This window comes from Taudactylus pleione, unplaced genomic scaffold, assembly GCF_031769625.1.
Source record: "Taudactylus pleione unplaced genomic scaffold, aTauple2 ptg000436l, whole genome shotgun sequence".
In the NCBI taxonomy this organism is placed as follows: Eukaryota; Metazoa; Chordata; class Amphibia; order Anura; family Myobatrachidae; genus Taudactylus; species Taudactylus pleione.
The window spans coordinates 376,184-448,272 of record NW_028284838.1 but is presented as its reverse complement, the minus strand read 5'-3'; the positions used below and the strand labels follow the sequence as shown (position 1 = coordinate 448,272).

General features: G+C 42.3%; 3 protein-coding genes across 3 annotated transcripts; 1 reads left to right on the top strand and 2 right to left on the bottom strand.

Moving 5' to 3' along the window:
- Positions 1–3,779: 3,779 nt before the first annotated feature.
- Positions 3,780–15,681, bottom strand: LOC148505803 (uncharacterized). The gene is made up of 2 exons (XM_088447660.1): positions 15,670–15,681; positions 3,780–4,407 (listed from the first exon to the last, which is right to left on the bottom strand). Exons 1-2 carry the CDS (start codon positions 15,679–15,681, stop codon positions 3,787–3,789), a joined length of 633 nt encoding a protein of 210 aa, XP_088303786.1. The 3' UTR covers positions 3,780–3,786.
- Positions 15,682–18,802: 3,121 nt separating this feature from the next.
- Positions 18,803–61,259, top strand: GFM1 (G elongation factor mitochondrial 1). The gene is made up of 18 exons (XM_088447671.1): positions 18,803–19,109; positions 21,425–21,577; positions 22,170–22,302; positions 25,827–26,031; positions 26,122–26,238; positions 26,321–26,471; positions 26,552–26,706; positions 29,601–29,685; positions 31,870–32,007; positions 32,817–32,918; positions 33,723–33,779; positions 35,019–35,156; positions 42,165–42,247; positions 51,522–51,684; positions 52,969–53,113; positions 58,185–58,345; positions 58,512–58,565; positions 60,670–61,259. The coding sequence occupies exons 1-18, from the start codon at positions 18,861–18,863 to the stop codon at positions 60,799–60,801; spliced, it is 2,421 nt and encodes an 806-aa protein (XP_088303797.1). The 5' UTR covers positions 18,803–18,860; the 3' UTR covers positions 60,802–61,259.
- Positions 41,966–48,910, bottom strand: LXN (latexin). The gene is made up of 6 exons (XM_088447673.1): positions 48,671–48,910; positions 47,492–47,554; positions 45,583–45,760; positions 45,350–45,486; positions 42,990–43,052; positions 41,966–42,416 (listed from the first exon to the last, which is right to left on the bottom strand). Exons 1-6 carry the CDS (start codon positions 48,800–48,802, stop codon positions 42,312–42,314), a joined length of 678 nt encoding a protein of 225 aa, XP_088303799.1. The 5' UTR covers positions 48,803–48,910; the 3' UTR covers positions 41,966–42,311.
- Positions 61,260–72,089: the final 10,830 nt, after the last annotated feature.

Sequence of the window (72,089 nt, the reverse complement as noted above, 5' to 3'; positions counted from 1 at the left end):
GATGGAAAAGTAGAGGCTTATCTTGATTGTGTCCTGATTTTGGTGCCAGTGCTCGTTAAGAGGATTGTTTTGCAGTATGCTGTAATATAACTGGGAAACCTTTTAATGTTGTACAAATTGTGCCTGTTCTGTTGTGGGTGGCAATTTTTTGTTTATAGCTCTTTTTAAATGTTTATAGCTCTGCTTAATATGTCGTCCATGTTTGTGTTGTGAATATAATATTTTGTGTCTGACTGCTATTTTTTTTTTGTAATGAGGGGAAGTCCTAATGCATGGTACTGATGGTGGCTTTGGACTTAGGTTATATTGTATAGGTAGGTCTCTAAAACTACCACAGACTTATTATTAAAGTGTTAAGTATTTGCAAATATTTATAGGGGAAAGTTCCTCAAATAAGAATAGTTATATGCTTATAAGACATCAATGACCAGTGGTTCCATTCTTCTGATTATTGAAACGCTCAAACCTCCGGGTAGTGGTATCCTGCCACCTCACAAATACTCCCGAACCACCTCTAATTGAACACACTGTGCGCTATACAGAAATTTGCAATTTGGAACACACCGCTTAAGGCTTGTTGTATGCAGCTGACTGTATGTGGCTGTGACTTGTATATTCAACACATTTTATAATTATCTGAAGATTACCTGTACGGTGTTAGTGTACAACTTTTAAGAACATTTGACTGATTATATTTGCATTTCTTACTTTTGGAATTACAACAATCTTTGAGACTGAACCCATTTATTTTGAGACTGCCTAAGCCATTATATAAAACAAACATTAGAATAACTTTTTAATAAGCAGTGTTGCTGTTGTCTGCCTCTATATGTAATGATTACAAATTGTACACCTAAGTAGAATATTCTTATGGGGTCTGACATGAAGTATGTATACTAGTCTCAACTGGAGTACGTTGAAGTCTCTCCAGTAGACTGCAAATGTGCATTACCTGGGCTTACCGTCACTGTTTCCTGACACTTTTTTACTTGTTTGGCAGCCGACTTAGCTAAGTTATAATTATTTTACTTTGCCAATTACTATTCCTTCTCTGTCAGTATTTCATGATAGTACAGCTGGTCCTCAGTTTAAATGAATTTGAAGCTTCACATGGAGTGACCATGACCTCCTTTTGTTGCTCCTCTTTAGCAGGGCCAGTCTTGCTGATAAATAGGCTTTAATCCTCAGTAGGATAGACTAGCAGCTGGTATGAGATAATGTTCTCTCCTTCAGACCATATTAGCTACCGCTTCCAGCTGACAGATCACATTTGTTTCTTATTAGCAGCTCTTGCAGAGCACCCAGCCAGTCATGTGAAGGCCATTATATCAAACAGGACTCCTGTCTATCCCCTAAGTAGGCAGTATGAAGCATTACAAGAACTTTCTCCATGACCAAATAATACTTTCAACAGAGTAGGTGACACCTCATCTGTCCTATGGGCCATGATCCAGAGTTGCATACAAGTCCGCTTCGTGGGCAGATCTCGGGACTGCTTACTAACTGCGCATGCATGGGATCCTGCATACACAACTTTAAGCCACTATGAGTGATTCTAAGTCATACACCTCTCCACTTGCAGGAGTAACTGGGCGGCATCAGGTCATTCTCATGTAGGATATGTGTGCTGCTTTACGTGTAGATGGAATAGCCGGATATTCAGAGGTGAGCATACACAGAATTCTAGCTGGTGTAAAAGTGTGCTGATAATGACGACGGCTACTTCCACAAGTGGGTGCATTGATGTGCCCAACTCTGAATACTGGTGAAGATCTGCATTTATTTCTAAGTGCACAATGAACCAAATTTCATGTGACTGTCATTCAGCTCCATGTCTCAGCCACCATAGACCTTACATTAGTGTGTGTCAATGGACTTGGACACCAATCCTCACCCTTGCCGGGACCAGCTCCATGCTACGCTCCATTGTTGTAGTGGACACCCGCTCTGTAATAACACTAGCTTTATATCTCTACATATCTGTCAGATTCATGAACTTTAGAAAAGGGTATTCCCTCCAGCACACTGCAACAACATCAGCAAAAAATACTTGAACCCTACATGATAATAGAAATTCAGAGGTATTGGTTGCATACATTTGCAAATATATGATTAAGCTCCTCTGTACCGGCATCCCTAACATTCAGGGGTTCACGTCTGAGGAGCAGGGAACCCCAAAATAATCCAGCCAAGGACCATCCCCAGGGCATCACACGAAAAGGGAAAAAAGGTGATAATGAAGTGTAAAGTATAGATGTGTAAAGATAATCAATAAAGTGTTAATATAATAAGAAAGAATTAAAATTACATAAATAATAAACAAACAAATAGAAAGGTAATGAAAAAGTATCTATGTGAATTAAGTGGTGATGCCCTGAAAAAGGCCCAGCCAGAGCAACTCCGGGGGCCCCACACCCAAACTCTCACCCCAAAATAATAAATGCTACCTAATAGTAGCATCCACTCTGGGTCATATAATTACGTATTAATGTACTGCATAATAACAGCACATATATAAATGTATAAGCCGAGAGCTGACTCACCTAGGAGGTACCCCAGAAAGCTCCAAATGGCACTATACGGACCAGCACATCCTCCCAATGCTGGCTCCCTTCATGCCTATCAGAACTGCAAATAAAAAATATAGTGGTCGCTCACATCAGCTTAATGATATTGCACAGGTGCTTGTAAAGGGGGAATCATGAAATTCCCATGTTCCTATTGGTCCATCTCATACTCTACTCAGACCACAGCAATCTCTGAAGACCAAAACAATGGACAGCGCTGTATTGAAATACTCCACAACGCAAAATATTGTATTATAAATTTGAGTATCTAGGAAAGTCGGAGCACATTCCTGTTAGTAAAGAAAGTAACCCTTGTAGAGTTATATGTTACGGCACTCACCCTGTGTGACTATCTCTTTAGAAAGTCTTGCATTAAAAAAATCAAATTGAAGAAACCTGATGGATTTTATTGAGGAAACACTGACGTTCACTTTGTACCAGATCCTACCAGATTGCACTTTACACAGGGAGCTGCAGTTAGTGTCTAATCCATATTTGTATATTGTGTGAACCATTGTGGAGGACTTATCACAGAACTACATGCTAAGAGGATGGACCTGCTATAGTATCCAGTTCAGAGGATTTCAGCCAACAGCCTATCATATGGGCATATGAGATCTTGATACAGTTCAACATATATTATATTTGAGCAGTATATATGTTCCTATTTTAGGCACTGAAAATTGATGTAATCTCTCCGGTTTATAATGCCTATATATATATATATAATGGCCTTTGATTTATAATCTGATTATATTAGTAATGCTTAATAATAAACTTAAACAACTTAGAATTCACGTGGGACTTCACAATAATGTTCATAATGTCGACATTCCATATGTTGATATGACAGAGAGTTGACATTGTGAATGTCAGCAGCCGATTTTTGATCGATGTTAGGCTTAAACCGCTATTAGGGTTACGATAAGGCATGCACACCTACGGCAATGTCAACAAGTGACATGGCGACCCGCAATCCATGTCGACATTCTGAACATAGAGAAATTGTAGCACACCCATCCACAACCCCTCGTCTTACTACTGTCAGTATTACACACTCCTGCCACAGGATGCATTACTCTCTGAAAGGGAAATATGAAACCTAAATGTATCACTGTCTCTATCACACACTGTGGCCGCACTGATCTTTCCCTGTTTATTGAATCACACATTGATGGTTACATATTTTTTCTTTGCGTTTATTACATTGAGTTGAGCTCTAATCCTCAGGATTGTGTAGAATGACTCCTTGGTGACTGTTTGTGGTGGCTTCATCAGACATGTCTGACTGGACATCCAATTCAAAATCCTGAGTGGCATTATAGGTGTCTAGAAGACAATGACCGTGTCTTACTGTGATATCCTGTAGTAGGTGAGCTGCAGATGTTAGTGACGTATTTGTCTCACGAAGTGTGTTCAGCATTTCTTTCTGCATCGCCAGCTGCCTTGTTGTGTAGAAGCTCATGGTGTCTGAACAGTCCTTCATGTTATCAGCTACTGCTTCTACTCTTCTACTCAGCCTCTGCATCTCAGATGTCATTGCTGCAAAGCCCCTCTCCAGCACATTGGATAGATGCATGCACGCCATGTAGTTCTGCTCTTGGTATGTATTTGTATAAAACCAGTAGCCCTGCTCTGCAGTAGCTCCTCGGTGCTCCTCTCTTACAGGTTGGCTAGAGGTATAAGCAGGCTCTTCAGCCATTCCAGCATACAGAGTATCTGCATCAATTGTAGAGGTAACTTCAGCCAATAAGTGAGACAGCTCCTGGCATGTAGTAGTGGTGTCCTCACTCTGCTGAGGAACTATGGACAAAATAAACTTTTTGTTTAGATATAACCACTATAGGATATTTATTTGTTTTATGTAATAATGGGGCCTGATTCAGACATGTATGTTACTGCAACCGTAGCTGTGATCCTGTACGCAGCTTCTGTTCGAAAATATGCAATTGCCGCAGATCATTCGATAAGTGGCCATCTAAATAGCCCTATGGTCATACAGAATGGCCACCTGACCTGAGACTATAGGACCATTCTACCTGCATACGGGATCGCAGTCGTAGGCTGAGATACTCCCCGATAATGACACGCCTGCGGTTTCTCCCACTTCACGTAACGCCCCCAAACGGCATGGAATATCAATCACTTTGCAGAGAAATCCTCTCTGCTGACACCATCGCTGAGTAGCTTGTGTGTGTGTGTGTGTGTGTGTGTGTATGTAGTGCAATCATCACACATGCACAGTTGGCCGATTATCGCTCAACAGTGTAAATATTGGCGCTGTGTAAATATCTGAATCAGGCCCAGTGGTCAGACAATTATTTCTAGGAGCATTTAGTGGTATTTTTACTATGACTGATGGCTCTGACGGGGCTCTTTTTATAGTAGAAGACCCCCAACTCAGATTCTGCATTGGGACCTAAAGTGATAGGTGGTTATAACCGGAAGATTGCTGAGTGTTAATGTATACTTTTACTATTATCTGTCGCTCCAATATATAAGGGCGATTCAGTACAACGTGCTGGTAATAGCGCCAGGAAGGAGCTCCCATAACTATTCAGTTCAGCACGCTGTTAGGCTGACTAAAGGATTTCTTCTCCCAAGGGTGCGAGCAGAAATCCGATAAAAGTGCCGGCCGAGAGGCTGTTTGCTGGCTTAGTGCGGCATTAACAGCCTCGCGGCCGGCACTATGGTCAGAGAATGCCGGTTAGTGCGACTAAACAGCCAGCATTAGTCGCTCTAACCAGCATTCTCCGACTTAAGTCAGACTTAACAGCACAATGAATTGAATAACTAGGGGAACTCCTTCCCGGGGGATATTCCTAGCGCACTTAATTGAATTGCCCCCATAGTTTGAATCCTGACTGCTTCAGTTTCCCTTCCCCTCTCTCCCCATCTCTGTATGTTCATGCTGTCACAGAGAAGGCTCAGTCTTTGCTATGCCTTTGCATATTGTATTGTTATAGCATTAAGCAGTGGCTCTTACTTGCCCTGGCCCAGTCAGGATGGAAGAGAGGCAATGCTGCTGACTTTAGGGAATCAGGGCCTGATTCATTAAGGATCGCTATTTCGATCGCAGCTCCGTAGTCGCATTCAGGTCTGCTGCCGAATATATGTTAATGATTGCAATTGCAATGCCGTCGCACTGCCAGCATAGAGATGCCCACTGCCTTCCACTACCACTATCTCACATCCGTAATACCTTGCAAAGCTCCATAAACATGTTAACATTGAGTACCATCGGCCCCTCACGCAGAATTACAGCAGCCCTGACCTTGCTTAGAAATTGATAACCTTGAAGCACGCAATAAGTACTCAGGCTGTGTATGCAATCACACTGGCTAATTTATGCACGCCCATGTAACGGCATTCCAATGGTCAGGCATGCCTGCGTTTCTTCGACCACCCCCAAACGCTCACTGAAGGTCAATTACACTGAGATGGTTCTGCGTGGTCTCATGATCGCAGTGCGATCAGAGTGGTGCCATCACGCACGCACAGTACGCAACAATCGCCTATCTGCATACGCTTTAGGCCCTCAGGCTGCAGGATTAAGCCTATGGCTTTTTTCCACCTAGTACAAGGCTTGATTTAATTTGGTTAATATATTAGGTATTGTTACTAAAAGATAGATGGGTTATTGTGAAATTTAGCATTAAATTATAAAATGAGTGGACAAGAGTTAAGCTCACTATAATTTGGGATTTAGTGCCATTTTCAGGTGATACAGATAGATCTACAGTCAGGTGCATAAATACTGGGACATTGACAGAATTTTCAGATTTTGGCCTCTATTCACCACCACAATGGCTTTGAAATGAAACAAACAAGATGTGCTTTAACTGCAGACTTTCAGATTTAATGTGAGGGTAATTACATCCATATCAGGTGAACAGTGTAGGAATTACAACGGTTTCTATATGTGCATCCCACTTTTTAAGGGGCCAAAAGTAATGGGACTATCAACTCAAAAGCTATTTCATGGACAGGAGTGGGCTATTCCCTCATTATTTCATTATCAATTAAGCAGGTAAAAGGTCTGGAGTTGATTCTAGGTGTGACATTTGCCTTTGGAATCAGTTACTGTCGACTCTCAATATGAGATCCAAAGAGCTGTCACTATCAGTGAATCAAGCCATCATTAGGCTGAAAAATCAAAACAAACCCATCAGAGAGATAGCAAAAACATTAGGTGTGGCCAAATCAACTGTTTGGAACATTCTTAAAAAGAAAGAATGCATCGGAGAGCTCAGCAACACCAAAAGACCCGGAAGGCCACGGAAAACAACTGTGGTGGATGACAGAAGAATTATTTCCCTGGTGAAGAAAAACCCCTTCACAACAGTTGGCCAAATCAAGAACACTCTCCAGGAGGTAGGTGTATATGTGTCAAAGTCAACAATCAAGAGAAGACTTCATAAGAGTGAATATAGAGGGTTCACCACAAGATGTAAACCATTGGTGAGCCTCAAAAACAGGAAGATCAGATTAGAGTTTGCCAAACAACATCTAAAAAAGCCATTACAGTTCTGGAACAACTTCCTATGGACAGATGAGACAAAGGTCAACTTGTACCAGAGTGATGGGAAGATAATAGTATGGAGAAGGAAAGGAACTGCTCATGATCCAAAACATACCACCTCATCAGTGAAGCATGGTGGTGGTAGTGTCATGGTGTGGGCATGTATGGCTGCCAATGGAACTGGTTCACTTGTATTTATTGATGATGTGACTGCTGACAAAAGCAGCAGAATGAATTCTGAAGTGCTTCGGGCAATATTATATGCTCATATTCAGTCAAATGCTTCAGAACTCATTGGACGGCGCTTCACAGTGCAGATGGACAATGACCCGAAGCATACTGCAAAAGCAACTAAAGAGTTTTTTAAGGCTAAAAAGTGGAATGTTATGCAATGGCCAAGTCAATCCCCTGACCTGAATCCGATTGAGCATGCATTTCACTTGATGAAGACAAAACTGAAGGGAAAATGCCCCAAGAACAAGCAGGAACTGAAGACATTTGCAGTACAGGCCTGGCAGAGCATCACCAGGGATGAAACCCAGCATCTGGTGATGTCTATACGTTCCAGACTTCAGGCTTTAATTGCCTGCAAAGGATTTGCAACAAAGTATTAAAAAGTGAAAGTTAGATTTAGGATTGTTTAGTTTGTCCCATTACTTTTGGCCCCTTAAAAAGTGGGAGGCACATATAGAAACCGTTGTAATTCCTACACCATTCACCTGATTTGGATGTAATTACCCTCAAATTAAATCTGAAAGTCTGCAGTTAAAGCACATCTTGTTTGTTTAATTTCAAAGCCATTGTGGTGGTGAATAGAGGCCACAATATGAAAATTCTGTCAATGTCCCAATATTTATGCACCTGACTGTATATTAAGAGCTACAAACTTGCAGCAATTCAGTTTTGTGCACCAATACTATTTAAATCTGGCTACAGCCCATCATCTCTACAATAAAATGAAGCCCATTGTGTCTGTAGGCAGACTAGAAGTAAATGCCTCGTTACTAGCACTGATAGGACTTATGAATGCTGCTGGCAGTGTGTATAGAGCGCACCAGCGCTAGTGTGCACGGAACACTGGTTACGATGTATAGATATATGACATGCACCAGGTTGTTATGGTATGCAGGAGGTGGATGCATGCAGGTGATAATAGAGCTTGTGTATCATTAGTCTTAGGTGATACAGGATCAGAGCTGGCTCTAGGGGTGTTCAATCAGTGCGGTTGAACAGGGGCACCATCCATAGAGGTCGCACCCCTCCCCAACATCCCGATTTCAGCGGGACAGTACTAAATCGGGAGGTTGGGGACCCCCACCTGCCGCGGCGGTGCCAGTGTCTGAATGGATGAAGCGCGCGGCATCCAGGTGTGCCATACGGGTACCCCTCCAAATAACGTCACATATGGGGCGTGGCCTATGGTAATTAGGTCACGACCCCATTTTTGGTTGCGCGCTGTAAAAAGCCGGCACAGGGTGCTCCGACCCCTGGAGCCAGCCCTGTACAGGATGATATAACTTTGATATTTAATCATTTTCAATAAGTTTATTGACTTACCAGAGTCTCCATCACCTTGTCTGGTGCTCATAATGTTATATGCTCCAGTGTCTGTTCTCACTGAGGGATACGTACAAGATATTTGTGGTTACTACTATGTATGTGGATGGTGTATACACAGCAAGGCCCTCTACTGTTTGCTTTGGATACCATATATCAAACAGATATTACATACAATCTGCAGTAACATTATTTCCCCAAATATCATTCTTCTACATTCTGCTTCTTGCAGACTCTCCACATGGAAGATGTCCTCACTCCTAGATGTGGCCTCTACAGAAATAGGATATGTGATTTAATTGCTTCAGATATCAATTCATAAAAAAACTATTTCCCTGTTTCCATTCTATTAAGCTATATTTCCCTACCTTGTAATAAATGTATTTATTTATATAGCGTGCACATAATCTGCAGCGCTTTACGGAGAATATTTCAGTCATTCACATCAGTCCGTGCCCCAGTGGAGCTTACAATCTATATTCCCTATCACATGGACGTGCATACACGCTAGCGTTATTTGTTTAATAGAAGCCAATTAACGAAATCAGAGAACCCGATGCAAACAGCAGCAAACATGGGGAGAACATATATACTCAACACAGATGGGCCATAAATATAATGTTCAGTATTCCAAAAAACACAAATATGGCTGTCTATCTTTGTCACTAAGCATCTCCGTACAGGTCTTCCCATATTTTTAAAATGGCAATCATTTTAAAGGTAAAGCAAAGCAGGTTACATAAGCCCCCAGATGTCACTTTAAGCAGGGTCAAAACTATATAGTTAGCAACTACAGTACATAATTCAAACTATTACCATTGTTTTAGTTATGAAAATCTTTAAACATGAGAATTTAACATCAAAATTTGCCCTACAAGCTATCTCCTCAAAACCGTGACCTATATTATGTGCTCTTACCTGTTGATGAACTGAAAGACTTCGACAAAACAGTGCTATAATTATTTGTTCTGAGCATTTGTCATAATAGTCATTATTACATCACAATACATTCTGAGCCTCCATCCAGACAAGGTGGAATGTGGTCATGTGACTTTAAGTTCCGTTCTATAAGTACGTGTGGCAGTTACATAAATTCAAAGTAACGGTTACTTCAACATGTAGAGTCATCTAAAGAAATGGATTTTTAAAATGTTTCCATCTAATATCTAATTTTTTTAATTACGTTTTTTAACCTCCTCTGCCCAATTATATAACGCCACAAGCCAGTTTACCATAGCCAGCACCTTGTTCTCCTGACATCTCACAAATCAGTAATTCTAATTGATGGCAGGACTATTTTGAATTTAAGTGCTTCTCACACATAGGCGCTAGTTTGGATGGATATATACCTTAAATTTAAAGATTCATAACTCATTAAAAAGTAATGCATGTAGGAAAAATGATACACAGACATAGTGGTAAATGTTACACCCTCCCAAATATCCCTATTTTGGTCTTAAAATACCTTTTATACTGTACAGTGTGTTTCAAAGCTCACTATTATAATTATTATTATTATATGCAGTGTTGTACGGCCTGATATGTATGTTGAGGGGTGCGCAGTTGTCTTTTTATAATCAATCTTAAGTGTCCCGCATTACTCATTTGAATTTGCTGGGAGACAAATACGCACACTGTTTATCAGTGGACTAATTTATCTAGAAACAACCTTTTTTGGTTGCCGTAAAAATAAAGGGATAAGCAGCTGTTTGAGAATTCAGGGGACAGAGCACCAAGTATAATAGGTAATCGGTAGTCCGTCTGGAATCTCCCAGCAAATGCTGCAAACCAATTAACAAAGCTGGGTGACGGGCCCAATGCTGGGTACACACTGACAGATACATTGGCCGATCAATTGATTGGCAAATATATCTGCTGCACGTCGGCCAGTGTGTACACGTGATATGTCGGTGAACGTTGTCGTTCACCGACATCGGATTGGTTGTGCTGCAGACATATCTGTCCATCGGCAGGTGTGTACGGGCGGTTGCCAGACAGCGGCAGACGCTAAGAGGGTAGCAAGACCCGCCAATCGGCATCCGGGACCCGAGGGCACAAGCAGATGACGGCCGTTCAGTGTGTATGAACGACCATATTCTGCAAATATATCTGCAGATCACTCGATCTGCAGATATATCTGTCAGGTGTGTACCCACCTTAAGGGGTATATTTATCACAATCTGCATCTCGGATGGGATGTGATAAATTTGTCCAAAATCGCAATGTGATTTTTGAATACATGTATGAAATATTGCATGCAGTGACATAGTACTTCCCAGGGTACCCTGAGAGTGTGATCGTGCATGCACTGCTTGCTAACACCCCGCCCCTGTACGCCTCCTCTCCCCCGCTAAGCAAACACTTACCTACAACCAGGGACCGGTAATCAGTGCTCAGGTGAGCTCCTTCGCGATCCGGTCAGCTGATCGCTGGGCTCCTTCTCTGTGACCCTGGTCTGCTGCTCTGTGCTGTAAACTGAGAAGCCGGCACCTCTGTTTACAGAACGGGCGGATCAGGAGCCCAGCGATCGAGTAACCGGATCACCAATCACCAGTCCTTGGGTGCAGGTAAGTGTTTTTTTTTTTTCTTTATTTACATTTTTTTTTTTTTTTTTAACAGTGATTAGCTTGTGGTCTATATATTAACACAAGACTAATCACAGGCGCTGGCTCTGCTCTGCCTGTCAGACCAGAGCAGGAGTTGGTTATTTTTTTACAATTTTATTTAGGTAAATCTTAGCAGATCACATTTCCCATTACACGTACGGGAAATGCGATTTGTTTACTAAAAATAATGCGACTTAAAGGGCTTTTGGAGCAGTTTTCATAAAAACCTACTCCCTTAAATAAATTTAAATGAGACTAAAATAATGTGAAAAAGTTGTGAAAACACCCATTTTCACATATTTTAGTCAAATTAATATTGATAAATGTGCCTGAAAACCTTCAAAGAGGAATCTAGATCCAATACCCAGTCCCCAGCAAGTGAACACCCAGCATGAACTTTAACACTCAAAGAGAAGACAACAACCACCATTGATAGTGGTACCGATGGTATAGTAGAGAGTCCCAAAACTAGGTCAGGAGCTGTGATGCTGAGACTAGGCAATACAATTGCAGATTAGCAAGGTTATCTGAAGTGCAGTATAGGTACAGTGGCAAACACAGCATTTCTAGAGGGGGGTGTCCAAATGCTTGATTTTAGAATGTGTCCAGTCCATGAAGAGTGCATGATTCACTAACCAGCTTTAATATGCATCATACAAAGTGTATTGTATGTCATAATTTCAGCATATACAGGACCAGTGATCACAGCCATTAAATGCAAGGGTAGGGCCATCCTGTCTGAGCTGAATGTTTATATTTCAGATGTGGGCACCATACCAGAGCATTGGGGCAAGTCCGGGAGTCTGGGGGAGCAGCAGAAGAGCCTAGCACTGCCCTGGACATACTGTATATGTACATATTGGTCTACTTATGCGCTGGATAGTGTATTGTTATACAGTATTAATAATTAACCCAATTGATGGTCTAACAGTGCATGTTTTCCAGATCTCCTAGTTGGTGCACAGGTGTATTTATTACTGGCTGACACATGTTAAAAGATCCACAGGTGGTGCTGATTATTTAATTTGTGATACTGAGAAGAACACTCAGCACTAGTAAAATTCTGTTAAATTATATTACTATTTCTATTGTGGTCATGGTGTGGGCCTGGGAGGGGGGTTTCCAGGCAACCAGAAACTCCCCCTGCGTGTGCTTATGAGATAAAGTACACTTGCACCCGCATTAAGGGCCATATTCAATTAGTTTTGCGTCGGCGAAAAAGTTCCGCCTGCCCGCCTACATCACGTGTTTTGGACACGAAAACTTATCGTGCGCGTCCCCGCTTTTCACCCTATTCAATTACTAAACAGGCGAAAATGGCAAGTGGCGAATGCAGAACAGACGGAAAGTACTGTCAGAATAGGGGAGATCAGTCTGAACCCCCCAAAAAGATCCACTAACATTGGGGATCAATGTAGAAGTGTTCCAATAGCCCTAATAAAACTATTTGGGGTACTGAAGTTGTTTAAAATCCTTGTTATTAGTGGTGAGAATGGCATTAAGCAGTATTTTGTGGTGAAAATAAGTAGTCTTGTCAAATTTGGGGTACTTGAAAATGGGTGAAAGCATCTTTTAAAGTCTCTACAGTGAAGTTTAAAAAAACATGGAAAACCACCCTCATATATGCACCTGCAGTCCTAAAAACACTTGACCCATCCTTGCTAACCCCTAAGAAGGCTATTTCGCTAGTTTTTATGCTTGTCCGCCCACTTTGTACTTTTTCACCCCCAAAGTTAAAGTACTTTTTTGGAGTGTTATGTTTTTTCCCCGGATTTTTTTTTACATAGTTGTCCTTTGGGGGGCTGTCCCAAGGGTAAGAGTGGTTTCCCCACATTTGTACCCCAAAATAAACATTTTACACTTTTCACCTGTTAATCTTTTTTGCCTATTACATTGCATTGACTTTCTGCGTAGGCGAAAACCGTCTGGAATTGAATTTGGAGATAAGTTCCGACCACGCGAAAAGCCAAGATCAATGATACTTTTTTGTGGAAAACGGCTTTTCGTTTCTAATTGAATACGGCCCTAAGCAGGAGCGTTGTACTCAGAGGACTTGCTTGAAGTCAGGGCACTGTAGGCTGAAGATTTGGCACTCGAAGCTCTAGGACAGTCTACAGAATGCCCAGGAGACTATAGTGTAAGCTGGAACCAAGAAGTAACACAAAGGCTAGTGCCAAATTGGAACCGGAGCTTATTGTAGTAGAACTGGAATGGAACCAGATGCTTTAACCGGACTGGGACCGGAGATAACCGCAACGGAACCAGAGGCTTGAACCTGACTGGTACCAGCAGTAACAGCAATAGAACTGGATTGGAACCGGAGGTTTGAAATGGACTGGGGACCTGTGAAAGCAGCAGCTTCCACATGGTTGTAGAGGTGGGAGCTAACTCAGATTGTGGGGCCTAAGCAATTGTGAGAATTGTCATTTGTATACAAAGTAGGGGAGTTGTAGGCCACAAAAGTAAACCACACTGTATATTGTGATTTAGGGGTAGGTTTACTAACAGGCGGTTTGTGAAACCCACTGATCATTGGCAGTTTCAACCTATAGTTAAAAAGGGATGCAGTCAGGAAGACGACTGTCGAAATGCCGACCGCTGGCTTCTCGACTGTCTAATCCTGGCAGGGATCTAATGATAGGCGTCAAAATCCCGACGCCTATCATTATCCCTACATCGGGAGACCAACGCCCGGCATACCGTATGAAGGTAAGCCAGGCAGCGGCCGCGTACAGCCGCAGGGGGGGGGAGGGTAGGGTTAGGTTAGGGACTCCCGGGGAGGACTTAGGGTTAGGCACCCACCTGGGAGGGTTAGGCTAGGGGGAAGGGGGGGTTAGGCACCACCCTGGAGACTTAGGTTTAGGCTGCGGGGACGGGGGGTTAGGCACCCTTAAGGGAGGGTTAGGGGGGGACAGGGTTAGTTGCACTTACCTAAATCACCTGTTGGGATCTACACTCCTGCCGGTCTATCAGCATCGGGATTTGAACCGCCGGCCATGCGGATTGGGTACGGAATCCCAGCGGTCAGGATGCCGGCGGTCAGAATACAGACAGCGGCACCCCAACAGTCAGAATCCCAACCCAATTAGATAAGTCTCCTAACCCTCCCCCCCTGCAGCCTAAACCTAACTTCCCCCCCCCACAGCCTAACCCTCCCCCTAGTGCCTAATCCTAACCCCTAAACCTAACCCTACAGCTCTGCCATGTGTAATGTTATTGCTGTGTTTGAATCTCTTTTCAATCTTTAAAACTGAAACCGTGGACGGCAGCTGTCCTAGTCAGTGGTTATGACGGCGACAGTGCCGTGTTTGTGCAGTGTGGAAGCCCTAATGTATTTGTAACTTCCACTGATAATAAACAATGGTAAAAAAAAAAATCCTTTTTTTTGCCAGACGGACAAAACCGTTGTGTGTTTACTTACCATTGGGATGCCGGCAGTCGGTATTCGGACTGCTGTTAGGATTCCGGCGCCGGTATTCTGAGCGCTGGCATCCTGACCGCTGGGATGGTAACTACATCCCTTTAAATACCCCTCAGTGTAATTTTCAGCTGATATATATCTAGTACATACTGACAGATCTATATTAAGAGCTACTGTACAAAAGTGCAGCAATTCAGTTTTGTGCACTAAAGCTCTTGAGATTTGTATACAGTCAAATGAAACCCTTTGTAGTCAATATAGCAGCATAACATCACACATAATTACATATACAGTACATACTTACACAAATATATTATGTTGCATGTTTCTACATAAATCCGCACTCTGGAACCAGGGCCATAGAGAGCTCTACACGGTCCTGGTACTTTCAGGGGGAGTGGTCTAATGCAATGAGGTGTAGCCATCGCTCCTTACATAAGAAAATTAGTATTTGCTGCGCCGCCAAGGGGGCACTGTGTGCCCCTCAGCCAGGGTCAAATCCAGGTGATCACTTCCCCCACACAGCAAGATGAGACTGCTGCTGCTACTGATCACCATCAGCAGCCTTCCTGGTCCCACTGCAGCCCAACGAGTGGGCTGGGGGAAACAGGCTGCTGCGGATGACAGGTATGGCAGGGAGACCGGCGGTTGACCAGGACCCCGCCGTCCCTTCCATTAAGCCTGGGTAATTCGTACCCGCTCTCCTTCCCTCTTGGCACCCCTGCCTGGAACACCATGCTTACTCTATGCACATTGCAGTCAGTGTAAATGCCTTGTTACTGGCACACTAGCACTGATAGGGTTCATGAACGCTGCTGGCAGTGTGTATAGAGAGCACCAGCGCTAGTATGCCAGATACTCAGGGTTTACACTGCCTACTATAGGTAAAATCAGAGGGTATATTCTCATTGTTCCTCTTACCTAAGTACAGTAATGAAGGATGACATAACTCCAAGATTTAATACAGAAGAGTAATCAGTGAGATAATTGACTTACCAAATTCTCCATCGCGTTGTCTAGTGCTCATTAGTTTATAAGCTCCTGTGTCTCTGCATTCTTTCTTACGGATACTTTCACTAGATGAGAGTATGCGCAAGAAATATTCAGGTTACTTTTGTGCGAAAATTTGCACATACACATAAAATAATGCAACTTGCAACTAAAAAAAAAATGCCATCAATCATATTTACATCTCACTTTGAATAAGGCCCAAAGACTCAGGAAGACGTGTCCTTCAACCAAGATGAAAAAGTTTGTATTTCTACCAGGAATATGTACATTTTAAAGTGTTGTTTTGATTGGTCAAAAAACTGTATCTCCACCATCATGCACATGCCCAGTCTGAATAGTGGCTCCCTGTGAAATCTGAGAATGCAACAGGCTGTGGAAGAGCATTACTTTGTCTAACCTTCTGCTATAGTTTTTTATTTAAACCTTTTTTTTGCCAATCCTGAACATGACCTGTACTTTGACTAAAGGTGCATACACACACAACGATTTTTTGAACGATTATCATTAACGATATCGTTTATCGTTCAATTGTTGAAAAAAAAAGTTCACTTTCTGAGTGAAAACGATGAACGATTATCGTTCATGCGCGTTCACGTTTGTAGTTCAGTCAGACTGGCCAACTCAACGATTTTCATTAAGTTAATATGCAAAAATCGTTCATTACACTTTTAAAAAATCTGACAGATAATCGTTCAGAAAATCGTTGGTAACAAAATCGTTGTGTGTGTATGCCGCTTATGATTTTATAGCTGTTGCCTAGTGAGTGAGTTTCCAACAGAGAAGCTCATGACTTTTAGAGGTCCCATTAGACTCTGCGGCACAGATCTAAACAGTGTCAGTCTTTAGCAGCACAGAATTCATATCCTAGAACAGGCATAGGCAACTACAGGCACTCGATAATGTTTTGAATGGCACCTATGGGGACAGTTTCTCTAGGTGTACTGTGCTGCTCCACCTCCTTAATAGAGTATTAGATACTCTCCAAACTGGAGAACCCAAGTGTGGCCTACATTCCCAGCAAAGCCTGGGCCTCTAGTGAGTGCACCCTGACAAAATTGAACAGTAAAAAATTCTGAAGCATGTCCATGGACGCAGACTTCCTGGCCTTGCAGACTGACAGGACACGGCCAGGCTGTGGTAAGCTCTAGCTACTGCAGTCTGACCGATGGTTGCGATGGTGATCCCAGACTGTGACTTCGGTCACAGCGCTGGGATCGCAGATGCAGAATGGAGGTGGCAGACAGCTTCTACTGCATTTGCATTTTAGCAAGGTCGGAATTGCAAAACTGCTTGTGTGCGGCTTTGCAATTCTGTCCTCTGCTGAATCAGGCCCCGAGTGCCCTGCTCTTTACTTCGCACAGTGGGGTCTTTTCATAGAGCAGAGAAAAGCCCTGTTTTTCAAATAAATCTTTATTGTTAATTTTATTAAAATACATATAAACAATAAAGTTTGTAGTTTTCATTAAATTACCCCCACCTCCGTTCCACAAAATAAGGTTGGGCTTTATTGGATTGGGTTGGGCTTGTTTTTCACTCAAAAGTTGCTTGTTTTCCATTTCAGATTTGGCAATACTGCCCAGCACCCATAGTTGCCAAGTCCACTTATAACAAGTGGAATTTGGTTTCTTTTTTCCCCAAGTTGCTTGTTTTTTTTTAATGGTTGCTTGTTTTTGGCCTTTTTTTTTTAAGGTGGCTGTTTGTTTGTTTTTTACACCAGTAGTGACTGAGGGAGGGGGGGGGGGGGTTGTGTCTGGGGAATAGAGGGCAGTAGCCAGTGGACAGGGTGAAGTTGGACCGGGCAGGCAAGAAGGAGAGGTAAAATAGATTTAATGAGGCTGGTACATGGGGGGGGGGGGGGTTAAAATGACTGAGGCTGTTAAAGAGAGGGGATAATGGAATTAGGTGACTGGACTGAAGGAGGTAAATAAGAGGGGTGAGAGGAATGGGGAGTTGGGTAAAGGAAAGGTGGGTACATACACACTAGATATGCCACCTGATCCTGCTGATCGGGCCGACATATCGTCCACATCGGCCAGTGTGTAATCACTATGCACGAACCTGCGCACTCCCACAGGTCGTTCATCGGGGTTGTTCCGTAGGCCTGCATGTAGGGCCGATGGAACGACCCAGGTGCCGACACTGGCATAGTGGATGGAGCCGGTGCCCGACATATCCGGCGTTCGGTCACCGCATCGTGCAGTATGTATCGACGGGCCGATATATATTGTGTGATCGGGCGTCGCACCGCTGGTTACACACTTCGGCAAGTGTGTACCCAGCTGAAGACTGGCAAGGGAATGAGGTATGAAAAGAGGGAGGAGGTAAAAATATGGAGGCTGGTGTAGAGGGAGAAAAGCAATATAAGAAGATAATAAGGCTGTGCACATACTAAAATATTTAGGTTAGTGAAGGGGGGAATAAAGGAAGTTAGGCAGGTAGAGAGTGAGGACAAAGAGACACCCCCATAAATTGGGCTTTTTTACTGGGCTTTTTATGATAGGTTTGGGCTTGTTCTTTACTTATTGGTTGCTTATTTTTATTTCAGAGTTGGTAACACTGCCAGCATCTCCCTCCTTCCTGGCACCTTCTGCAGTCACAAAATATTCTGCTCCTTGACTTAAAGGTCATGGCACTCATTTATTAGGTTGTAAGTCCAGAAGCAGAGCATTGTGTACCTGGTGGTAGGGTAGATTCCCTTCGCAGAGAGGACCCTGATGTCATCATCTACTGTCCAACATCATTCCCTACCATCCACGTGGACATACGCGCGCCACCGTAGTCCACCTAGAGAAGAAACTTGTCCGCTTGCCACGCATCAGGCACGTTGGCTCGCTACGCTTGCCATAACATTATATTCCCCCTCTATATCCATGTGGATGGTAGAGAATGACGTTGGACAGTAGCTCATGACGTCACGGTCATCTCCCCGAAGGGACTCTAGACACTACCATAACTAAGCTCAAGGTTGCTTCTAGATCCTAATTGGAGAAGAGACCTCTGTGACGTCGCAACCACGTGACCGCTGCAGAAGGGCCGGACATAAGCTCAATCCTGTTGGTTGGAAGGGGTCATGTTGGAGGTTAGACAATGCATACAGTCAGTGCGAGAAACGCGCAGGCACTAGCTATAGTGCAATATTGGGGGCGGTAGTATAGTAGGGTAGCAATAACTATACCATGTGTTACTATCCGCGGGCACAGCACAGCAGTACATCCGGAGCAATTCTCTGTGCGTTCCAGTTACCGGAAGTGACAGGCGTGACCCTTGCCGGCTTCCCTGATTCCCGGAAGCGCTTCCCGGCCCCTGACTTAGAGATCAGCGTGACTTTCACAGGGAGAGGGGTAACCATGCTGCGTGTCCTCCGTGCCGCGCCTGTGGTCGGCCGTCGGCTCTCCGGTCACACCCGGGTGACCGCTCGGCATCAGGTGGGAGGAGATCTCAATGTCTGTATGTGATGCCTGGCCAGCTCTACATGTTGTTGAGCTACAAGTGCCAGCAAAAGTCTTGTCACATGCTGTGATATATAGATATAGTCTGTCTGCCCCTCTCCTGTGCCATTGTACGGAGCAGCCCTACATAGGGAGTGCTGTAGTGTGTGCACAGCCAGTTACTGTAAACAGGTGGGAGGCCATTATGCAGTCAGGGTAATGCTGGGTACACAGTAAGAGAACGGGTTATTGGTAAGTTATACCAGACCCTCTAACATGACCCGTTCCATTAGGTACAAAATACTCTGCTCCTGGACTTCCTGCCTAATGTAGGATTGCAGCTACCTGTGTAAAACACCCTTCCCATCAATTACCTAGCTCAATGGGAAGTCCAGAAGCAGAGCATTGTGTACCTGGTGGAAGGGGTCATGTTGGAGGGTAAGCTATATACACTTACCAATTGGACACTCAATCTGGCCTGACCTAACTGGGTGGGCATTTAAATTTGCCCGCCAGTTGAGATGTCAGTGTCGGCAGTCGTTGCAGCCAGTGTGCAGGTGGTCAGCAGGTCGCCTGTTCTCAAATGCAGATGCACTGAAATATTTGAAAGATGAGCTGTGCTGCAGGGCCGACCTGATATTTCTGTGGATGACGACGTTCACAGATATCGGATGTACAAACCTGCCAATGCATTTGCGTTATATTGTTCATCGAATGAGCGATATAGCAACAAGTGTGTACCCAGCTTAAGAGAACACTGGGCCACATCCTTATGGGCCAGTATGTGGTGTCATGTATACAGGAGGCTGTAGCACTCTTCCTCACAATGGTGTAGCTTATGGCGAAGTGGCGGCCCATGCTGTAAGGGAGAGCTCAGTGATTCTGGTCTATCTGCTATAGAACCAAAAGCTCAAATGGGGTTCCTGTGTAGACTGAGCATTTTTTTCCCCTAACTGGACATGTGAAATAAATATCAATCATGGGAAAGATCAATATTTTCATTTTTAGCGATGCCGATCCTTCGTTGATAGACCAGAATCACTGAGCTCGCCCTTACAGTATGGGCCGCCACTTCGCCATAAGCTACACCACTGTGGGGGAAGAGTGCTACAGCCTCCTGCACACATGACACCACAAAAAGGTCTAACACTGAAGCAGCAAACGTTGTGAAAACCAATACTTGTGTCATTCTCAGAACATTTAGCCATGGCTGTATGATGCAAACTGGTGTCTCAGATGTTGTTCCAAAATGTCTAATAAATGCTTGGAGTTCAGACCAGGCTGTGAGTAGGCTGTGACATATGGACAACATTAGTGCTTATCAAACTGTAGGGCAATGACCCATGCTCTGTCCTGGAAGAGAGCAGATCTTACTACTGCAATATGGCATGCTTGCCTTATTAAAGCAGTAACTGCATTACAGCTGTGCAGAAAATATTCCCCATTAGAGCCCTTCTTTGAAAACAAACTCTCAGTAATTTGTTGCTGGTAAAGGATAATTAATTTTCCATCATCGCCTTGCTCCACTGCTCAGTAGTCCGTTGACACCGCTGAATTATTAATAACATTATGTGTGAGGATTGTTATGCAGTGCAACCTGTGTAGAATAACCTGCCTTATTTAAACCCTGTTTTATTATATAAAATGGACTTCTCAGGTCACAGATTGAAGTGTGCAGCTAGTTCAGTGTTGGCTAACCTTGACACTCCAGCTGTTGTGGAACTATATATCCCAGCATGCCCTGCCACAGTTTTAGCATGCCCTAATAGCAAAACTGTAGCAGTGCATGCTGGGTTATGTAGTTCCATCACAGCTGGAGTGTCAAGGTTAGCCAACACTGAGCTAGTTGTTCTGCATTTGCTTGCTGTTTTGCCTTACACTTCAAATATATGGATCTCATGATCCCAAATTATGCAGATCTATTTCACTTTGCTGATGATTATTTTTCCCTTTTAGTTCCATGTTTTGTCATTATTGCTTGTAAAACATTTAGCATGTTGAGCTGTCTTGGTCACTTCACTGACCATTCTGCCAATCATCAGTTTTTCAACAAAACGTTGCTTTCCTCTTGCAGCATCCTAACCTTAGTTATGCACCAGCAGGGAATTCCAGCAGTTTTATATATGACCCAGAGCATTCTGGGATGTTATTTGCATGAGCAACACCTGTGTACAAACCCTTGCTTTCAGTATGCTTGTTGTTCCTCATTTATCTCTGTTTCCATTTTATTTTCCACACCATGGAATGGTTCTCTAAAACTCATGGGTTTATATTGACTATAGGTAATCTGACTTATTTATTATTTGTTGCAGCTGCTCCTGAACATCTGCCGGCATTGCTCCTCTGCAATAATTCCCAATGAAAAGATTCGCAACATAGGAATTTCTGCCCACATTGATTCAGGCAAAACAACAGTGACCGAGCGTATTCTTTACTACACTGGGCGCATAGCACAGATGCATGAGGTGGGTTATGCCAACTGTAATATCTCCAATAGCGTTTCAGAGCCTCCTTTCAGGTGTACATCATGTGGAACATTTCTGGAAACCATTCTTCCGGTAACTCTGTAGGAAGGTGGGTGTTGCTGATGGCAACCAGTCAATGAGAAGGCTGGTAATCATCAGCCCTGCTTTCTAATTTAGGATTTGTAGCAGTAGGGACTGAACACTAGTTTAATTTTTATGGCTGACTTTTTAATTTAAATTCTCATTTACTGGAATAAGTTAAATAGGTATTTATAGGGTGAGCGGGTTCAGTTTTACTCGGATCTTTTTATTGGCTATCGCCGAACACGTGTTTTGGATAGCGAATGAAATCGAGCCGAAATTGCGGTAAAGTGGCGATAAGAACCGAGTAAAACCGAACCCGCTCACCCCTAAAATTTATACAATCAGCTATTTTGAAGTGAGCAGACAATATCAGTCATGTAATAAAGAGAGACCACAAAGAAATGAGTAGATCTACATATAGCATAGCCTTGCTGTTTCCAATGTTGCCAAGTTTTAACGTAGGAGCAATGAATCATTGATAATACACAATGGTGGCTTTCCATTTCAGGTGAAAGGTAAGGATGGTGTGGGTGCGGTTATGGATTCCATGGAATTGGAACGCCAGAGAGGTATCACCATTCAGTCTGCTGCTACCTACACCATATGGAGAAACACAAACATCAACATAATTGACACACCAGGTACAGTGCCGTATCACAGTAGAGAGATCGTTTGTAACACTGTCAAATACAAATGTATTATGTCTGTAATCCAGAACAATCTAAGATGAGCCATATTGTTTTGCTGCCTGCGGTAGCCAGTTATGTTTAGTTCTTCTCACTTTTTTGGTCACTTTGCTGTTGTGTTTTTTTTTTTTTGCATTAATAATGCATTATTTTATTGGTTTATGGTGTGTTTTATTTTGTTTTCAGTATAATGCACATTTAAAATACCTATATACAGTTTACTACCTATTGTAGGGGAAAGAGAGCATGTTATATATTAATAAGATATACTGTTTTTCTGAATATTGTCTTTTCATACAGATATCCTTGCTTCAAGGGCTCAACTATATCTTTACATTTTTGGAAAGCAGCACGAGCTATTTCTCATGAGTTATAGAGTGCTTTCAATGCACTAGATTGAGTTGTTTAAATTGCAGCGTGTGATAAGTGTCCAAAGCCAGAATGTGTATATTGCTTGCTTTAGGTCTAGATCTATTTCCTCAAAGGTTAGAAGTCAGCAGTCTAGTATCATACACCCAGTCAGTTTGTGCAAACATATTCAGAGCTGTGATGCCGTACTATATGTTGACCGTAAAGCTGGGTACACACCTAACATATATTTGCAGATGATGGTTGTTTATATGCACTGAACAACCATCATCTGGCCACGGGTTCCGCTTGCCGGCGCTAACCCCCTCCCCCCCCGGCCACTGCTGCAAATGTATAGGCGGTCTGCTGATCGCTCATACACACGGCCCGATGGACAGATTATATCTTCCATCTTCTGTGCAACACAGCCGACGCGTTATGTCTGAGAACGATGTCGTTCACAGACTTATGGCTGACTACACACTTGCTGACGGGCACACAATATATTGGCCGATCGATTGATCAGCCGATATACCTACCAGTGTGTACTCATCATAACAGTATCATACTTTATAAAGGTCAGGATGTAATTAATTCAAACTTTATTCAGCAAACACTTTACCCTTGTACCTAATCAATCACAATGACAGTCTGTGCCCCACCTATCTGCTCACAATGCTAACTTATGTACCCATTAACACGCATTGCAGCCTTTTAGGGGAATTCAATATGGAGCGAAAACTCAGTTTTTTGCGTTAATATCGCAACTATGACGTCATTATCGCAGGATTTAGTTTTACACTGTATTCAATTTCAAAGACTTTTCGCAGGTTCGAAAAGTCTTTGAAAAAAACCGGGGATAACTTTTCACCACTGAATAGGTGGCGAAAAAAAGTGCAGGATTGGGGTTTAAGGGTGCAGGCTTAAAAAAAAATAGCCTGCACCCCTGGGAATGACATTTAAAAAATAACTGTGTCAAAAAAAATAAAAAAATAGGGACACCCCAAAAAATTATTTAAAAAATTGGGGTGAAAAAAAAAAAATGGGAAAAAAGTGTTTAACAATAGGAAAATAGGTTCAGGGCTATTCTGCAAGTATGCGGCACGTGTATTCTAGAATAGATTTATAGCGGCAGGTGCACAAATGCAGAATTTTTAAAAACTTACTTTAGGGACATCAAAATATGCTAGTACCCATTTTCATGTACCCCAAATTTGATGGGACCACTTAAAAAAAACGAAAAAAAAAAACCTAAGTGCTCTTCTGCAACACTTCTTCAATGTAGGGAAAAAAACACCTGCTGCGGCTATTTAAATCCCCGACTTTCATTTACAGGCTAAAACGGGGGTACCCATAGTGATCCCCCATGTTTTTACAAATTTAGGGGGTCCTACAATTTTTTTATGGAAAATTTCGTAACTTTACGCAAATCCAACTTCGCCAGGTCCCGTTTTCGTTAGTTTCATATTGAATACGGGGATAAGCGGGTAAAAGGTAAAAGCCCCGATATGAAACGTAAACTTCGACAGCGAAGTTTACGTTTCATATTGAATTCCCCTCTTTGTCTCCATAACATTATCCACCCATTACCCTCTAAAGGAACATCATTATTACACACTGTCCTATTACTCATACCAGAGCCACAGTAGAGATCACCTAGCTAACATCATCAGGGTTTCCGCGATATACATAAGTACTGCTCTGGCTCCAGTGACAGCACAGCATTTTCTAATTCTGTACTGTCACCATGGCTGTAATCCTCACAAACAGGCAGCATAGGTGATAGTCTCATTCTAATTCTATGGGGAAGAGGAGGTATAGAAGGGAGGGGCAGCTCCATCACCATAGCACATTTCTAAATTTTTGTATTCGGAATCTCTCTGACTCATTTGAAGATTGGGGTTCAGTTCATAGTTTCAGTGTGTGTTTTTTTTGTTAACAAAGATTACACATACCAACAAAACATTTTTTTAGTTATCATGGATATTTTAATGAATTTAGGGTATTTTGTGGTTGCTGAATTAAAAAATTAAAGTATTTTTTTTTTCAAATTGGCTCTAGTCCCTTAAATAATAGGGAACTTAGCCACAACGCGTGCATATGGGAATCTATCGGAACATTCTAGAAGGTGAGACATGCAAATATTCTAGGTTTTCACTCCATGTTTATTCTAGAATATTCCCCCTCCATATGTAAGTGATCGGCCACCCAACTAGCTGTCGGTTGACCATTGTCTATTGTGTTTTTCGTCCGTATCTCAAAAATTAGAGCCAATCTAGCAAAACCGATGTCATATTCAGAATCTGTACCACAAAGTCACTCTAACATGATTGGCAATAAAATGAGTGTTGTTCAGTGTTATCGAAAACAAACATGAGTGTTTCTAGCTAGTTTAATCTTTTTGTCATTATCTGCACTTAAGTTACTACAGGTTGAGTCACCCATATCCGAAATGCTTGGGACCAGGGGTATTTTGGATAACGGAATATTCCGTATTTTGGAATAATTGCATACCATAATGAAATATCTTGGGAATGGGACCCAAATATACACACAATTCATTTATGTACTATATACACATTATACACACAGTCTGCAGGTAATTTTATACAATATTTGTAATAATTTTGTAGCTCAAGCAAAGTTTGTGTACGTACATGAAATTAATTTGTTTCATATACACCTTATACACAGAGCCTGAAGGTAATTTTATACAATATTATTAATAATTTGTGCCTTAGACAAAGTTTGTGTACATTGAACCATCAAAGATCAAAGGTTTCATTATCTGTCATGCCAAAATAATTCCGTATTTCGGAATATTTGGAGATGGGAGACGGTTTTGTCCATTGATATCGTCCATGTTTATCTGAATCTAATTGTCATATAGGGGTCTATTTACTAAGCAGTGTTAGGAGACAGTGTGAAAAGTGATAAGGTGCCAGCCAATCAGCTCCCAACTGCCATCTCACAGGCTGTGTTTGAAAAATGACAGTTGGGAGCTGATTGGCTGGCACCTTATCACTTTTCACTGTGTCTCCTAACACTGCTTAGTAAATAGACCCCATAGAATTGTATAGTGTCATTGTATAGTATTTTAATATTGAATACTGTGTTCTCTAATCTACCAGGGCATGTGGATTTCACCATTGAAGTGGAAAGAGCCCTGAGAGTTTTGGATGGGGCTATACTTGTTTTGTGTGCTGTTGGAGCAGTCCAATGCCAGACCATGACTGTCAACAGACAAATGAAGCGATACAATGTGCCGTTTCTAACGTTCATCAACAAATTGGACAGACAGGGTTCTAATCCCGTTCGGGCAGTGCAGCAGCTGAAGTGAGTGAGCGCTCCATCAACACTTTAAAAGGTAAAAATATAGTAATTAAAGTGCATGAGTCAACCATTTTTGTTTTGCATTTATATCAGGTCTAAATTAAACCATAATGCAGCATTTGTCCAGATTCCAATTGGACTTGAAAGTAACTTTAAAGGAATTCTGGACCTTGTGGATGAACGTGCCGTGTATTTTGATGGAGATTTTGGGTATGTGTATTTCATTGTTTCTTTGTATCGCTGTTACTATTGTTATAGTATCTTGATACAAAGTACTTATTTTTGCTTTAAGGCAACATGTGCGTTATGAAGATATTCCGGCGGAGTTCAGAGCTGAGGTAGCAGATCGGCGGCAAGAACTGATAGAAAGTGTGGCTAATTCTGATGAGATTTTAGGGGAGATGTTCTTGGAAGAAAAAATCCCTACTACTGCTGAATTAAAGGTGAGAAATGGTTCTTCACGTAGTTTTTTTTTTTTTTTCCTCATTTTTAGTGTAAATCTAACTAATGCGTTGTTCTTCAGCAAGCTATCCGAAGAGCCACTCTGAAGAGGATGTTTACACCTGTTCTAGTTGGGAGTGCCCTTAAGAATAAGGGTATCCAGCTTCTCCTAGATGCTGTGTTAGAGTATCTTCCAAACCCATCAGAAGTATCAAATTATGCTATTCTCAATGAAGAGTAAGTCTACATAACTAACAAATTGTATTAAAATGTTTTGCTATTATGGACTTCAAAGACCTTAAAATAAACTATGTTTGTGTATTCATATATTATGAAATAACAAACAAAGGTTCCACCTTATCTATGTACACAGTTTGCAGAGAGAACTTTGTGTACCTCTTCATGCTATTTTGTTAAAGGGAAATGTATGATGTCATCAGGATTGCTCTGGCTGAGCTGCACGGTACACATGTTGGGCCTCACTGAGTTTCTTAATGCCCTTACTGAGGAATACTGTGAACAATGTGAATTATATTTGTACCTCCTTGCTGTCAGTCCTTCAATACAATATTTGCTAACTAATTCAGGTCTGCACCCACGTATGTAGCCTCCAGCTTGTTCTTTAATGCTTGTTATAGACATTGGCCTATTACATCTTATATACAGTTTTATGTTTTTGAATGTCCAGTACGTATCTCAGTTGTTCTCTACATCTTCTTATATGCTCTGCTTTCCCACTGTACATGCTGCAATTTTTTTTACATCTAACAATAATCAATAGTAAATATTTGTGGTTGCACTTGGGAGTGATATAGAAAAATGCATGGAAGAATTATAGCTTAGGTTTAATAGGGGGGGGGGGGAAAGTTTGCCACCTTTTTTTCCATTAAAGGTAATTTTTTTTTTTTAGTTTCCTAAAAAGATTTCTCTTTTGTCCTAAGTGGGGAGGCTGAGGAGCAGGCACTAAATAGTTAATTCTGCTGAAGCTGAAACTGCGCCCTCCCTCTTAAACCATCCCATATCCACCTGCAACTCCGTTATTTTTATTTAGTGCCTGCAGGAGAGCACAAAAATGTTAGGAGGCTTTTGCTCGTTTCTAGTATTTTGTTTTTCATATAGTACTTTCCTCCAGGCACTTTTGCCCCCCTTAAGGGTCTCAATGTTCCCTCAGAGTGGGGTTTCAGTACCAGTAGCTTGGTGCTATCGCTATGGCCGTAGCCCGCTCCGAATGGACCTAGTGAGACAACATACACCCATGGGTGGGCATGGGTTCCAAAATACTGCACTTTTTAAAGACCCCTATCCCGGTCTCCGCGGCCTTAAGGTGATACCGTCACATCCTACCTGAAGGTAGCGTAGCTTGCCCCTGTAGGGTTCTGGTCAGGGTATAGGCAGCCGAAGGAAAATGCTGAGGTCCAGCTGATCCCCGTCCAGGTGCAGTCACTTCGTCGATGTCTTCCGGAACTGGACGGCGCCATCTTCCCGTAGCTGCAGCATCCTCCTACCATTTACTCTCTGGTAGTGCTGAGTGGAGGGAAAGTAAGCTCATTTGGGGGACCAGAGTTGCAATGGAGAACTCCGGTCCCCCTTTTATCTTGATTGGGGCTGAAGGTGAGGAGTGGGCAAGCAAGTTTGGCTGCAGGTTGTTTGTGAATGTCTCTGGGGTTGACTTTGGCTAAGGAAGCTGCTTGGCTCTGCTAATATATCCATAGTTTGCCAGGAGTGTGTTTTTCCTTTTATCTTCAATCGTACTGTTAACTATGTTTTGTTGCAGACAGGGAAGCGTGTTTCTGCTTTTAACTATTAAAGTTAAGTTTAAACTTAACTTGGTGATTGAGCTTCGATTTGGGAAAAAATAAATAAATAGAAAAAGCACGGAACCGGGTTCCCTTTGTGCGGCTGTGCTCAGCCATTGTTGGCTCGCCAGTCATCTATCTCTGTGGATCAGGGTAATATGGTAGAATCCGGGTGGTCCCTTAACATTGAGAAGGGACACTCATGAGTTTTTGTAATGTTATAGGGCAATTGGTTGATTCCTCTGTGGCAAGAAGCTCTAAAAAGCGTTGGGTAGGCCACAGAACCATCTTTCTAGGTGAAGAAGTCTTGGAAGATTCCTCTCAGATGCAGAGGAGATTTTAGAGTAGGACTCGATTGACCATTCTGAATGGGACGAGGACTCGCCAGATAGTGTTGGGAGTACAGGATCTGATTATGGCTATTCGCCAGACTTTACAGAATTTGGAACATGCCCTATTGGAACAGGAACTACCCTAGCCCTCTTCAAACAGAAGAAGCAAGTAGTTTCTTTTCCTGCATTTTTACATTTTGAGAGTGTCCTGGGAGAGTCCTGTATTAAGCCGGACAAAAAATGTAATGTTCTGCCATGTTTTATGTTTACATATCCTTTCTTGTAGGTTTATACAACTTTGTGGGAGGGAGGTGCCACCTACGGTAGATCCCCCTATTGCTAGTCTGGTGAAAGTTAGTCATCCCTACTTCAAATTCGGACACGTTGTGAGATTCAATGGATTGCAAGATGGAGGCTATATTAAAGTCCTTATTTGCACTTGCAGGGACAGCTCTGTGACCGGCTGTGGCTTTGGCAGTCAAGGACATAGAGACATAATGGGGAATCCAACTGCAGGTCGGAAATTTAAAAAACCCTGTGGACTGGCTGGCCTCTAAGGAGTCCATTGCCCGATGGATTAGATCTATTAGTAGGCTGTTTTATCGGTGGGATCCCATCAGGGCACATTCAACGAGGGCAGCTCTTGGGCAGTGCCTCAGCTTTGAGCAGTAGTGAAGGGCGGCTACCTGGAACTCTGTACACACCTTTACATAATCTTACAGTTTAGACACTTTTTTGCTTTTAAAGATGACAGTTATGGGTGCAAAGTTTTGCTTACCGCATTGCTGGGGCGTACCCATAGCGCTCAGGCTTGCATTTGGAAGTCCCATTGTTTTCAGTGTCTCCCAGATAGGACGAAAGAGGAAACAATCTTTTATACACACTATAAAATCAATCTTATTTATGGGAGTTGATACTTAAGAAACATGAAATGAAAATGTATCTTCTCTTCCCTTGTTTGCTACACGTGCACACCAATAATGAAACTGGTCTCACTTTTCAGAAGCTCAGAAGAATCTACAAAGTTTTTAATGAGCCCTGACAGAGATGGCTCACAACCATTTGTTGGACTGGCATTTAAACTGGAAGTAAGTATGTAAATGTCAGGTCTGATCCATTACCTGTTCTTCAGCATGTTGCTATGGGGAGAGTTTAGTGTTACATGGACATTAGTGCAAAATTCTAATTTTCGATGTCTTTAATGTTATTTGTACTATTTCACTTTGTAGGACATCCTTACAATAAGAAATAATTTTATTACCTTCTAGTTTATTTATTTAAAAGGACACTTATCAAAGGGGGTAGCAGATGCACTCCATGGAGTATGTGTTTCTGTGAGGATTTAAAATCTTTACACTGAGAGATGTATTTCAAACCTATTGACATATAATTGTGCATGGCAGAGATCCTTCATATCTGTGTGGCCAAGCAATTCGTATAAATGCTTGTGTCTGGGTATAGCATAGTGATATGCTGTGAGAAGCCTGTCATTTTGATGATGACTGGCGTTTGCATGTAGTTTTTCATTATTAAAAATAAAAAAATGTTGTTCTTTAACACCACAAAGGGCTACCAGCACTAGCGCACACAGCCTAGACTGGCAGCTGTATAATCAGGGTGACAATCGGCATGCACTTCCCCAGAATAAGCCAGGACTGGCTATGTCATACTGGGCTGGTGACAATATAGCAGGGTGATCATAGCTTGTGGTCTCCCTGGCATAATGTCTACCAGCCTAGGCTGTTCCGTATGAGATGATGCGTCCCCAATGCTGCTTTAGGTAAAACCCTCTTCATACTGAAGCACCAGGCTCTTCCCACACGTATATTATTATGGGTATGGGGTATTGGACTGTTTGAAAATGAATGTAAAATGTTTTTTTTTTAGCTGGGCTTAGCAATCCTTGTCATGCCTGAAGTGTTTGGGAATGCTGGCACTAGAGCCATGGGTGAATTTATGTACCAGGATAAACTGGGAGCTGTAGTACACCTGTTAAAAAAAAAAAAAAAAAAAAAAAAAAAAGACACTGGAAAGAAAACTCATAAAGACAAGAGGAAAAATAAACTTCATTTAAAAAACACTCTCCAGCTGCATACACACACACGATTTTTTTAATGATTATCGTTAAACGATATCGTTTAACGATAATCGTTTGCAAATATCGTTCACATTCTGAGTCAGACGATGAACGATTATCGTTCATGTGCGTTCACGTTTGTAGTTCAGTCAGACTTGTCAACTCAACGATTTTCATTAAGGGAATATGCAAAAATCGTTTGTAGTTCATAAAAATCGTTCATGACCTTTAGTAAATGAACAACTTTAGTAAACGATTTTAGTTAATTTTTTCAAGGGAAAAAATCGTTTACTAAAATCGTTCATTAAAAAAAATCGTTGTGTGTGTATGCAGCTTCCAAGATAACTGTTTTCCCCACTTTATGGTTACTAGATACTCTTTCAGGTTTGCAGTCCACTTGACGCAAAAAAAAAAAAAAAAATCCTGCATGGACTTTGCAAGACTGCTTAGCTCAGACTAGTCTGGGCCCTCTGTTTGCTTAGTCTTCCAGGAGCAGTCTGGTGTTTTTTTTTTAATTTTTGTGTGTTTTTTTGTTTGTAAGTCTAGAAGAAAGAAGGACACTCCCTGGAACTGTGAGCAACAAAATGCGGAAAAATGCATTCTTTTGGAGACTCTTTATTTAAATTGTTTATTTTTTGTTTCCCGTCTGGTGTGTTTTTACAGGTTCCAGTGGGTAACTTTTTTTTTTTATTTTGTTTGTTTATAAACTCCAGGCCATGTGGCTAACCTGACTAAGCATCCTTTACAGGGAAAGTCCACCTATTTCCTGAATCTACAAGCCCTGCATAAGATAGAAAAGATGGTGTATTTTCATGGTGATCTCATTCACACAATTGGGCCCCATTTAGACTTAAGAATAGATCAACCCAGGTGGTGTAATTTTGCACCTTGGCAAAAGCATTTGGAGCTGCAGGAGGAGCCAGATTGAAATTAAGAATTGTCTTGCTTGCCCCAGACCACCTTCTTCTTCTTTTTTTTTTTTTTTATTAGCAATTAATTTATGGGTTCCAAAATTGACATGTTACATCTCAAACTCTGAGTGCTATAGTCATTTCCTTCTTTACTTCTTATAATTAAGGATTTTCTGTGGGTTGCACCCTTACCTATATGTGTGTTTGCAGTTCTATCATTGTTCCCAGTCATAAAACAGTAGCTCTGTTCTCCTAAACCGCTCTCCTTGGGTTGTCTGTTCCAGGCTGGTCGCTTTGGTCAACTAACATATGTGCGAGTGTACCAGGGAATGCTCAAGAAAAGTGACTACATTTACAACACACGGACTGGCAAGAGAGTGCGGGTACAGAGGCTGGTTCGTCTCCACGCTGATGTAATGGAGGTATAGTGCTACTCTGTAACATTTATTCTAGATTGATACTTGGTACTGATTGCTAAAAGTTAGGTAGGTACGCCTACATTAAGTCGTTTAATCAATCTTGGCCATAATGAATGCTGTGACCTTTATCTATTACTCTATGGACTTGTTAACAATGGATTTAACAACAATCCCTATAGATTGTAAACTCATGAGAGCCGGGCCCTCTCCCCTTTGTCTTTTCTGCATAATTATGCTAATTGCACACTGATTTGTTTTAAATTTGTTAACTTGTTTGTATTAGTTTATACTTATGTAACTTATGCTGGGTACACACTGAACAGATATATCTGCAGATCGAGTGATCCCTTTATTTATATGGCTCCCCAAGGATCTGCAGCCCCTAGCAGAGTGCATGTACAGAAACCGAATGCATGAAAAAAGTGACTTACAGTACAGAACATTGCAGGACATGGACAAGGTTTATAACCATTCCTGCATCCAGCGGTCATAATACCCAAATAAGCAGCAGGTTGGCAGAACACAAGGGTTCGGTGAGTGCAGTTGTAGGGAGTAGATGATGGTATAAGTAAGGCACGGAAATGCAAAAACAGGAAAAGGGCCCTGCTCATGAGAGCTTACAATCGAATTCGAGCAGTTGACCTAGGAAACAGATGTGGAATTTTTTTTTTAATTTTTTTTTTATAACCTTGTTGGAAGCACTGCTACATAGCGTTACAGTATCTTTTGGCTTTGTTCATTCTGTGTGTTGGGAAACAGCCCGATATTTATTCATTCCATTTTCAACCTTTGCGTTTCTTCTCTTTACAAAGGATGTTGAAGAGGCTTACGCAGGAGACATCTGTGCGTTGTTTGGGATTGATTGCGCAAGTGGCGACACCTTTGCCAGCAAATCCAATGACAATCTCTCTATGGTGAGTTATGTCGTCCTGCCATGAAGAGTAAACCCTATGGAGTGGAGGTGACAGACTAGGACAGTGTCTCCTATGTACATATTGCTGTACAGATAAACCATCATAAAAACTTATATTTGCTATTGTGATTATCCTTTTTCTAAGCATCCAGTGGACACAAGAAACTTAGATCACTTAGACCTATAATAAACCCATGATGATAATAAATTACTCCCAGTCTACTTTCAGTATCCCGGCACAGGGGATGCTGGCACTTAGAGTACCGGCGCCGGAATCCTGACACCTGTCAGAATCCCGGCACCAGCATCCTGAAGGTAAGTAGTGGCACTAGAGGGAGGGTTATTGTTAGGCACTATGGTGGTAGGGATAGGTTTAGGGTGCTGCGGGGTTAGGTTTAGGCACTAGGGGGGGTTAGGGTAGGGAGAGAGGGTTAGGGTACCTACCAACAGGTGTCGTTATCCTAATCCTGTCGGGAAGCCGGCATCGGGATTTTGACCGTCGGGATCCCAAGCGCCGGCATCTCATACCCATCCCCTACCAGAGCCATAACTCCAGTGTGTGCTAACTGAGCTAAGAGTAATAAATACTGTATGAATCCGCTTATCACTGCTGTATTCTGTTATGAAGCCTCCCTCTCCTGCCACTCGCTCTCTCCTGTGTCTTAAGCTTTCAGCTAAAAAAGAAAGAAATAAGGGGCTACATTATCAGTGGAAGGCAGACATTGCCTGTTCTTGGCTTGCTGCATACATTTATCTCATGTATTACTAGATACAGTTCCTGTGTCTATTCTGTTTCTGACCACAGGAATCCATCCATGTGCCTGACCCCGTCATTTCTGTAGCAATAAAGCCAGTGAATAAGGTAAGATGCTGTCAGTTTGATGCAAAACAAAAAAAAAAAACACTTTCTGTGACAATTTATATTCTTTTTGTTGGTGTCCACATATAAATCTCAGTTGCTCAGTAAAATGTTGTTGGGTTGTTGAAAGCATTGGCATTTCGTTTTTTATTCAATGTCTAAAAATGTTTGCACTGATTTAAAAAAACAAAAACAAACAACATTTCTGGACACAAAATAAAAAACCCATCAATGTGCCCAATGTACAAATGTGATTGTGTGATGTGCTTAATACATACAGCTGTCCTCCCGTTATATTCATTTCCCAGCACAGACCCCACTCCCATGTAGTTAATTGTCCCCCATCAGTCTCACTCTCCTCTGTCCTGTTTCTCCCCCACCTGCATTTGGACTATGGTGAAAAAAGAAAAGGAAATTTAATAAAGTGGTTATTGAGGATTTGGGGAACCTGAAGTCTTTTATTAAAATAGATTTCCATAAAATGCTCAAAAATTGTCGGTTTTAGAATTGAATTAGGTCAAGGACATCTATTTATAACTTATCCAACGCAATATTATAAATTAAAAAAAAAAATCAAATCAAACATTGACATTGATTTTTTTTTTTTTGTTCTTTTATTATAGCGGTCATCGATATATCAGACTATCGATGATCAGAACATAGCAACTTTAATTTTGCCAGCAGCTGCTCCTCTGAGCAGCCGCCAGGTACACACTGGGGGAGCAGAGAGATGTTAATTTAAATTTCCCCGACAGCTGCTTCTTTGTCTAGCCGCCGGATTGGGGGGGGTCCTGCTGTACAGACCAATCAGCAGTGATTGGCAGCACAGCAGACACTGGGTGCAGGGATGCAGTGGTGCCTGGAGGTCCCTCTGCTATTGTTTGCAACCGTGTCAGTTAACGCACAACCTGCAGCCAGTAAAGGGTGGGGTGGAGGTGCTTTGGGCACGCATTGACTTGAATAGAATAGGCTACATAGCAGTCTGTGCACAGGGCACACAGTGACATTGGTGGCAGCAGTCTGTATAGCGCTGCTGGTCACGCCTGCAACAGGGCCCCCTATGCAAAGTAATACAACTAGAACACCTCAAATTGAAAAAATGTTGGCAGAAGCGATTTCATCGTGAGCAAAGCTGCTAGTATGCATGTGTGTGTATGTATGTGATATATTATACAAATTATAATTTGATCCTTCATTTATTAGATATTTATTTAAGTTTGTTTATTTTATCTTTACTACCAGATTGATCTGGACAAGTTTTCTAAAGGTATCAACCGGTTTACTCGAGAAGACCCTACTTTCAGAGTGTTCTTTGATACAGAAAGTAAGGAGACCATCGTTTCTGGCATGGGAGAACTACACTTGGAGATTTATGCTCAGGTGACGGGAAAATACTTGGACTTCTAGTATCATTAATGGTTACTCAGGTGTATCACCAATGTGGACACCTGAATAAATTACAAATATAAAGCATTATTAATTTTGAGTACTTCTCTGTAAGTTTATTAAAATGTGTTTTTTCACATTCATTTCAGTGGGGTTTTTACACGTATAGTTAAGATATTTGTGTTTTTACATGTAGCACACTTTCTTGAAACCCCATTGAAATCTGAAGTGTCTCAAACCAAGCCGTTTAGCAAATTGTTGACTAGGTTTCCCCATTTCTTTTACTTTGCCAATGCCAACATTTCCTTTATTAGATATGGTGAATTGTAAATCACTAAAAATATTAATTTCTCCCCCTAAAAAAGTGGAAATACAACTTATGACCTTCTTTTTTTTTTTTTTTGTCCCCACACTGACTTTTAGCAACTCTAGTGTGCAGTGAGGATTATACTTACAAGAACTTGCATGTGTCAGTTATGGCTTGTAAAATCCACTTGGCAAGAATACCTCCTCGTGGTCCAGGTTATATTATGCAGACACATTGTAAGTGTTGTTGAGATTTAATATGAAGTAAAGCATTAATATTATGACAATTAATACCACTTTCAGACATACGACCTGGGAATTATCCTGCTCAGACCCAGGTTTTTCTCCTCTACAAAATCCCGGGATTTTGGTCGAGATCCCCTTTCACACTAAACCTGAGACCCAGGAAATTCTGGGGTCAACCCCTTCAGACATAAGCAGGGCTTTTTATTGTTTTACACAGTTATTATCAAGTTTGTACAGTGGACGCTTACTACTTCAGGGACCATATGGGATCCACAGGGATACCATGAGGGGGGGGGAGGGGTGTGATTGGAGAGGTCCAGGCATCAAACAGTCAAAGCTTTAGCTCCCGGGATGCCCTGGTCCTTCTCCACATACACCCCAGTCACAGGCAGACGTTTTTTCGTTTGGTGCCGACAGGACCAGTCCTTACCTCCGGCTGTGGAGACCTGCCGGAGGACTTTGCAGTGGGGTGACTGGTTCGTCCGCTCCCCCACTATACCACCAGGATAGTTGAAAGCTGGCGTCTGAGACCATGTAGACGTCAGCGGCCCTTGGCGGTTGATGTGGCATTGGGGAGGTAGGCACTCCCCTGGCAGCCCCTCCTATATGAGACGCTCAGCAGCCATTAATCAGGGCTTTTCTGAAGCTACAGGTCTCAGGAGTTTCCAGTCCAGTCTCCCAGTATACCTCTCCCTGGGGCCAGATTATACAGCACACAAATCCCACCAGCCCTGTGAGGCTCGAGTAGTTGATTTAGTGCCCATTATAAGTATATTTGTATGCATTGTATGTGACTTGTGCTAGCTCTGCTGTGGTGATATACTGTCTAAACCTTTCTGACTGTCAGTTAGATCTATCCCTACTGCTCTTGTTTTAACCCTCAACTACCAGGTGTGTATGGGTTCAATATTACGTCACATTTACTTGCAGCGTGATACCCTTCACAAATACATTACTAGCCATACACTGATTGTATGCTGCTGGCTGGTTATTACTAGGTCTTCTAAGGGAAAACACAAGGCTGAGGCTTGTCCTCTCATGATTTAGTGCAGTATGGTATGTGTGTTATTTGTTATCTACCACCTTCCCAGTCCTTTGTACCAGCCATTGTCCAGGAGCCACCTTGGGCATCCTCCTTATCCTAGGTTATGATGCTGCTAGTGGACCGCTTATCAGCCCCCTTGCTGACTCCCATCATGGGGTACCCACAGCTATTACAGCCTACTATGTCTGTACCCCCTATGCATCCTCCTTGGATGGATGTTTATGCTAGCTCAGTTCACAATATGGCTCAAATGTCTGCTGTCTATCAGCAAAGGTTACAGGCGGACAGTTAGCCACCAATGCACATAGGTGTACTATCATCTCAGTCCACCCAGCTTTAGGATTCTCACACATCACATGAGGAGGCAGATGACGCACAAGGTTTTCTCCAAGTCGCACTCAGACGAGGAGCACCGTCATTCAACAGTGGATGTCCCTTTAGTGAGGGCTGTAAAATCAATCCTGAATATAGAGGATGATGAACCGGCCGCTAAGCCTAAAACCCAGATGTTTAAACGTTCAAAAGGTGGTTAAGGATGAATTCCCTCAATCAGAATAGCTCATTGAGCTCATGGGAGAAGCTTGTTCCAGGTCCCAAAAAGACTAGCGTCTTTTTAACTGCTCCCTACTAAGGAGTGTACTAAGTGGGAAGTCCCTCCCACTGTTGATTCGCATATGGCACACTTAGTCAGAAGCTCTACGTTGCCTTTACTGTCTACATCCTCCTTTAAAGATGCCAGAGATGGAAAACTAGAAATTTGTCTCAAGTCAGTCTACTCGCTTTCTGGTGCTATCACTAGGCCAGCTATGGCTGCTGCCTGGGTGGCTAAGGCTATCGAAGGGTGGGCAGAGGCACTGGAAGAGAGCCTGCCCTCAGATGCTACCAGGGAACAACTGGCATACATCTCCCATATTCAGGTAGCGGCCTCTTATTTGGAAGGAACTGCGTTGGATATTGGACTCCTTGCCTCTAAGGCATCTGCTACCTCAGTTGTCGCCCGCTGGGTCCTTTGGCTATGGTCCTGGAAGGCAGACACGGGATCCAAGAAGGCACCAAATGCTTATCCTTCCCTGGAGATAGGCTGTTCGGCGCAGAGTTGGACAAGATTGTGACTACTGTGGCAGCCTCAAAATCTGACTTTCTGCCATCAGCAGCTGCCCCTAAGCCTAGGCTGTCCTCTTCTCGGCCCCTTCACCCCCAGGGTAAGGCAAGACCACCAAGCCGCGATCACAGCAGTCTTGGTCGGCCAAACGTCCAGCTTCCAAGTCTGGCGACAAACCCTCCGCCTGATGGGGTGGGCCTCCTCCTGGGGGGTCCCAGGGTGGGACGCCGACTTCTTAAATTTTACGACTCAAACAACAGATGCCTGGGTCCGAGAAGTGATCTCTCAGGGGTACGTTCTTGCCTTCCTGAGGTGTTCTTCCCAGCAATTTTTTTGTACAAGTCCCCCATCGGACCCTATCAAGGTCCTGGCCCTCCAGGAGGCCATTCACTCCCTCCTGTGTTCAGGTGGGATAATACTGGTGCCTTCTGCTCAGAGAGGAACTTGTTTTTATTCCACTCTTTTTTTATTCAGAAGAAGCCGAATGGGCTCATCGGCCTATTCTGAATCTCAGACCCCTCAACAAAGTTATCAGAGTACCTAAGTTCCGCACGGAAACTCTATGATCAGTTGTCCTGGCATTGGAGCCTGGGGATTTCATGGTTTCTCTGGGCATACAGGATGCATACCTGGATGTACCTATTACTCCAACCCACCAACGGTTCCTACGGTTTGCTGTTCTGCAGCAACACTACCAGTTTCAGGCGCTGCCCTTTGGTCTGTCAACAGCCCCTCGGGTCTTTTACCAAGATAGTGGTAGTTATGGCAGCCCACCTCAGGTACCAGGGATTCAGAATCCTGCCATACCTAGATGACCTCTTAATCTTGGCACACTCACCGGTTGTGTTACAACGCCTTCTCCAGCTGACCGTGTACTGCCTGCAGACACAGAGCTGGCTCATCAATTGGAAAAAGTGCTCCCTATCTCCGACAAAGTGGATGGTACATCTGGGGGCACTCCTGGATTCTCGAATATAGAGGATCTTTCTGCCAGCTGACAAGGTATTGACCTTGCGTGTATGTAACTTGCTCCACAATCGGAAGGTATCCATTCACTCAACAATGCATGTCCTGGGGCCCAGGGTATCAACCTTCAATATGCCGGAATACACCCAGTTCCACTCCAGGCTCCTTCAGCAACTGATTCTCTCCCGGTGGAACGGGCAGTATCATCTGATCTGGTCCCAGACGACCCTCTTCTCTCCGGAGGATTGGCTTTCCCTCTCATGGTGGCTTTGATCCAATCTGGACAAGGGTCGCACCTTCTGGATTCCAAATTGGGAGCTTCTCACTACAGATGCCAGTCTTCATGGATGGGGTGTGTTAACCGGTCATCATACTTTTCGGAAACGGTGGACAACCCAGGAAAGTAGCCTTCCCATAAACATTCAGGAGCTTCGAGCAGTGTTCAGATCACTCACTCAGGCACAGGATCTCCTCCAGGGCAGGCAGATCCAAATCCAGTCCGACATCGCGACTGCGGTAGCCTACCTCAAACTTCAGGGAGACACGCAAAGTCGGGCAGCTATGCAGGAAGTGGCAAACCTTCTGGTCTGGGCCGAAGGTCTTCCCCGGAGTCCTCAACTGGGAAGCGGACTTCCTAAGCCAGTGTTGGCTAACCGTGACACTCCAGCTGTTATGGAACTACATAACCCAGCATGCACTGCTACAGTTTTGCTATTAGGGCATGCTAAAACTGTGGCAGGGCATGCTGGGATATATAGTTCCACAACAGCTGGAGTGTCAAGGTTAGCCAACACTGTCCTAAGCCGTCGGGACATGCACGCCAGAGAATGGTCTCTCCACCTGAATGCCTTTCAACTCCTGGTGGACAAATGGGCATGCCAGACGTAGACCTCACGTCATAACCACAAGGTCCCCAGGTATGTGTCCAGGACCAGAGACCCCTCAGTCGCCTTCGTGGACGCTCTGGCAGTGAGGTTGGACTTCAATCTCGTTTACCTCTTTCCTCCGATCTCCCTCCTCCGAAGGGTTCTTTGAAAGTTCAAGCAAGAAGGCGGCACAGTGATACTAATAGCCTCAGCCAGGCCCAGGCGACATTGGTTCACCGACCTATGGAGTCTCTCCATAGACTCTCCTTTTCCACTTTCTCTATGGCAGGATCTGCTAGCGCAGGGCCCTTGCCTGTACCTGGACCTACTTCGTCTGCCTTTGACAGTGTCGCTCTGACAGTCATCCCTCTTAAGAGCCAAGGGTTTCTCTTGCTCTGTGGTCCAGACGTTGCTCAGGGCACGTAAGCCTTCCTCAGCCCGCATCTATTACAGAGTTTGGTGCTCTTACATTCAATGGTGCTCCCCCAGAGGCTATGAAACTACAGTTTTGTTTTTTTTGTTTTTAGGATCTCCCAGGTACTTGCCTTTCTCCAGGCTGGGTTAGACCTCGGCCTCCGCCTGGCCTCCCTTAGAGTTCAGGTTTCTGCTCTGTCAATCTGGTTCCAGCGAAGGATCGCTCCCCTGCCTGATGTTCTAACTAGGGATGTGCAGGCTCGGATAGGTTCGAGTTTGCACGTTGAGTTCGGATTTTTCCCTCCAAAAAAACGGAACTCAGAGGCTAAACGTCATCTTACATGGACGAACATCATCATTCCTGGACTTTTGTCCAGGAATGATGATGTTCGTCCATGTAAGATGACGTTTAGCCTCTTTCTGAGTTCCGTTTTTTTGGAGGGAAAAATCCGAACTCAACGTGCAAACTCGAACCTATCCGAGCCTGCACATCCCTAGTTAGAACATTCTTTAAGGGTGTTCTCAGTCATCAACCTCCTTTTGTCCCTCTGGTGGCGCTGTGGGATTTGTTCTTGGTTCTCCCGGCTCTACAGGCTCCTCCGTTTGAACCTCTGGACTCAGCAGAACTCAAGTGGCTGACAGCGAAGACGCTCTTTCTCCTCACTATTTCCTCTGACCGCAGGGTATCTGATTTGGCTGCACTCTCCTGTTGCTTCCCATTTTTGATCTTTCATCCAGACAGAGCTGTCCTCCGAACCAGGCCTGGGTACCTCCCTAAAGTGGTATCCTGGTTCCATTCAGATGAAGAGATTGTGGTTCCAGCCTTCCAGTCCTTGAATCAGTCTGAAGGTGAAGCCTCCTTATATGTGGTTCGTGCTTTTCGGATCTACATGGATCGTACGAATTCCTTTAGGAAATCAGATTCTCTCTCTTGTGTTGTATGGCTTTCACAAGCAAGGCTGGCCAGCTAACAAAGAGATTCTGCCTCAGCCAAATTCCCGGGTTGCCGTGTATGTCTGAAAGGTACCTAACCGGGGAGCACGTTCCCGGGTAGCCGACCCTTCAATTGACCAGGGAATTTCCCGGGACTTAAGTCCCGGGAAATTATCCTGGTTATGTCTGAATGGTGCTACCCGGGAATTTACTACTCCCGGGCTGCACTAAGCAGCTTTTACATTGATTTGGCAGCGCAGAGCGTCCTATAGGACGCTCAGCGCTGCTGTTCACCACCCCCAGCACCGGACACCCGCCGGTGGGTCTCTGCCACAGCGGTCCGCCCGCACTCTCGCTGGACCACCAGGGCACATTTAAATAATATAATAAAATGCCTGTAGTGATTGGTCGGCTGCCTGCTGCATGATGATATTAGCGGCAGCCGGAGAGGGGATAGGCTAGGAAGGGCAGAGGAGAGGCAGGTTATATTAAAACTGAAAAACCCTGCTTATGTCTGAAAGGGGTCTACCTGGGAATTTCCCGGGTAGACGCTGTAGTGTGAAAGGAGGGTCTCCACCAAATACCCGGGAATTTGTACAGGAGAAATTCCCGGGTTTGAGCAGGAAGTTTCCCGGGTCGTATGTCTGAAAAGGGGTATCAGACATAAGCGAGACCTGGGAATTTTGTCCGAGGCAGGCCAAAAACCCGGCAATCTCAGTATGTTTGAAAGGGGATAAGTGGCTACTGTTGCCTTGTTGAAGATGGATGAAGGCAGGAAAATTTGTGATTTTTATAATTATATTTAGGAAATACATTTTTCAGTGTTGAGAATGATTCAGCTGAATTTGACTTAATAGACAAATGTTTACATTTGGCCAAAACACAGTACTGAATCTATAATTTGATATATATATATATATCTGTCTACAAAATAAATGCAAAGTGCCATTAGAAATCACCTTGGTTTAGCTGTGAAGAAAGACTGTCTACATTTAAAGAAAAATAACTCTTCTCTGAGTGTACCTCAGACAATTCCAAGAATATATTTTGATGGTAGTTATGAGCAATATTTATTTGTAAACTTTATTGCACAGTTTTTACCTTTTTTTTTTTTCCCCCCTCAGCGGATGGAGAGGGAATATGACTGCCCATGTACGTTAGGCAAGCCTAAAGTTGCGTTCAGGGAGACTGTGCAGAAATCTTTGCCGTAAGTAGTATTTGGAATATTACATTTTACTTTGTTGCTGGTTTCTAAGGTACAGTAATTATTGTCAGTTGTTCCCATCCGGATTGTATTTTGGCAGCTGTTGTTGAGATTTTATTTTTAATCCTTCTGTTGGTTCCCATAACGTTTCTATAAGCCACGGAACCATTTCCTGCAATTGAGAGAGTTGTCAGTACATGAAAATCTACTTGTGTATTACACATTTACCACTTATTGATCCGTCATTTATATCTCCCTAAAGTTCGATGTAAATGTGTTGGTCAACAGGACCAATGTCTGGGGCCGGATCAGATGAGTCCTGACTGTCCTGCCCCTCTGACCGATTCACAACTAGTATGACTGGGGGGGTAGTTAGTTTGATGGAAAGGTGACCAAATGCAGACCAAGAGCTTCTATCTACAGTCTACAGTCATCTTCCCAACGTGTGAGAGGCAGATTACATTATCGGCTACTTATTCATTGTATGGGATCTCTTATCCTAAATATAATACACACAAGTGCCTCATCCTATGATCACCATGAGGAGGAAAATGTCAGAGGGGTAGTGTGGGCAAAGGTTGGAGTAATTTAAATGCAATTTGGGTATGGTATTACAAATTACATAACTGCCACCTAATCTGAAAGACCACCAGGTTTTGGGCATATTGAATCGATTCCATATCTATATTATTACTTATTTGAATTTAATTTTTTTCTGTTTCCTTTTTGCTTGCTACATACATACCTGTGTGACCATCTCATGGATCCGCATATAGTAATGGAATTCCAGGACATCGTCTTGCCTTATCTGCAGAAAGCATAGTGTTAGGGGGTTCTGTCATGTAAAATTATATAAGTTGCATAGCATTAGACTGTTATCTAATGCAGGCTAGCTATAAATCTGAATACACAGTATACTACTATCGGGCAGATCAGCCAAAAATCGTATGATGGCCCGATTATTGTACAGTGTGTATACAGGAGCTTTACAGGAGCGTTGGCTGATAAACGGCTTCAAACACTCCTGCAAAGGTTGTATTGGGAAGACAGGATTTTACGTCCTGCTTAAAAATTCTGATCCCCGCCCTCCTGATGCTATTGAAGAATTTACACGCTGAGCTAAAAATATCTTGGTGTGTACAGAGTGCACACAGATCAGATAATCGCCCTGTCGGGTCAGAGCATTTATCTGATCTGCAAGTGTTTCCAGCTTTAGTCAGATGCACATGCCAGATAGGACGGTTCATTGTGGATTTTTCTCTAGAATGGAGTTTGTCCTGCAACTGTAAATTGCAAATGCACCTTACTATTACTGTTGGACGAATTGGACCAGTCCTAGCTATTCAAGCAGCTTGCATGAGGGCGTGCTTTGTATACAGCAAGTGTTTGCATGGGCGTCAGTCCCTGACCATTGAGCTGTTGCATATACAGTACATGCCTGCAAAGCTTGGGCCTGCATAGAGGAGGGACACAGCCAAATTATCAGATGCTGTCCATATGTAGGCATCCCATTTTAACTGAGGCTGCTCTAAATCCCTGACTATCATTCTATGCTGCGCCAGTTGTGTGGGTCACTACACCATCATTATTCCCCAGAGCAAATTCTAAATGAAATGGTGAATCTCCTCCTCATGTATGTTACCCCCATGTTATGGAAGTGGTGGTGTTTACATTTCAGGAAATATACAGTTCTGTAATTTCACAACTGTTTTTTTAGAGCTGCTCCCTCCCAGATTTTTGTGAGGATATTATTTATTTATTATCATTATTATTTTCCTTTATGTAAAAACATATTACGCAGCACTGTGATGAAAATAACATTGGTTTACTGTAACTAATAGCAACCAAAATGCTTTTGTCAGCCTAGTGCAATTTAGACTATAGAACACTGATATCTTTCATTAAATATTTACCAATATATTTCTGCAAAGTGCGTCTTATTAGATAAACCTCTTATCTATCTGACAGATCTCTAGCTTGTCACAATATATTATCAATAATAATAATAATATAACATTCGGATACAACATTATACTACTCGGAGTAGATTCTGTTACCCCCCAAAATATATATATATATATATATATATATATATATATATAATACTACAAAGCAGTGGCACTCTCACGGGTCTTGTTGGCTACAAGACCCGTGAGTGCCACTGCTTTGTACTATATTGATTAGGTGTTTTACCTCTGATGGCACCAGGGCAAGGTTTTCTCTAATTACTGTGGAGTGCCAGCTTAGTGTATTGTGTACCTGTGTGTGGAGGGACATATTCGCACCAGCTGCACAGATCCCTGCCGGGCACCTAAGCTCTGCTGTCTGGCTAATAAACCTCTTTATATTATATTTTATAATTTATTTATTTTTTCTCTATACACACACTGACATATGAAATCTCAAGCTGTTACTGTTACCCAGAGTAGATAATTGAATGAATTATTCAGGAATTACCCCTGCAGTAGGTGTCCCAGAACTAGCTGTTAGGATTAATTATTAAACTCTTGGGAAAGAAAGATGTCTTCACCAGATCCTATGATATATATATATATAGATATATATATATATATATATATATACACATATATATATATATATACACATATATATATATATATACACATATATATATATATATACACATATATATACATATATATATACACATATATATACATATATATATATATATATATACATATATATATATATATATATACACATATATATATATATATACACATATATATATATATATATACACATATATATATATATATATATATACACATATATATATATATATATATATATATACACATATATATATATATATATATATATACACATATATATATATACACATATATATATATATATATATATACACATATATATATATATATATATATATATACACATATATATATATATATATATATACACATATATATATATACACATATATATATATTATAGAGACTCTTTTATAGCTTAGCTGTTGCAAAATAGAAGTTTTCACAGAGGTGTCTTCCGACCTTTGTAACGGTTACTTCATCCTTCCCCCTCACATACAGTACATGAGCAGTATGTAGGACTCACCAACTGCTTGACGTGGTCAATAGCTGCCATTCTGTAGAAGGTTCCTTCTGTGGAGTTTTGCCACTTGACATAACTTGCAGCAGCCAGTGCCAGGTGCCATATAGGCTCCATATCTGGTTTTACGTTGCCAAACTTATCTACAAGTTTATATTGCACAGAAAATATTATTACAATTTACAGGTGTTTTTTTTTTTTTCTGAATTATCATTTTCAGGTTTTAAGTAGTATATTACCTGGAATATTATCAGCAACTAGTGGTTCTGAAACATTCTTCATTCTATTGAAAAATTCTTTGTCTTTTGCTGCTGTGTAATGCTGGGGCTCAGTCTGTAGTGTGAAAGTCACTTTAGGCGGTTTGTTCTGGTCACTTGTGTAGTATAAGACTTCTGCAGTGCAGGGTATTGGAGGTTGCTGAGGTGATAATAACAAATTGTTATAGCTACTTTTACGTAACCCCTACATTGCCTAACAGTACCCCAATATGTCTTTAACCCCTTCACTGTGGATGACCAGTGGAACTCGTCTTCCTCATATAGTGTCCTTACACATCTTTACTGTAATCGGGCTAAAATGCCCCTCTCTGTGCGCCAGGTCCCATGAGATTTAATCAGCATAGTCTGCTGGTGCGCTGCCTGATGTATGAGACATATGTACATCTGTACACCTAAAATGCGAGCGACGAGTCCATCTAGTCATCCTCATCAAGGAGATCCTGATGCTGCAAAAAGATAAAATAAAAATGAACATAAATTACCCTCCACGACTGATGGCTGGATGCGGCGGGGGCTAACATATTGGGCGGTCAGGCACCGGTTCGTCTAGTGTGTACCGGCTGCCCGATATGCTGGCTTGTTGGTGTGTGTGGGGGGGGGGGGGATTTCACCAATTGCTTCACTGGGTACACATCAGAGTGCAGAGTGAGTACCCAGCTTCAACCAGTATTTTACCACTGGACCTGCATAAGGTTATTCCATAAAGTGCCTTATTTCATATAAATTGCTGTTCCAGATATTCTATCACCTTAGCACCCGGTAAAAGCTGTGGCTAGGACCATATATATGGAGTTAGTCTTGCTCTACTGCGAGGGCTTATTTATATATTCTTAGTGGGTTGTGCATACAGTGTGGTCTTCCAGCAGTCACTTTTCACATAATGATGCAGAGTGAACGGTAGTCTGTTTAGTTGTCGGGTCCTGCTTGTTTGCACTCTGCGCATGTTCTGGAGCAGTGGGTGTACATTTATGGGTGATTCACAGTCATATGCAACCCGTTTACATCTCCACTTGCAGTTGAATGGGCGTAAATGAGTGTTAACGGGGTGTTTGCATGTAGAGTGAGTTTAGTGAGGGTCTGTCAATGGAATTGGGGGCTCCGCAGAATTTTGTTTTCAGATGGATCTGTTGGATAGGGGATAGGGCTGGTGCAAGTGAGCCTTGATTAATGCTGACTGCTAAGAAACCAAGCATATGGACAGGGACGGTTGCATGAATGCGTACAAATCTAGTTCTATGCCTGCAATGCGGGAGCAATTATAACTGACTAGTGTTCAACTCCCCAATATTCTTTTATTAATTACTCTGATTAGAGACGTGCGGGTTCGGTTTTACTCAGATATATTTGGCTCTCAAAAATGGCATCTTATTGGCTATCGCGTGTTTTGGATAGCCAATAAAATAAATCTGAACTAATCCAAACTTGCGATAATTTTGTCAAAAAGAACAGAGCAAAACCGAGACCGCAAATCTCTATTAGAATGTGTTGGCACAGTCTCTTTAAAACTAATTGGCACAGCAGAAATCAGTAGGTAATATGTAATCACACTTTGATATATATACTTATCTATTTACTTGTTGTAAAAGATTGCATTATGATGTAATGCTTTTGTATATTGTCTTTGATTTAATTTGGATTACTTATTCTGCTCCAGATACATAATGCTGGCACTTGTGTCTGGAAGGAGAGGGCAGTGCCTGTGAACATAACATGGACTTGGTATTATTACTGGTCACACTGGTATAACTTGAATCTGTTGCAGTAGAAATGTTGGCTTATTGGCCAGACTGCATCACCCATCCAGTCCAGCCAGCACTGGGTGTAATAGTACATCGCCCACATTAGTCTTTACAGGATCATTTGCACTTACCTCATTCAAACTATCTTTTATAGCAAATGTGAGCAGGTATGTATTCCCCATTCCTACAATGCTCTGTAAAAGAAATGGAATAAATCTATTTTAATGCTATTTTTTTCTGGGATTTCTAAACTTCCTGTTTCTTGAGATATGTTTCATAGCTCATGTAACCAGACCATGCCATACTTACCAGTCCTCCCTGATTGTCAGGGAGATTCCCTGAAATAGAAACAATCTCCCTGAAGAGTCTAGTAATCTCCCTGATTGCACCTTACACCCATTATGTAGCTGTTAAATACTTAGAAAAAAATGATGTACACATTCAAATGGTATAATCAGTGCACTTTCCCTGCATCGGTTATTAGGCACAATGGGGGAGATGTAAGAAGCGGTATCAGTGGACATAACGTGCACTGATACCGCTTATCCCCGATGTATGATCCGGGGGATGCCCGGTAAATGTCAGGGGCACTATGTGGGCACTACAAGGGGGGGGCTACTACTGGAGGGCACTATATAAGGGGCCCTGCATAGGGGGTACCACTACTGGGGGGCACCGCATAGGGGGGGGGCGGCGGGGGGTAGTACTACTGGGGCACTATATAAGGGGTTTACTACTGGGGGCACAAGGGGCACTGCAGAGGGGGGACTACTACTGGGGGCACTACATAGGAGAACTACTACTAGGGGAACTATATAAGGGGCTTACTACTGGGGGCACAAGGGGCACTGCACAGGGGGGACCACTACTGGGGGCACTATATAAAGGGCCCTGCATAGGAGGTACCACTACTGGGGGCACTGCATAGGGGGACTACTACTGGGGGCATGAGGGGCACTGTACAGGGGGGACCACTACCGGGGGCACTGTAAAAGGGGCACTGCATAGGGGGGGCGCCAAAAAATATACTCTTACCAAAAAATTTGGGCTAGGGCCGGCCCTGATCATATGTATCAAGCGTTCCCCACATCTTAGATTGTAAGATTCTGTTTCATGTCCGTGCATGTAATTTGTATCATATACTGTTTAATATGTCCATGCTTTATAAACAAATGGTGATAAGGTGTGTTAGAAATTACACAATACAGACCTTATCGAAGAGTGAGACATTATACCTTTTTAATATGCATGTGTCTGTCTGACAATTGTGTTGTGTGCCTTGGCATCAAACCCATTTCTGTTAATCTCACCTTCTTGCTGGCACTTGCCACTGGTTGTTGATCAAAGAGTCTGTTTGGACCCGCCAATTTGTAGTTGATGTGGTCCACGGCCACCCCCGCAGCCCTGGAAGCCGGGTAATGTGAGGGGTTTATAGATTCCATGATATTGCAGCAGGTGGTGGGAGAACACAATGAATCTGCACTGATCTTACAGCGTGTGAGCTGCAGTATGGGAGGGAGTCCTATATCATTATTCTAGCTGGAATCAGGAAGCTGCACAGTGCTGACATCACAGGAAGGGTGGAGAGGGGAGCTGCTCTTAGCTGAGCTGAGATAGAAACTTTGGACTCCTGAAGATTGCCAACTTCCACCCTGAATTGCACAGTGACTTGTAAGGTTATGGTGACATTTTCTTGACTGAAACATTCTAAAGATCCAAACCATTGCAGGGAAAGAATCATTTATTGTTGTAGAGTTTTAGCTGTCATCTGATCTCAGAAGATATAATTGTGAATTCATCATTAACAAATTCATAATATTTTTATGCTCTCACAATTGCTATTTTAGACCAAATGCATGTTAGTTTGTATGAAATATGCGAATCACATGCAAATATAGATTGAAACATTTTTTAAAGCTTTACATAACTAATGATCAGTAGCAAGGAAATTAATTGAATCTAGTGGATATTTTGACTTTTTAAAAAAAAAATGTTATCAAGTGAATTTTATTAGTTTTCAAAAACAAGACTTGTTTGTATCTATTTTCAAAAAAAATAAGAAAAGATTACCCTTTTAAAGTACCTTGTGTTTATATAAAAAGTTATTGTTTTAGTTATGAAATATAACAATATCATTTTAAATATGGCATAAATCCTATACTATTTACTCTAAGATTTCGAAAAAACACACTATAGTGTATCTTTTAACATAACCGTGTATATAATCATAAAAACACTATTAGGGTAAACTTTTTATTTTTAATACAAACAAGATGAATAACACTGCATAGTGATGCTTATTACTATTAATAAAAAAATATTTTCCAAAACAATTACTGCAGTATATACTATTATCATATAGAAATTGCTTACATAATGTTAGAAGGTTGCAGGAACATGAAATACATGTTCCCTTTATTTGATAAAGATAAAATGACCAACGGACAATAAACAATTTAAATCTACTATTTGCTGATTATTAAATTTTAGTCGCGAAATAATGCATTTATTGTTTTTGCAACAAAAAACTAATAATCATGTAGTGACTTTTTATTATCATAAATGCTTATAAACGCAAAGAATGCCACAGAACATACATTAACCACTCACCTGGCACGGTTACATGGCTTTCATGGACACTGTCGCATCCCATAAGACCTTACTGTCCACCGGCTGTAAAAGAAGAAATACATTCTGCACATGTTCAGGACGGATTTCCTGCTCCGGCCTCTGCCAGTGATGTAGATGTCTGTGACCACCGACATCACTGACTAAATCGCGCCCAAGGATATGTGCGAACAGCACTCTAGGGAGGCTGCGCCATAACCAAAAGTGTGAGGAGGGGAACTTGGTTGTGTGAGGACTGGAACTCTGCGTGTCTAAAGCCCCCCATAATTAAGTGGGAGAATAAACACCCCCACCCCCTTTACCATCCTGCGGAGCAGAGTGCAGAATCTGGATCATTAAAAGCACTAGAGTACCTGCTGGACTAATGTGCAAGTGTAGTGGATTTAGTAGCTGCTAAAATAGACTGTAGGGAGGTTAGAGGAGACCCCATCTGCTCAGCGAGGAAGCCTGTCAACGTGCTGCCCCAGGATGTTCTGCGCTCAGCCCACCAAATGTTGGGAGACCCCCTGAGGCTTTAGACCTAATGGACTAAATTTAAGCCTGGCCCTCATGTCTCCCCAAATAAAGGCGGAAACAATCCTGTTAATAGAGGAAAAAACTTTTGTTGCTATATAAACTAATTTCAAACGAAGCCGTAGTATTGCCATTAATGCAAAGTCTGATTGCAGGGGAGGAATATGACAGTTGGACCCACAGGATAATATTAGGCCCAAGGCCAGACTTTAGAACCTCAGAAAGATTAGACCCATTCCACCGAGTCAAAGGCCTTGGCAGCATCTGGGTATTTTGACTTTTTGTAAGGCATTTGATATGGTATCCCACAAATGACATATGAAGCTGAAATTCCTTGAATGTGACACAAATTTATTGGAAAAGATAAAGGTTTGGCTAAAGGACAGGAAAGAGTTGTTCACAATGCTGCAGATTGTACCATTGTATCAAAGGCTGCATTGCCTCAGTGATGTGATTCATGACGGCCACCCCTGTGCTCTTCTGACATGGGCTCTCCCTTCGCACATCTCCTGTGTGGGGTCAGGTAAAAGTTGGAAAGTATGAGCCATTGGGGCAAGTTAAGGTAGTGCTGGAAGCCAGTAAAGGGCTGGGTGATCATGTCTGGGTTCTGGTATAATAATATAATCTTTAGTGATGCTACATTTTGTTTTGCAGTTTGATATAAAGTTGTGCATCACGGTTGATGAGAGTTAAATGAAATTATGATTTAGAAGAAATAAGGGAATGGACAAAAGTGTGGATTCTTAAGTATAATGCTTGAATATATAAAGAGAAGTATGTGGGAGCCACCAATTACAGATTAGAGTACCTAACAATGAATGGTAATATGTTTACAACAGAGGGATGGCACTTTGGATTTGTGGATTCAGATTATGTGAATTTAAGCAATCGGTTGGGATAGGAGTATGTATTAGTAGCAGTATAGCAATAAGAGGGGGGCTATATTGTCACTGTGTAGGCCACTGGTAAGGCCTCACCATCAGCACTGTCTGAGAGTGTTACACTCTTTTTTCTTTTCAGGTTTGATTTCACCCATAAGAAGCAGTCTGGTGGCTCAGGCCAGTATGGTAGGGTTGTTGGGTTCATTGAACCGCTCGATGATGAAAACTACACAAAGGTGGAATTTGAAGACCGAACAGTAGGAACTAATGTCCCCAAACAGTATATCCCTGCTGTGGAGAAAGTAAGCCAAAGACAAATGTCATTTTATTATAAATATCAGCATGCATATCAGAGGCATATGTCGGGTGGCATTCACTGACACTACAGTATATAAACAAAAAGGCTGGAGAAAGCCCTCCTCCTGTGTTTGTATGTTAGGCAATTAGGAGGATAAGGTAAAACATTGATGTCATGCATTGCTATAAGCTGGGTACCAATACAAGACAGACCAGTACAGCAGCAGTAAATTAGCAACTTCCAAATGAATTCCTGAATAAATAGCTGTTCAGACGTTCTAGGAAATGTAAGGCCATGGAGGGAAATGTTCCTCTGCATGATGGAGGTGGGATGAGCTGATGAGCTTCACAGTTGTTGAAAAGTAATCTTTCTATATAATCAGTATTGTCACTAGGGGGAGCTTGTGGCACAATCCAGAGCTCTTTCTGTGCAGCGTTATACACTACAATCCTGCCCTAATGATGTATTGTTTGTATATTCTGTTGTTCAGATGAGCGCCTAATTGTTCTCCCAAGTTTTGTCAATCAGTGCATATAGAGAATGGAGTCTTGGGAAGCCGCCGGCATTTCAATCCCATTCCCCTAAATACTACATATATCTAAAGAAATGAACCTAAAAAAGCGAAGTGCAAACATTTCTCTAAAAGCAAGAACTCCACCTAAAATATTTTTATGTTTTTAAGAACAAAAAAAAACACAAAACATGGGAGTTAGGTGGGAAGAAACATTTGCATTTAACTACTAAACTTAATGTATCGAGTAACCAGGAGCGTAGCCAGATCTTTGTGGGCCCCATAGCAACATTTTAAAGGGGCCCCTCCTAGACACTTTTCTCTCTCCACAGCAGCTGTTCATTTTATGCGCTATAGTAGTGCTCTAGTTCATTTTATAACCTATAGTGGTGCCCTAGTTAATGTTATTCCCCGTACTAGTGTCCTAGTTCACATTATATGGCACAGTGACCCCAGTTCATATTATGTCACAATGTAGTGTCCCAAGATAACAATATGCCACACTGTAATGCTGCCAGTACACATGCCACACAGTTCCCCCAGTTCACGTTTTGTCTCACAGTGCTTAGCAGGCAATTCTGGGAACCTAGTAGACAACTTTATGACCTGGATTGGATTGAGTCAGGCCCCAGAGGTGGGCCCCCTAAGTTTCTGGGCTCCATAGCAATAGCACTCCATGCACCCACTATAGCTATGCTCATCCATGTAACTACCAGCAAATATGCACCTTTATCAGTAAGTGCTGTTTTTATGAGATGCATAATGTGTTGTTTGAAGGGTTTCCGTGATGCTTGTGAGAAAGGGACTCTTACTGGACACAAAGTTTCTGGCATACGCTTTGTCCTGGAAGATGGTGCTAATCACCTTGTGGATTCCAATGAAATATCCTTTATCAGAGCTGGCGAGGGAGCCGTAAAACAAGGTATTAAGGCCTTTCTGTATGTGTGTCTTTAAGCCATTTATTAAAGGTTTTGTCCTGTTTGTTCTGCGTAACTCTCCTGTTATGACTTATGGCGTATTTCCATATCTTCGAATTTCTAGTGTCTGGAGTATGTGATCATTACCTAGGTATCTGTTCTCTTCATGAGATTGGAGCCTAATCTTTTAAGACACTCTCTAAAATGGAAAAGGAGAATAAGTCTGTTCTCTGCAGTAGCCTGTAAAGTTTGTAATTGGGAGTATATTTCTTAAGCTAGCCACACACTAGACCAACTTACATCCAACCAGCCAACTAGTTGATTGGTTGGAATGAAAATCTGGTAAGGAATGAAAGCAAATGACAATCAGCAATTTGCTCCCAAACGCCGGAAAATGGACTAAAAACTGTTGTTTGAACAAATTGTTTAGATCAAACATTTAACAAACTTGTCTGAACGTCCATTTTCATCTGTTTTCTGGCATTTAGGAGCAAATTGCTGATCATCATTTACTCCCATACGTTACCAGATTTTCATTCCAACCAATCAACTAGTTGGATGGTTGGATGAAAGTTGATCTAGTGTGGCCAGCTTTAGACTTCTGAATTGTACCAGTGCTATAAGTATCTTCCTTTATCATCCATATGGGGGATGCCATTACTTCTGGGTTATGCATAGTGTGGTGTGGAGTCAGACACTAGCTAATTGAATACTGGCTCCCACCCCCTATTTAGCCCCTCCCCTTCCTCCCTAAGCTCAGTCTTGTTTTTAGTACCTTGGAGTAAGGCACTGGCTATGTCCTAGCATTTATTTAGGTTTTATTTCTTTATTTTAATGTTTGATTTGGGTGCTTAGTTCCTGGCAACAGGTAACAACTCCCTCTCTGCTAGTGCTTATCTAGATAGAGGTTTGTGTGAATCCTGTATCCCACTCTAAAGACTGCCCCTGAGAGAGGCACCAAACTACATAGTCCCTGGGGGTCTCTCTCCATGCTACACACACATCTGAGGGGGCTACAGGCAAAGAGAAGGTAAGCTTTTACAATTATCTATAAAATACCTGCTTGCCTTTATGTACTGCTTCCCCGCACACTGCTTGTGAGCAGATTGGCTGGGTTTCTTATTACTCGCAGTGTAGAGCCGGCATGTCTCACACCTCCCCAGGGCTTTTAACAGCACCACGGCGCTTTCAGTTCCTGACCGTTACCGGTGTAAGGAATTGCAGAGCAGCAACACGCTGCTAGGCTTTTGTGGCGATAGGGGCTTTGATGGGTCCCAGGACGCAGCGCACTGCACGTGTCAGCGCGCTGTGGATGGCGTCATAATTTCGGGCTGCAGTGTTCTCCGGGGAACTCCGGAGGCTATAATTGTAGTAGGTGTTCTGAGTGAAGCAGGACGCTGCCCGGCCACGCCTCCCCTAAGTATTTTCTAAGGCAGTTGATCAGTATAGCATACAACATCAGCGTCTGTCTGGGAGTTCAACAGATTACAGGGGGATGGCTGAGTATTACCTAAGATAAGGAGGCTATTAGGATTATACTTGTGTGTTAACCTGTTTATATATATATATATATATATATATATATATATATATATATATATATATATATATATATATATATATACAGACACAGTACCAGTCAAAAGTTTGGACACACCTCCTCATTCAATGGTTTTTGTTTATTTAAATAATTTTTCACATAGTAGATTAATACTGAAGACATCAAAACTATGAAAGAACACATATGGAATTATGTTGTAAACAAAAAAGTGTTAAACAAATCAAAATATGTTTTATATTTTAGATTCCTCAAAGTAGTTCCCTGGGAAAAATGGTGGCTTCTTTCGAAGCTGTTCCTTTCACCAGATTTCATGCCTGACCTCTACAAAACCAATTACTACTTCGATGGGTAAATCCAGATTCTCGATGAAACAGGCAGATGTCCAGATTATCACTGTAGACCCGGCAGTCTGTCTGGCGGTGGCTACAGGATACAAATCTGAACAGAAGTTGCCAATTGTCAGTAAAAAAATTGGACCATTGTCACCACAGATGCCAGCCTAACAGGCTGGGGGGGGGGGGGGTGTTGGTTCTAGACAGACACTTGCAGGGTCTTTGGTCTGTCCAGGAAGCCTCTCTTCCCATCAATATACTGGAATTAAAGGTAATTCGACATGCATTGATCCAGGCTCAATACCTTCTGAGGAATTTACCAGTGCGAATCCAATCTGACAATGCCACAGCAGTTGCTTACATAAACAAGCAGGGTGGCACACGCAGCTGGCAAGCAATGAGGGAGGTTTCTCACATCATTCACTAGGTAGAAAATTGGGTTCCAGCTATTTCAGCAATTCACATTTCAGGGGTGGACAACTGAGAGGAGGGCTTCTTAAGTTGCCACAGTGTGCACCCAGGGGAATGGGATTTACACCAGGAGGTGTTTGCAGAAATCGTTGCCAGATGGGGGATCTCCAGACCTAGATCTAATGGCTTCTCGTCTAAACAAGAAACTTCCAAGGTACGGATCTCGGTGCCAGGATCCTCAGGCATCTCTGGTGGATGCCATGACAGCACCTTGGGTGTTTCAGCTGGGATACATCTTTCCTACTCTGGTAATGTTGCCAGAGGTAATTAGGCGGATTCGATCAGTTGCACGGCCGGTCATTCTGGGGGCTCCAGACTGGCCGTGCCATCTTCAGAACATGTTGGCAGATGTTCCATATCGTCTGCGTCCAGATCTGTTACTTCAGGGTCCATGCCATCACACAGATTTGTTTCGCTTGGCTTTGAGGGCATGATTCTTGAATCCATTAATTTAAGGGCCAAAGGGTTTTCAGAGTCTGTGGTGAAAATCATGATACAGGCTCGCAAACCAGTCGCTTCCCAGATTTATCATCTGATATGGAAGTTATATATTTCTTTGTGTGAACAACACAAGTTCAAACCTGAACGGTTCAGAATGTCTCGCATCTTGTCTTTTCTACAAGAGGGCTTGGTTAAGAGTCTTAGATTGTCCTCTCATAAGGGACAAATTTCGGTCCTGTTGACCATGTTTCAAAGGAAATTGGTCTCCATTCCAGAAGTTCAGCAGGGTATTCTTCGCATACAGCCTCCTTATGTTCTGCCAGTCCCACCTTGGGACTTGAATTTAGTTTTGGAGGCACTTCAAAAGGCTCCATTCGAGCCTTTGGAGTCTATAGAATTGCGATACCTTACTTTGAAGGTTCTTTTGCTTTTTGGCCATCCTCGGCCAGAAAGTTATCTGAGTTTAGTGGCTCTTTCCTGTAAATCTCCGCTTCTCATTTTTTGTGAGGATAGGGTAGTGTCATGCACTAAGGGCAATATTCAATTACATCTGAAAAGTCTGTTGCCGGACTTTTCGCCGACATCGGAGGTTTTGGGTGCGATAAAGTATTGCTCTCGTCCCCACGTATCCCCGTATTCAATTCCAAATCAGCAAAAACGGTACCCGGCGAAGACTAAGTGAGCGAAAAGTGGTAATTTTTGGGGAAATCAGCCTGACACCCCCTTAAAGATGCTGTGACATGAGGGTTCACTATGGGTACCCCCGAATAGCCCTGCTGTGAAGGTATTTTGGGTCTTTAAATGGTATCAATAGGTGCTGTTAGCCTCTTTTGAATAAGTGATGAAGAATAGCATTTAGCAAGGTTTTTTGGGAAAAGTGAATAGTCCCAGCAAATTTGGGGTACATGAAAATGGGTGCAAGCATATTTTAAAGTGGCTAATATGAACTTTTAAAAATCGTTAAAAATCCACCTGCCGCAACCACTGCAATAAACAAAACACCTGTGGCATACTTGGGGACCCCCCAAGTCTATTTCGCTAGTTTAGAAGTTTGTCCCCCAACTTTGGTTTTTATTGCCCCCCCAAAAAAGTACTTTTTTGGGGTGTCCTGGGTAACTTTAAAAAAATTTTTTGACAGTTTTCTTTGGGTAACCGTCCAAGGGCTGATGGGTGGTTTCTGGAAGTATGTACCCCAAAACCCCATTTCTGCACTTTTTTCCGACACCTATTCATACTGTAGGTGATACTTTTTTTGCAGGGTTCGAACCATTGACTTTCCGCACCGGTGAAAAGTCTGAAGAATTCAATACGGGGAAAAGTCCATATTGGCGAAAATTACGTCATCGGCGAAAATGTATCGCCGAGAACGCCTTTTCACCGGCAATTGAATATGGCCCTAAACCTTTCTTTCTTCCAAAGGTGTTATCAGCTTTCCACATTAACCAGGATATTGTCCTTCCTGCTTTTCGCCAGGAATCAGTAACTAATGAAGATTCTGCCTTAGCACTGTTGGATGTGGTACGTGCATTACGCTTTTACTTGGACCGCACTGCATCTTTGAGGCGTACAGAATCCCTGTTGGTGATTGATGCACCAAAAAGAGACTGGCCTGCCTCGAAAGGTTCCGTCGCTAGATGAGTCACTTCTGCCATTAGACAGGCATATTTGTGCTCTAATGTGACTGTTCTGGCCTCAATTCGGGCCCACTCGGCTGTCTGAGCCTCTTGGGCTATACGGCATGGTGCCTCGGTTGAGCAGCTGTGCAAAGCAGCTACCTGGTCATCCGTAAGCACTTTTACAAAATGTTACCGCTTCCATACATTTGGGGCAAGGGAAGCCAGTGTTGGGCGGAAAATGCTTAGAGTGGACTGTTCTGACGCAATCCCCCCCCACCACCCCCCCCCCCTTTAATTGGCTTGCTTTGGTATATCCCAAAAGTAATGATGGATGATTAAGGAAATTCTATTTCTACTCACCCCAAAATCTCTTCCTTGGAGTCTATCTGGGGGATGCAGCGATCCCTCCCTTGTTTGGTTTCGTACAAGTTACCTGTTGGTCTCTGGTTTCTCAGTTCTTCCGTGGGGATTTTTCCAGCTTTGTTAAACATAGACTGAGCTCAGGGTGGCAGTGGAGGGGTTATATAGGGGGTGGGAGAGAGTTTTTAATTAGCTAGTGTCCAACTCCACACCTCAGTATGCATAACCCAGAAGTAACGGCATTAAGGTTTTAGTATTTATGATTTTTACTATTAATGTGCATTTATTTACTCAGCTTTGGAGCAGGCAACAATATCCATCCTGGAACCAATAATGTCTGTAGAAGTCAATGCACCAAATGAATTCCAAGGGCTTGTGATTGCTGGCATCAACCGCAGACATGGAGTAATTGTAGGCCAAGACGGAGCAGAGGACTATTTTACACTATATGCTGATGTAAGTCAATCTGTGTTTACAGCCCTCATTGAAACTGTAGTGCACAAGAGACACTCATTAGTTATTACATGCTTTATCATGTTCTGATGCACTACAGTAACTGAATAGTTGGATTGTCGTTGTGTATTTGATCTGCAATATTGTGATATCTTACTTTGTTTTGCAGGTTCCACTTAATGATATGTTTGGCTATTCAAGTGAACTGCGATCTTGTACAGAGGTTTGTATTTTATGTCTCTGATATTGACTTCTATCAAAAACAAGGCTGGATTGAATAATAACCTTTACTGTGTTGCACTTCTGCAATATTTATGGTCTGAAAAGCCGATTAGACAGAGTAGTTCTTTTTCATGTAGTGCTTAAAAATGCAGTAAATATCTCTTTAGGGAAGAAGTCAGGTCACTGCTTTGCTAGCCTATTCCTAAGGGTAGTTGTGTTGTGGAAGGGACCCAGCTAGTGGGCAATTCTGTCTTCCAAGATCAGCATCCTGATTCCCCCCATTTACCTGTGGTTTGGGGCAGGGGTGGGCGGGGGGCTTTTGGAGGTTTTCTGACTTGTCCCCCAGAGGTACCTAGGTTGTTCCTGTGTTATTTCAGGAAAAATGACAGCAGCCAAATGGGGTATAAAGGGAGAGTTAAATATATTTAAAAGTGCCTTGGATCTTCACTTCACTTGCTTTAGCCCAATGTTCCTGTGTTCCCAAAGGATGAAGAAGAAATATATTTACTGTAATCACAGTGAGATTGCTCTTCTGTATAAATATATACAGTTCTTACAAATTGTAGGCTATGTATATGAATGACATGGGTATTTTTGGTGGTATGCTTTCTGCATATTGACAATTATGTCAACATGCAGAAGTTGGCAAGAGAATGTCAGCAGGTATATACAAACAAAGTTAAAATGCAGCTTAAAGGATTTTAACAGTATTGGCATAACTGTAAACATGCGGCAGTATACTGTACACAGTAGAACTGTAAACATGCTGCAGTATACCGTACACAGTAGATCTGTAAACATGCGGCAGTATACTGTACACAGTAGAACTGTAAACATGCTGCAGTATACCGTACACAGTAGATCTGTAAACATGCTGCAGTATACCGTACACAGTAGATCTGTAAACATGCGGCAGTATACTGTACACAGTAGAACTGTAAACATGCTGCAGTATACCGTACACAGTAGATCTGTAAACATGCGGCAGTATACTGTACACAGTAGAACTGTAAACATGCTGCAGTATACCGTACACAGTAGATCTGTAAACATGCGGCAGTATACTGTACACAGTAGAACTGTAAACATGCGGCAGTATACTGTACACAGTAGATCTGTAAACATGCTGCAGTATACCGTACACAGTAGATCTGTAAACATGCGGCAGTATACTGTACACAGTAGAACTGTAAACATGCTGCAGTATACCGTACACAGTAGATCTGTAAACATGCGGCAGTATACTGTACACAGTAGAACTGTAAACATGCTGCAGTATACCGTACACAGTAGATCTGTAAACATGCTGCAGTATACCGTACACAGTAGAACTGTAAACATGCTGCAGTATACCGTACACAGTAGATCTGTAAACATGCGGCAGTATACTGTACACAGTAGAACTGTAAACATGCTGCAGTATACCGTACACAGTAGATCTGTAAACATGCGGCAGTATACTGTACACAGTAGAACTGTAAACATGCTGCAGTATACCGTACACAGTAGATCTGTAAACATGCGGCAGTATACTGTACACAGTAGAACTGTAAACATGCGGCAGTATACTGTACACAGTAGATCTGTAAACATGCTGCAGTATACCGTACACAGTAGATCTGTAAACATGCGGCAGTATACTGTACACAGTAGAACTGTAAACATGCTGCAGTATACCGTACACAGTAGATCTGTAAACATGCGGCAGTATACTGTACACAGTAGAACTGTAAACATGCGGCAGTATACTGTACACAGTAGATCTGTAAACATGCTGCAGTATACCGTACACAGTAGATCTGTAAACATGCGGCAGTATACTGTGCACAGTAGAACTGTAAACATGCGGCAGTATACTGTACACAGTAGAACTGTAAACATGTCGGCACTGTATAATGCTTTAAGCCTCATTTTAACTTTGTCATTCTCCTGCATGTTGATGATATATAGTGATGAACAAGTGTATGTATTCCTTTTTGTTATGTTTTATTACTTCTCTTACCTTCCCTTTCATAATATTTTACATTAAGCATGTGGCTTTAAGTATTATACAGGTAATAAAACCATTTAGCTTTCATAAATGCTAATTCTTTTTCTTTGTTTAGGGGAAAGGTGAATACACAATGGAGTACAGCAAGTACCAACCTTGTTTAGCTAATACCCAGGAAGAACTGGTTAACAAATATCTGGAAGCCACTGGGCAACTTCCAGCAAAGAAAGGAAAATACAAGAACTGACCATGTTTATTATGATCCGCCGCCGATCTGAACCCATCTCTGTTTTTATCTGACAGATCATCGATTTTCTGCTGTTCGGTTTATATTTTAGGACTTTCTGGAGTCTGGTTACAGCAGATAGGACAGTTCATTGTTGGTTTTTGTGAAACCCCTTGAACGTGTAACACAGTTTTAGAACACAAAATTCCTGTGTGGATCTGGTTAAGGATGAAGCTATTGTATAAATTAAGCAAATACTTTAGCTTAATTAAAAATAGTCAGTTCACCCTCACTCATTGGCAGTTCACTAGGTGCTGTTGAACTGTCTGGTGTAATATATTAAGTGATGTAGAGTAATAGCTTCTCAGAGAACCGTAAGTTACTTCTAACTGGCCTTGCTGTAATACTGAAGCTTTTCACACACTGTAAGAAAACAGCCAAGCTCAATGTCCAATCACGGAATAAAGAACATTAATACATGCGTGGCCATTTTACTGTTCTTATTATTTACTGTGCGTTTATGAATTGTCCGTCTAAATATGTATTTTTCAGCAGTGTCCAATGTTTATGTAGTCTGTGTCCGGAATCACCCTACAGTCTGGTCTGTTATGTTTTAGTTAATTTTATGTATGCAGATTGCAGCTGCAGGTTCCCTGCCTTTACCTTCAGTGGGTAAATAAGTAATTTCTATTATCATAAGTTCAACCAACTTGTCATAGCCATCCGTGCTTTCCATTTATTAATAGCGTATGACTGTTTTCAGGGTACAGCACATGTCTAAATGCATCAATAAATCGATTTGCCATAAGGACCCAAGCTTATAAAATTATACATCAAGATTGGTGGTTGAATATAAAGTCTATAGATAAATGTATTGCTCCCCAAGCACCCTGTCAAATGTAGGAAATTAATTGGTTACACAGCAGAGTAAAATTAGTGTAGGACAATCAATAAAACATTTGATCAATGTAAATGTGTTTTTTACATTTTGTCTGCATACAGAACCATACTGGCTGCTTTTCCATGTAGTACATGCACTGGGCAGCTGCATTTTAATTTAGAGTTGAGATGGGATGTGCCCCCACTAAACATCACTTACCTTCTACAGCTTTCTTTGCATCTACGCTCTACAGAGCGTCCTTTATGCACTATAAGCAGTAAGGGACTCTTTGTTTGCAAAATGAGCGTGTCCCGCAGGACGCGCTGTAGTGACCGATATAATCTGTCTGTATGCACCGCAGCTAATAGCAATCCTACAGTGTCTCCACATCCAATTGGCTCCTTGTCACTATTGGTGTGTGTGAGACCGCCTGTCACTATCAGTGTGAGTATAGTTAATGTACAGCCTGTGCAGCAGCGGATATAATAGTTACTTACAGGGTATGGGGAAGCGTGTCTGGAAGAGATGTATAGTTACTGTACAGAAATACAAGTTGGAAGCTGCTCAATCACTTCAGTAATATCACTCAGGTGCATGTAAGGGAGGGGTTAGTCTATACAAGAAACAACAAAAAGTATTCCCCCAGCACTCAGAATGAAATCAGCAGTAAGATTTGAAAAACTACATGGTGGTAGATAATTCAGAGATCTCAGTTGCATATATTTGCAAAGATATGGCTAAGCCTCTGGGCCGCGTCACGGAGTCTCTGATACCGGAGGTCCCTATCACTTGGTCAGAATCTGGGGTGCAGAACCCCAAAAAAGCCGGCGATAGCCAGCCACCCCAGCGAAGCACACCAGTGAGAGACTAAAGTGTTAGTATAGGATTAAAGGGAAAACTATGTGTTAATAAGTGAAGGTGTAATTAAAAAGCTAAGAAAAATATATATATATACACACAAAATATATTGGAAAGCGGAGCCCGCCGGAGTCGCCGGCGGCTTTTGGAGCTGAGGGTACTGTGACCTATTCAGCTCATCCAGCAATGCCGGTGTGCTCCGAGCGGGCGAACCACTCGTGATAGGGGACATTTGTTTAGAGCCGCTGTGAGTCCAAAAACGGACTTTAGGGAAATGACATCCGGGACTGTGGTACACATTTCCGTCCCTTTTCCGGGTTATTGGAACACATTTCCAGTTGCAAAGTGGCGGTACTCACGCCCATGAATTAAGGGATGATCTTCGGGTATATAAGGGACATGGTTATGATTATTTATCCTCCTGATTAAGGCCCTCATTCAGAGCCGTACGCTCTGAGCAGAGCGCACGCTCTGAATGAGGGCCGCCCTCCATAAAAATGGAGCGTCCTCCTGGACGCTCGTATAGCTGTGGGTCACCACCCACAGCCTATACGAGCGTGCAGTTTGATGACCGCGATGGTCTTGACCATCGCGACCATCGAAACTGCGAGCCGGAGCCTGCGGTTGAGGTTTTCAAACGCAAGCCCCGGAGTGATTTTGGCTCTATCAGAGCCAAAATCACTCCCACTGACATCACTAGTGATGTCAGTGGGCCGGCTTCTGACGGGAGGCGTTCCCTTGGGAACGCCCCCGTCAGGGAGGCACGCCCACCAAAGGGGGCGTGCTGTCAATCAACATCGACAGCACGTCCCCTTTGATCAGACACAACGAGCGAAGGAAAGTCCTTCGATCGTCACGTCTGGCGCATGCGCACGACGGAGCTCCCGCCGTCGTGCGCATGCGCAGAGCACAACATCGACCCACTTGCGAGCGGACAGCCGCTTGCGAGTGGGTCTGAATCAGGCCCTAAGTCCTGTATATGAATTTTGGACGAAACGCGTTGAGAATATTGGTGATTGTTACCTTCTGCCCGGGGTTCCTGCATAGCGATCACTGACTTTACAGCTAAGCTTATTGAATCATTTTATTATGTACGGGCATTTTTACTCTGTCCTACGCGTGCATTAAATTTTATTGTGTTATTGGATTACACTATGGTCCTTTTCTCTTTTTATATAATTTATTGCATATTACCACGGCTGGTACATATATGGTTTTGAGGCATCCCACTTTGAATAAGAAGGTGAAGTGCTGACTGCATCGGTGTGTTCTATGCTGATTGATTTGTGGTTAAATTCCACCACTGAAGGTACACCTCTATCACATTGGTACCCTTCACCAATAAAAATCACCTAAGTCTGTATGAGATTGCACTAGGAGGCGCTCCTTTTCCACTTTTTTTGTTTTTTATATTTTATATATAATATATTATATATATATATATATATATATATATATATATGTGTACACACACATTTGAACACATACGTATATACAGTGTTATATATATCTCATCATCCCCCTGAATCTCTCAAACACCATACACCCTATGACTCTCAAATGCCTCCTCTATTTGTCTTCCTAGGCTCACCCCCTGCATCCTTACAGTGTCACCATTCTGCCATGTCTCGTTCCAGTGCCACCATCCTGCCCTTCTTCCTCCAGTGCTACCAGCCTGCCCTTCAGCTTCCAGCGCCACCATCCTGCCATGTCTCCCTCCAGTGCCACCATCCTGCCATGTCTCCCAGTGCCACTATCCTGCCATGTCTCCCTCCAGTGCCACCATCCTGCCATGTCTCCCAGTGCCACCATCCTGCCCTTGTGCCACCATCCTGCCATGTCTCCCTCCAGTGCCACCATCCTGCCATGTCTCCCTCCAGCACAACCCCACTCCTTACCTTCTCTCTTCTGGGCTGACAGGTGTATGGCTCCTCATCCCTTCAGCTTCCATTGGTTCCTGCAAAAGAGTAGAAGGGGAAGGCGGTAGTGCTGCTCCCATCTTTTAGAGGTAATGCTGTGACATGTCCTACTGCAGCCTGTGTACTTTGGTGTGGTAACTGACTGAGCAGAGCTCTCTATAATGTCTGCAGCAGCTGAGCAGTGGCAGCGGGTGGCATATGTTAAGTGCTCTTCCAGGTCAGGACACGCCGGGGTCTCTAACTCGCAACCAATCAGAGGTTGTGGAAGGGCGCGGGGTGTGTTTGCTCAAAGAGCTGCCGCGGGTGCAGCAAATGCAGTACATAAAAAAAAAAAAGACTAGGGACACATGCCTGTGTGACACCCCCCCCCCCCCCCCCCTGGGAGCTGACTAGCGAGGAGGATGGCTGATGGCAGCAGAGACCGCTGAATGCTGTACTCTAGTTTTAGTTTGTGTGAAAGGAGACAGTGTGTGTGGAGGCCCCGGGCCGACGGTCCCTGCCCTAACCCTCCCTTAGGGATGCCTAATCCTTTGTTGCTGCAAATCTTACAAGATGTAGCAGCTACCGCCGCCCCCACACTTTTTTTTTTTCTCACACTTATTGTCTGGCTGGCTGTGTGTTACGGTCTGCTAGGTGCACTGCTGGCATGCCTGGTAGGGATGGACATCGGAAGCAGATGGTTAGCAACCATCAATGTTTCGATGGAAGTACTTTTTCCATCGAATACCGGAAATTTGATGGTTGCCGGCCATCGAATGCTGCTTTCTGATGCCCATCTGATGGCTGGCTGTAGAGAGGGAACGCACACCCCTGCTCAGCAGAGCAGTGGGTGTGCAGCTGGAGAATAGATGCCAGGCGCATGCGCACGGCATCTATTCTCTGTATAGGGGGAGCCTGGGGATGGGGTCGTGAGACTGCCCCTTTCCCACAGACCCTGCCCCCTTTTCAGCCGTTACTATAACCATTGTGATAGTTATAGTATCGAATTGATGCGATCTTTATTTTTATTATTCTTTATATGACGCCACAAAGGTTCCGCAGCGCCTCACACAGTACATAAATGAGCACACAAGAAAAACAGTTAATAGTAATATAAAACAATACAATACAGGACAAGGACATGGTTTATAAATATTGCTGCATACCACAAGCAGCAGGGCATAAGCAACCAAGTGTTAGGTGCTAATTGAGGCGTTAGAGTTAGGAGTACATGATAGTATAATTAAGGGAGGAAATGCACATGATGGATGAGGGCCCTGCTCGTGAGAGCTTACATTCTAAAGGTGGGGTGGGGAGAGGAGGGGGGGGCAGACAGACAGGGGCAACACAGATGGGATAGATCGTGAGGAAGTAGCATGGAGCAGTGTGTTAGGATATATGCTGCGGAATGTGTATAAGATGACCTTGTGTTATGTCAAAATGAAGTCCTTCATTCATCTAGCTCTGTGACAAAAATAGATTTTAGGTGTTATTTATGTGTTATTTGCATGAGAAATGTACAAAATAAAGCAGTTGCCCTATAATTTTTGTCTGTTACATTTTAGCATCTAAATACATCCAGCTAAAATGTGGCTATTATGGGACTGCCCCACCATCCTAATGCAGGTTGAGTCTCCCATATCCAAAATTCTTGGGACCAGGGGTATTTTGGATAATGGTAATAGAAAAATATCCGCACAGACTAATTATTATAATTGTCCTTCCCAGATCATAAATTAGATATCTGACATCCTTATCTTTATATTTATTGGGAGGTGCTCCCAGGAATAAAACATCACAATAGATAAGCAGAAGAAGAGCAAAGTATTCCTATAACGGGGCACACACGGACTATTCTAACTGAAAGAACAGTAATAAATGACCCATCAAGAAAAATGATATGAATAAATTAAAATATAACTTTTATTGATACTTATAAAATATATAGGCGAAAATATAATATATATATATATATATATATATATATAAAATTATGTGTTGTTTACCACTAAACCTAAATGTGTCAAAATGATTGACCTTAATTTGCACACATGTCACTATCCCTTATTATATAGGGGTCGATCTACACCCTATCCACTATGATACTAAATTGTATCGGTATGGTATACATAGAACATCAGGACAGTCAATCAAGTGTGAACCACCCTATAGTTCGTGGTACCTTGGTCTCATTTAGACTAAGTGAATAGATATATGTACCATGTCACTGTATACATGTCATATGTTATTCATCCGGATACAGATTGCCACTAAGCAGCATCAAGATTGAGCTTGATGGATTATCCACATTATTGCAAGATTAAGTATTGGGATGTATATAGAACTAGTTAACAATGTTACAATTAACAGTCTGACCCCAAATAATGCTCAGAGTGACTATTGAAGCTATAATTATAGCTAGTATGCAATGTCACAAATAATGTTCTGATGCCACATAGCACTCAGAGTGAATAATAAAGCTGTGTAAGTTATTAGCAAACAATGTAAATGTTATAACTGTATATATATCTCGCTGACAATGTTACTGTTATCACTCTAACGCCAAACAGCGCTTAGAGTGTATAATAACACATTTGATTGTGAAATCCCCTATTCTTAATAAGAGACATAACAGTATCTCTCATATTATAACACATGCAGTAGTTATCAAATCCCTTTCAGGTTGTTAAATCACCTAAATAGTTACTTCATAGGCAGTGTAACTCTGCCCAACCAATTCCTTTATTATCAAGGGATATTCTCTCCCATTCCACTGCCCTTATGTTCAATTATGACTTCCTTATTAGTCTCTGCTGTTAATATTCACAGCCTTATTCTACCAGGTTCACTATCTCTTTAATAAGCAGTCACCTCTGTCAACTATGCTAATAAATCTTATCCGTGATTCACATTTTTAATCTGATGTTCACACAAATTCATCACTTTAAGTAGATTAGTGTGGGGACAGCTGTATTGCTGAATAGTATTAAGCGTCTGCCATCTCTTAGGTAATTAACAAGTCCCATACATAATTACCACGTCTACTCTTATAGGCAGTATAATTCTGCCCAAACTATATACTATACAGATGAGAATAATCTCTCTTATGTAATTCGTTCTATGTAGTGAAGTGTGATCACCCTGCTAACCTCCACTGTTATAACCGCCGGAGTTGCTCTGCTGGGACCGGCATTCCTCTATTATACAGCCACTCATTTAGCTATGCGCCCCGCAGTTAGCACAACACATCGGCGGTTAATGTCACAGTTAATTTCACAGAGGTTCTGTTTGCGTTTAACGTGGAAACATACACATTGATTTAAATTAACAGAGCACGCTATGCATCGCGTGTCTGTACATTCCTAACGCGTGTTTCGCCCATCGGCTTAGTCATAGGAGCAACCCGTCCTCAGGGCTGCCTGGGGCTATAAACTTTGTTTATATCTTAAGTTTGATATAAAGTACTAAATAACTGAGGAGAATACTTATAGGAGGTACCCATTGGTTACAAGGGATGTCAATCAGAGAACTCTATGGTGATTGGGGGGAGATCAGGATATAGCCCCAGGCAGCCCTGAGAACGGGTTGCTCCTATGACTAAGCCGATGGGCGAAACGCGCGTTAGGAATGTACAGACACGCGATGCATAGCGTGCTCTGTTAATTTAAATCAATGTGTATGTTTCCACGTTAAACGCAAACAGAACCTCTGTGAAATTAACTGTGACATTAACCGCCGATGTGTTGTGCTAACTGCGGGGCGCATAGCTAAATGAGTGGCTGTATAATAGAGGAATGCCGGTCCCAGCAGAGCAACTCCGGCGGTTATAACAGTGGAGGTTAGCAGGGTGATCACACTTCACTACATAGAACGAATTACATAAGAGAGATTATTCTCATCTGTATAGTATATAGTTTGGGCAGAATTATACTGCCTATAAGAGTAGACGTGGTAATTATGTATGGGACTTGTTAATTACCTAAGAGATGGCAGACGCTTAATACTATTCAGCAATACAGCTGTCCCCACACTAATCTACTTAAAGTGATGAATTTGTGTGAACATCAGATTAAAAATGTGAATCACGGATAAGATTTATTAGCATAGTTGACAGAGGTGACTGCTTATTAAAGAGATAGTGAACCTGGTAGAATAAGGCTGTGAATATTAACAGCAGAGACTAATAAGGAAGTCATAATTGAACATAAGGGCAGTGGAATGGGAGAGAATATCCCTTGATAATAAAGGAATTGGTTGGGCAGAGTTACACTGCCTATGAAGTAACTATTTAGGTGATTTAACAACCTGAAAGGGATTTGATAACTACTGCATGTGTTATAATATGAGAGATACTGTTATGTCTCTTATTAAGAATAGGGGATTTCACAATCAAATGTGTTATTATACACTCTAAGCGCTGTTTGGCGTTAGAGTGATAACAGTAACATTGTCAGCGAGATATATATACAGTTATAACATTTACATTGTTTGCTAATAACTTACACAGCTTTATTATTCACTCTGAGTGCTATGTGGCATCAGAACATTATTTGTGACATTGCATACTAGCTATAATTATAGCTTCAATAGTCACTCTGAGCATTATTTGGGGTCAGACTGTTAATTGTAACATTGTTAACTAGTTCTATATACATCCCAATACTTAATCTTGCAATAATGTGGATAATCCATCAAGCTCAATCTTGATGCTGCTTAGTGGCAATCTGTATCCGGATGAATAACATATGACATGTATACAGTGACATGGTACATATATCTATTCACTTAGTCTAAATGAGACCAAGGTACCACGAACTATAGGGTGGTTCACACTTGATTGACTGTCCTGATGTTCTATGTATACCATACCGATACAATTTAGTATCATAGTGGATAGGGTGTAGATCGACCCCTATATAATAAGGGATAGTGACATGTGTGCAAATTAAGGTCAATCATTTTGACACATTTAGGTTTAGTGGTAAACAACACATAATTTTATATATATATATATATATTATATTTTCGCCTATATATTTTATAAGTATCAATAAAAGTTATATTTTAATTTATTCATATCATTTTTCTTGATGGGTCATTTATTACTGTTCTTTCAGTTAGAATAGTCCGTGTGTGCCCCGTTATAGGAATACTTTGCTCTTCTTCTGCTTATCTATTGTATTTTGGATAATGGAATATTCCGTATTTTGGAATAATTGCATACCATAATGAAATATCTTGGGAATAGGACCCAAATATACACACAGAATGCATTTATATGTTATATACACCTTATACACACAGCCTGCAGGTAATTTTATACAATATTTTTAATAATTTGTGCCTTAGACAAAGTATGAGTACATTGAACCATCAAAAATTAAAGGTTTCATTATCTCAGTCATACCAAAATTAGTCCGTATTTCGGAATATTTGGATATGGGAGACTCAACCTGTAGTGAGTACTTTAGTCCCGGCTGCTGGATGCTATGCCATGCTCCTGTGAGTGGGTGCTTCTTACATGCTAGGCCCACCCACAGAGAGGTGCAGCCATCCCCAACATGCAGTGGCCATGCCCCCTCCAGGGAGAGGGGGGACCCCCGGGATGTTGCTATACTCTGGTCCAGGATTTCTCACAGTAGCCCTAGAGGGGATCGGCAGAGACAGTAGGGAATAGAGCTTAGTGGTGGAGTAGCAAGTCCATGGAGGGAGGGAGGTGGTTAAGAACAGAGGAACAGGAAGGGTGGTTGAGAGAAGTAGAGTGTTGTAAGGGAGACTGGTGAGAGAAAAAAGGTGGAACAGCAAGTGGAGGAGACTAGAGGGGGGATAGGGGTGGAAGAAGTAGGTAAAGCAGAGGATTATGTAGACACTGAATAAGGTGGGTGAGTGTAAGGAGTCTATATTTGAACCTCTATATACCCCTGCCTATACCTTCTAATATTCCTTCTATAAACCTCTAAGGATGATGCTATTTTGCGTACGCAGTCATACAGTAAAAAAAGACTTCAGACCTAGAATCTGTGGTTCCAAAGCACAAAGTATTATTCAAGTAAAAGTACAGCAGTTACACGCTATGATCCTCATATAATCTAAGCGCAAAGAGATTATACAGACCCAAGTACAATTATACATACGCAGTGCTCTCTGGTCCAGATGTTAGGCATCAGCAAGAAACCCCTCGTCAGTCAGCATTCAGCAAGAAGACTAAGACCCAGTGTATGAGCACACATATTTATACCCCCCAGAAATAGACAACACAATAGAGAAGTTTGTTGCTGATGCCATTGGTCCTCAAGGGGGATGCATCTGTTACAGAGAATTTAACAGGCTGATTCAAATAGACACAACTCAGCCTCCAACAACTGAGGGTCTCTGGTTTCCCGCCCCATCCAACATCCTAACAGTTGTTCATATAATATACATTCTGTTGCTTGAAGTCTCTGCGGTCCATAAGTTGAGAATGCATGATGCGATCTCCACCGATAATACCGGAATTCTGTTGAAAGAGTATGCATCAGTACAAAACCAAACTCTGCTTACTTAGCATGTATAAAACCTTAGTTACCAAATAATCTTTATTTCACTAAATAAACGAACTTAAATCTTTTCCCTTAAAGCTTATGGAACCTTGTATGTGGATATGTAATGTGTGAGTATGCGGGGTTTGATATAAAGACGCTAGTTAACTTGGAGCAGATGCCTGCGCATAAAGCTAATGAACAACGTTTTCATATAGGATCTTATGCATTCACTAATATGCGATTAGTTACCAGCGCAATTGTGCGTATTAATGTGTGTATGAGAAATGGTGCACTTAAATCTCACTTAAACGAAGTGAACACCTAGCAGTGTGGAATGCTGAGCCTTATAGTTCCACACGCCCCCCTCTCTCAGCAGCCCCCACCCTTCCCAGGCTCAAAAGTAAAGTCCTTTGTTCTCCCAGGCTCTTGTGTAAATGCAAATTAGCACAGCTACAACACCCAAAACCTAAGATAACACTCTTGGCTTTGCAGGTATTTTATTGCAGGAAGCCTGCTAATGTAAGGTGTGCATTCGAGCAGGGCCACCTGGAGTGAGAGCAGACGTTATATCCAGGAAGCTTGTCTACACAGGCTAGTTGTCACGTGGCCATTTCCTCTGTTTAGCTAATGCAATATATCCTTTAGGGGAATTATAATAATATACACTTTATCCAGAGCACCCAAACTACGTAAAGCCATGAAATGGGCTTTTGGTGAATCGCTGTAACTTATGGCGATGGTCACAGATGCAATTTCATGATGCTAATAGTAATATCGCCACATGTACTAAAGTGTGAGTTTATCTAAAATGGCGCTTAGGCGGCCATTTGCAAAATGGCGTCTTGCGGCCAGTCGCAAGATGGTGTCGCTGCAATTCAATTTTAAACTGATCTTGTCTCAGCCAATAATCCAGCTTCGACAAGTGAAGTAAAGGTGTTCATGCTGTGGTAATAAGTGAGGTAAAAACTGGAGTGGAGGCTGTGTGATGTAGGGACAGTGTGGATAAATGTGGTTAGATGTTCAAAATACAGGTAAAAGAACAGTGATGCTAATGTATGAGCACAGCTCCAAAAGTGAAATATAAAGAGAAGTAGGTGAGTAATGGGTGCAGGAATTAGTTACTAAAATTAGTTACTAAAAAGAATGTTAGTA

What these genes read in the sequence shown, in the direction of transcription:
- GFM1 (XM_088447671.1), top strand. Translation starts at nt 18,861, where the DNA reads ATGTGTTACTATCCGCGGGCACAGCACAGCAGTACATCCGGAGCAATT. An exon ending in GCATAGCACAGATGCATGAG is followed by an intron (nt 21,578 to 22,169) that starts GTGGGTTATGCC and finishes TTTCCATTTCAG; the next exon opens with GTGAAAGGTAAGGATGGTGT. An exon ending in ATTTTACACTATATGCTGAT is followed by an intron (nt 58,346 to 58,511) that starts GTAAGTCAATCT and finishes TTTGTTTTGCAG; the next exon opens with GTTCCACTTAATGATATGTT.
- LXN (XM_088447673.1), bottom strand. Translation starts at nt 48,802, where the DNA reads ATGGAATCTATAAACCCCTCACATTACCCGGCTTCCAGGGCTGCGGGG. An exon ending in AGTTGCTGATAATATTCCAG is followed by an intron (nt 45,487 to 45,582) that starts GTAATATACTAC and finishes ATAAACTTGTAG; the next exon opens with ATAAGTTTGGCAACGTAAAA. An exon ending in TCCATGAGATGGTCACACAG is followed by an intron (nt 42,417 to 42,989) that starts GTATGTATGTAG and finishes TCTCAATTGCAG; the next exon opens with GAAATGGTTCCGTGGCTTAT.